Genomic DNA, 66497 nt, shown 5'->3' on the forward strand with positions numbered 1-66497 from the left:
CCTCCAGTTTCACTATGAGATAGTCCAGGGGTGTAGAGATCGTAAGTGATCGGAACCCCTGGAATATCGAGGATTGGGGCAGGAGGGGCGCGGCCCAATAGGGGAAATAGAGGTAAATTCTTTAAATCGCTACTTGTCCTAGAGTTCTGCATGGATTGTAACCAAATTTGGCCACAAACATCCTTGGGGGAAGGGGAACAGAACTTGTATAAATTTTGGCTCTGACCCCCTGGGGGCAGGAGGGGCGGGGCCCAATAGGGGAAATAGAGGTAAATCCTATAAATCGCTACTTGTCCTAGAGTTCTGCATGGATTGTAACCAAATTTGGCCACAAACATCCTTGGGGGAAGGGGAACAGAACTTGTATAAATTTTGGCTCTGACCCCCTGGGGCAGGAGGGGCGGGGCCCAATAGGGGAAATAGAGGTAAATCCTATAAAACGCTACTTGTCCTAGAGTTCTGCATGGATTGTAACCAAATTTGGCCACAAACATCCTTGGGGGAAGGGGAACAGAACTTGTATAAATTTTGGCTCTGACCCCCCGGGGGCAGGAGGGGCGGGGCCCAATAGGGGAAATAGAGGTAAATCCTATAAATCGCTATTTGTCCTAGAATTCTGCATGGATTGTAACCAAATTTGGCCACAAACAGCCTTGGGGGAAGGGGAACAGAACTTGTATAAATTTTGGCTCTGACCCCCTGGGGGCAGGAGGGGCGGGGCCCAATAGGGGAAATAGAGGTAAATCCTATAAATCGCTACTTGTCCTAGAGTTCTGCATGGATTGTAACCAAATTTGGCCACAAACATCCTTGGGGGAAGGGGAACAGAACTTGTATAAATTTTGGCTCTGACCCCCCGGGGGCAGGAGGGGCGGGGCCCAATAGGGGAAATAGAGGTAAATCCTATAAATCGCTACTTGTCCCAGAGTTCTGCATGGATTGTAACCAAATTTGGCCACAAACATCCTTGGGGGAAGGGGGAAAGAACTTGTATAAATTTTGGCTCTGACCCCCTGGGGGCAGGAGGGGCGGGGCCCAATAGGGGAAATAGAGGTAAATCCTATAAATCGCTACTTGTCCTAGAGTTCTGCATGGATTGTAACCAAATTTGGCCACAAACATCCTTGGGGGAAGGGGAACAGAACTTGTATAAATTTTGGCTCTGACCCCCTGGGGGCAGGAGGGGCGGGGCCCAATAGGGGAAATAGAGGTAAATCCTATAAATCGCTACTTGTCCTAGAGTTCTGCATGGATTGTAACCAAATTTGGCCACAAACATCCTTGGGGAAAGGGGGACAGAACTTGTATAAATTTTTGCTCTGGCCCTCTGGGGGCAGGAGGGGTGGGGCCCAATAGGGGAAATAGAGGTAAATCCTATAAATCGCTACTTGTCCTAGAGTTCTGCATGGATTGTAACCAAATTTGGCCACAAACATCCTTGGGGGAAGGGGAACAGAACTTGTATAAATTTTGGCTCTGACCCCCCGGGGGCAGGAGGGGCGGGGCCCAATAGGGGAAATAGAGGTAAATCCTATAAATCGCTACTTGTCCTAGAGTTTTGCATGGATTGTAACCAAATTTGGCCACAAACATCCTTGGGGGAAGGGGAACAGAACTTGTATAAATTTTGGCTCTGGCCCCCCGGGGGCAGGACGGGGGGGGCCCAATAGGGGAAATAGAGGTAAATCCTATAAATCGCTACTTGTCCTAGAGTTTTGCATGGATTGTGACCAAATTTGGCCACAAACATCCTTGGGGAAAGGGGAACAGAACTTGTATAAATTTTGGCTCTGACCCCCCCGGGGGCAGGAGGGGCGGGGCCCAATAAGGGAAATAGAGGTAAATCCTTTAAATTGCTACTAGGCATAGAGTTCTACAAGGATTGTAACCAAATTTGGCCACAAACATCCTTGGGAGAAGGGGAACAGAACTTGTATAAATTTTGGCTTCTGACACCCCGGGGGCAGGAGGGTTGGGGCCCAAATAGGGGATTTAGAGGTTAATATTTAAAATTCCTTCAGAATTGGGAAAGAAACAATGAACCTGTATTCAGATCATTACTTGGCATAACAAACCATGTGAGCGATACAGGCCCTCTGGGCCTCTTGTTTGTGTAATTGCGGGTAGACACACCGTTCGTTTGTTTACATTAACGTCCTATTTTACAGCTAATGAAGTGTAAGGAAGCCTCCCATGTTTGTGAAAGTGTGGGTGTTTGATTTGGGGGGGAGACTGCTATATTCTTGTTAGCTTCTCACTTGGCCCAAAGGGCCGGTGAGGTATGTCATGGCGCGGGCATCCGTCGTTTCCGTCCGTCAACATTTCCTTTAAATAGCTACTAGTCATAGAGTTCTGCATGGATTGTAACCAAATTTGGCCACAAACATCCTTGGGGGAAGGGGAACAGAACTTGTATAAATTTTGGCTCTGACCCCCCGTGGGCAGGAGCATCCTCGATACTCCAGGGCTTCCGATCACTTACGATCTCTACACCCCTGGACTATCTCAAAGTGAAATTGAAGGCAGCTCAGCGGAAAAACATTTGACCAATCACAGGCTAGCAAAGATTTCTTTGAAGACTACAGAGAGAGCGACGCCTAACATCAAAGGCACAGCGTCAAACACATTGTACGTATACGCTCTTTTGATGTACATCAAATGACTAAGTTACCTGTTCTATTTTGTTGCCTCAGTTTCACTATGAGATAGTCCAGGGGTGTAGAGATCGTAAGTGATCGGAACCCCTGGAATATCGAGGATGGGGCAGGAGGGGCGCGGCCCAGGGAAAATAAAGGTAAATTCTATAAAACGCTACTTGTCCTAGAGTTCTGCATGGATTGTAACCAAATTTGGCCAGAAACATCCTTGAGGGAAGGGGAACAGAACTTGTACAAATTTTGGCTCTGTCCCCCTGGGGGCAGGAGGGGCGGGGTCAAATAGGGGAAATAGAGGTAAATCCTATAAATCGCTACTTGTCCTAGAGTTCTGCATGGATTGTAACCAAATTTGGCCACAAACATCCTCGGAGGAAGGGGAACAGAACTTGTATAGATTTTGGCTCTGACCCCCTGGGCAGGAGGGGCGGGCCCAATAGGGGAAATAGAGGTAAATCCTATAAAACGCTACTTGTCCTAGAGTTCTGCATGGATTGTAACCAAATTTGGCCACAAACATCCTTGGGGGAAGGGGAACAGAACTTGTATAAATTTTGGCTCTGACCCCCTGGGGGCAGGAGGGGCGGGGCCCAATAGGGGAAATAGAGGTAAATCCTATAAATCGCTACTTGTCCTAGAGTTCTGCATGGATTGTAACCAAATTTGGCCACAAACATCCTTGGGGGAAGGGGAACAGAACTTGTATAAATTTTGGCTCTGACCCCCCGGGGGCAGGAGGGGCGGGGCCCAATAGGGGAAATAGAGGTAAATCCTATAAATCGCTACTTGTCCTAGAGTTCTGCATGGATTGTAACCAAATTTGGCCACAAACATCCTTGGGGAAGGGGAACAGAACTTGTATAAATTTTGGCTCTGACCCCCCGGGGGCAGGAGGGGCGGGGCCCAATAGGGGAAATAGAGGTAAATCCTATAAATCGCTACTTGTCCTAGAGTTCTGCATGGATTGTAACCAAATTTGGCCACAAACATCCTTGGGGGAAGGGGAACAGAACTTGTATAAATTTTGGCTCTGACCCCCTGGGGGCAGGAGGGGCGGGGCCCAATAGGGGAAATAGAGGTAAATCCTATAAATCGCTACTTGTCCTAGAGTTCTGCATGGATTGTAACCAAATTTGGCCAGAAACATCCTTGGGGGAAGGGGAACAGAACTTGTATAAATTTTGGCTCTGACCCCCGGGGGCAGGAGGGGCGGGCCCAATAGGGGAAATAGAGGTAAATCCTATAAATCGCTACTTGTCCTAGAGTTCTGCATGGATTGTAACCAAATTTGGCCACAAACATCCTTGGGGGAAGGGGAACAGAACTTGTATAAATTTTGGCTCTGACCCCCCGGGGGCAGGAGGGGCGGGGCCCAATAGGGGAAATAGAGGTAAATCCTATAAATCGCTACTTGTCCTAGAGTTCTGCATGGATTGTAACCAAATTTGGCCACAAACATCCTTGGGGGAAGGGGAACAGAACTTGTATAAATTTTGGCTCTGACCCCCGGGGGCAGGAGGGGCGGGGCCCAATAGGGGAAATAGAGGTAAATCCTATAAATCGCTACTTGTCCTAGAGTTCTGCATGGATTGTAACCAAATTTGGCCACAAACATCCTTGGATGAAGGGGAACAGAACTTGTATAAATTTTGGCTCTGACCCCCCCGGGGGCAGGAGGGGCGGGGGCCCAATAGGGGAAATAGAGGTAAATCCTATAAATCGCTACTTGTCCTAGAGTTCTGCATGGATTGTAACCAAATTTGGCCACAAACATCCTTGGGGGAAGGGGAACAGAACTTGTATAAATTTTGGCTCTGACCCCCTGGGGCAGGAGGGGCGGGGCCCAATAGGGGAAATAGAGGTAAATCCTATAAATCGCTACTTGTCATAGAGTTCTGCATGGATTGTAACCAAATTTGGCCACAAACATCCTTGGGAGAAGGGGAACAGAACTTGTATAAATTTTGGCTCTGACCCCCGGGGGCAGGAGGGTTGGGGCCCAATAGGGGATTTAGAGGTTAATATTAAAATTCCTTCAGAAAGTTCTGAAAACAATGAACCTGTATTCAGATCATTACTTGGCATAACAAACCAGGTGAGCGATACAGGCCTCTGGGCCTCTTGTTTGTAATTGCGGGTAGACACCACCGTTCGTTTGTTTAATTAACGTCCTATTTACAGCTAATGAAGTGTAAGGAAGGCCTCCCATGTTTGTGAAGTGTGGGTGTTTGATTTGGAGACTGCTATATTCTTGTTAGCTCACTTGGCCCAAAGGGCCGGTGAGGTATGTCATGGCGCGGCATCCGTCGGGCAATAGGGGCCGTCCGTCACAACATTTCCTTTAAAATAGCTACTAGTCATAGAGTTCTGCATGGATTGTAACCAAATTTGGCCACAAACATCCTTGGGGGAAGGGGAACAGAACTTGTATAAATTTTGGCTCTGACCCCCCGTGGGGCAGGAGCCATCCAATCGATACTCCAGGGCTTCCGATCACTTACGATCTCTACACCCCTGGACTATCTCAAAGTGAAATTGAAGGCAGCTCAGCGGGAAAACATTTTGACACAATCACAGGCTAGCAAAGATTTCCTTTGAAGACTACAGACGGAGAGCGACGCCTAACATCAAAGGCACAGCGTCAACCACATTGTACGTTATACGGCTCTTTTGATGTACATCAAATGACTAAGTTACCTGTTCTATTTTGTTGCCTCCAGTTTCACTATGAGATAGTCCAGGGGTGTAGAGATCGTAAGTGATCGGAACCCCTGGAATATCGAGGATGGGGCAGGAGGGGGGCGCGGCCCAATAGGGAAAATAAAGGTAAATTCTATAAAACGCTACTTGTCCTAGAGTTGCTGCATGGATATGTAACTCCAAAGTGGCGCAAAAACATCCATTGAGGGACAGGGAACAGAAACTTGTCTCAACAAATTTTGGTGCACTGTCCCTCTGGCGCCTGGACAGAAAGAGCAGGGCCACCAATAGGTGGTAATGAAAGTAAATCCTAATAAAATCAAGCTATTTTTTTTGGGGGTGCTTGTCCTAGGTTCTGCAATGATTGTAACCTCAAATTTGAGCCAGAAACATCCTATCGGGGAAGGGGAAGCATAACTGTATGAATTTTGGCTCAGGAGGGGTTATACCCCACAGGGGGCAGGAGGGTCGGGGGTCAAACTAGTTGGTAATCGCAGAGTAAATCCTTATAAATCGTCTACTTGTCACTAGAGTTCTGGCATGGATTCGTAACCAAAATTGGCCAGAAACATCCATTGAGGAAGATGGGGAACAGAATACTTGTATAGATTTTGGCTCTGACCCCGCAGGGGGCAGGAGGGGGGCGGGGCCCCGCATAGGGGTAATAGAGGTAAATCCTATTAAATCCGCTACTTGTCACTAGAATTCTGCATGGATTGTAACGCAAATTTGGCGCGTACAAACAGCCTTTGGGGGAAGGGGAAGAAAAACCAAACGGGGGAAAGAACTTGGTATAAATTTTGGCTCTGGACTCCCGATGTGGGGCAGGAGAGGGCGGGGCCCAATAGTGGGAAATAGAGGTAAATCCTATAAATCGCTATCTTGTCCTAGAATTCTGGCATGGATTGTAACCAAATTTGGCCACAAACAGCCTTGGGGAAGGGGAACAGAACTTGTTATAAATTTGGCTCTGACCCCCAGCGGGCAGGGCAGGGCGCACGGAGGGGCGGGGGCCCAATAGGGGTAATAGAAGGTAAATCCTATATAATACGCATACTTGTCCTAGAGTTTCTGCATGATTGTAACCAAATTTTTGCACCTATCAAACATCCTGGGGAGAGGGTTAATAAAAAAAAAAAAAAGAAAAAAAAAAAAAAAGATAAAAAAAAAAAAAATAAAAAAAAAAAAAAAAAAAAAAAAAAAAAATAAAAAAAACAAATAACGAACAGAACTTGTCATATAAATTTTGGCTCTGACCCCCCAGGGGGGCAAGGAGGGGCACGGGCCCAATAGGGTAATAAGTATAAGTAAATCCTATACGAAGTCGTGCTACTTAGGTGCCTAGGGTATTCTGTCATGGATTGTAACAGCAATTTGGCCAGAAATCATCCCATTGAGGGAAGGGAGAAAGCAGAACGTTTGTATAAATTTTTGGCTTCTGACCCCCTGGGGGTCAGGATGGGACGGGGCCCAATAGGGGTACATCCAGAGGTAAACTTCATATAACTACGCTCCTTGTGTCCTACAGCTTCTTGCATGGATTGTAAGCCCAATATTTGGCCACAAACATCCTTGGGGGAAGGGGAAACAGGAGACTATGTATGAAATTTTGGCTCTGACCCCCAAGTGGGGGCTAGGCGAGGGGCAGGGGCCCAATAGGGGGTAATAGAGGTTAAATCCTTATAAAATCGTCTACTTGATCCTAGAGTTCTGCATGGAATTGTAACCAAATTTGGCCACAAAACAATCCTTGGGGGACAGGGGAACAGAACTTTGTATAAATTTTGTTGACTCTAGACCCCTTTGGGGTCAGGAGGGGCGGGGTTCCCAGGGGGGGGGGGGGGGGGGGGGGGGGGGGGTGGGGGGGGGCTCCCCGAGGTAGGGGGCTAAAATAGGGGTAATAAGGTAGAATCCTATAAATCGCTACTTGTCCTAGCGTTCTGCATGGATTGTAAACCACAATTGGCCAGAAAATATCACATGAGAGGGGGAGAGGTAACAAGAACTTGTGCTTAGAATATTGCTCTGGACCCCCGGCGGGAGCAGGCGGGTGGGAGCCCACTAGGGGTGAGGGGGGGGGGGGGGAGAGGTAAATCGTATAAATTGCTTACTTGTCACGTAGAGTTCTGCATGGATTGTAACCAAATTTGGCCAGAAACATCCTTGGAGGTGAAGGGAATCAGAACTTAGTATAAATTTTCGGGCTCTGGTTCCCCGGGTGGGCCAGGAGAGGGTGCGGCTCCACACTAAGGGTAATAGAGGGTAAATCCTATAAATCGCTCCTTTGTCCTAGATGTTCTGGGCATGTGTTTGTAACCTAAATTTGGCCTAGAAACATCCTTGGGGGAAGGGGAAACAGAACATGTATCAAATTATTTGGCTCTTGACACCCTCGGGGCAGGGAGGCGGCGTGGACCGATAAGGGTACATATAGAGGTTAATATTACACACTCCTATCAGAATCGATACAAATGAACCTGTCTCGTCAGACTGCAGTGAGATTGGCATAACCAACCAGGTGTGCGATACAGAAACTCTGGGCCTCTTGTTTGTAATTTGCGAGTAGACACATCCGTTCGTATTTGTTATTTCACGTACCTATTTCACAGGTCCAAGAGAGCTTACGTCTAAGGAAGGCCTCCAATGTTGTGAACCTGGGGTGCTATGCTGAGGGAGGCTCGCATGCTATGATTCATTGTGTTAGCGTCTACTTGGCCAAATGGGCCGGTTGAGGCTATTATGTCATGTCAGGGGCCCTCAATAGATGGGTTAATAGAGGTCACATTTCCTATATGATTGACATACTCTAGTCATTTAGCAGCTGCTGCATGGATAGTAAACCAAAATTTGGTCCAGAAACATCCTAGGGGGAAGCGGGAACATTGACCTATGTATAAATATTTTGGCTGCTTGACCGCCAAGGGGCAGGAGCATAGTCGGGCCTCGATACTCCAGGGCTTCCGACACTTACGATGTCGTCTTAAAACCTATACTTCGCCTACTGGTGAAATGAAGGCTAGTTGCTGGCAATGGATACTATGCCAATCACAGGCTAGCATATAGAGTTCCTGTGATAGGCTGACAGATGAGAGCGACGCCCTAAATGGTGGGACAGCGTCAACCAGCCATTGTACGTTATAACGGCTCTTTTGATGTACATCAAATGACTAAGTGCGCTCCTGTTCTATTTTGTTGCCTCGTTCACTATGAGATAGTCCAGGGGTCTGAGAGATCGTAAGTGAGCGAAACCTGCTGGAATGTAACAAGGATGAAACAATGGGGGGGGTGGGGGCATCCTTTAAATCACTACTACTAGTCATAGAGTCTGCATGGATTGTAACCAAATTTGGCCACAAACATCCTTCGGGGAAGGGGAACAGAACTTGTATAAATTTTGGCTCTGACCCCCAGGGGGACAGGAGGGGCGGGGCCCAATAGGGGAAATAGAGGTAAATTCTTTAAATCGCTACTAGTCATAGAGTTTTGAATGGAATGTAACCAAATTTGGCCACAAAACAATCCTTGGGGGAAGGTGAACAGAACTTGTATAAATTTTGGCTCTGGTCCCCAGGGGGCAGGAGGGGCGGGGCCCAATAGGGGAAATAGAGGTAAATCCTATAAATCCCTACTAGTCATAGAGTTCTACTTGAATTGTAACCAAATTTGGCCACAAACATCCTTGGGGTAAGGGAAACAGAACTTGCATAAATTTTGGCTCTGACCCCCTGGGGGCAGGAGGGGCGGGGCCCAATAGGGGAAATAGAGGTAAATTCTTTAAATCGCTACTAGTCATAGAGTTTTGAATGGAATGTAACCAAATTTGGCCACAAACATCCTTGGGGGAAGGGGAACAGAACTTAAATAAATTTTGGCTCTGGTCCCCAGGGGGCAGGAGGGGCGGGGCCCAATAGGGGAAATAGAGGTAAATCCTATAAATCCCTACTAGTCATAGAGTTCCACTTGAATTGTAACCAAATTTGGCCACAAACATCCTTGGGGTAAGGGAAATAGAACTTGCATAAATTTTGGCTCTGACCCCCTGGGGGGAAGGAGGGGCGGGGCCCAATAGGGGAAATAGAGGTAAATCCTTTAAATCGCTACTAGTCCTAGAGTTCTGCATGGATTGTTACCAAAATTGGCCACAAACATCCTTGGGGGAGGGTGAACAGAACTTGTATAAATTTTGGCTCTGGTCCCCCGGGGGCAGGACGGGTGGGGCCCAATAGGGGAAATAGAGGTAAATCCTATAAATCGCTACTTGTCCTAGAGTTTTGCTTGGATTGTGACCAAATTTGGCCACAAACAGCCTTGGGGGAAGGGGAACAGAACTTGTATAAATTTTGGCTCTGGTCCCCCGGGGGCAGGACGGGTGGGGCCCAATAGGGGAAATAGAGGTAAATCCTATAAATCGCTACTTGTCCTAGAGTTTTGCTTGGATTGTGACCAAATTTGGCCACAAACAGCCTTGGGGGAAGGGGAACAGAACTTGTATAAATTTTGGCTCTGACCCCCCGGGGGCAGGAGGGGCGGGGCCCAATAGGGGAAATAGAGGTAAATCCTATAAATCGCTACTTGTCCTAGAGTTTTGCATGGATTGTAACCAAATTTGGCCACAAACATCCTTGGGGGAAGGGGAACAGAACTTGTATAAATTTTGGCTCTGACCCCCCGGGGGCAGGAGGGGCGGGGCCCAATAGAGGTTAATATTAAAATTTCTTCAGAAAAGAAACAATGAACCTGTATTCAGAACATGACTTGACATTACAAACCAGGTGAGCGATACAGGCCCTCTGGGCCTCTTGTGTAATGGAAGTCTTGGCCTTTTTAAAGTGCAATATCAACGAAGCACGCAACACAAGCAACATACTCAACCAGGTCTTATTATACTGACAACGAACGAACCAGTTGTCGCACCCCCTGTACAATACTGCGTTAGTCGTTCATAGACTGTGGTGTGTCTTGGCCAGAGGGCAGGACCAGTAGGCTCCCTCACAGGGGCAAGGTCTCAACCAAAGGCCAAAAACGAGGTGGTGTCAAGGGAAACGTTACGAAGAATATAGTCAGTTAGGAAAAAGAGAGAAGGTGATATCCTAAATTGAGTCGCCTTTTACGATTATGCAATAGGAGCAGCAGGTAAAATGTTAACGCCCTAACTGCAGGGCATCGTCGGGAACCCACGGCTCGCCGCTCTTTGTGAACGGTAAATCGTGGGTTTCCGACGAATGGGTGGGGGTAGACTTCTACGTAACGTCATATTTTTCAGCGAAAAAAGTCACAAAATCATGACGTCACAATGGAGATAAGGCAAAAAAAAAATGTTTAAGGTTACCCGATCAACCCTAATTTTTTGCCCCGACCCCTGTTTTTTTTCCAGTTTTCTATGAAAATAAATTAAAAGTCGGGATTTCGATCTCCAGTTCCCGCCATCATTTAGAGTGAAAGACACAAAAAAATCCCTCTCGACCTACCGACCCTATTTTTTTGCCGATGTAACATTTTTTTGTTTGTTTTTTGTTTGGCCTAACTGCAAAAAGCAAATGGTCACCTAAGTTATTAATGCAGTATGTTCCCCAATTCCGTAAGGCCATAGACCATTTTCAGACATTTTCGGAAACGCTAATATAATATCATTTGAACTTTTCAATGGATCAGAAACATACAGTAGATTTTATATAATCTATAAATAAATTTACTTGTCTACTATTATATAAACTAACCAAGACAAAGTGAATTATATGACGGTAAAACTGAAACACAAAACGTGACCATTCCGACGTCAAGTAATGTTGACGTTGTATCAACTGATCAAAATGGCTGTTCCATCTTGTGTATTAAATTGTGGTTAATAAACGATTTTCTTTGTCTTGCTTAAACAATGTTAATGCAGAGACCCTAAAATGAGTTAACTATATAATGAGGAATGCCAGAAACACTATATACACCATTGCTATCTACAATCATACACGTGGTAAATTGTCGCAGAAACGATAACTAAATAAATCAAAGTTTCCCGCCAGTATGCTATATGATCTGTATATAACCAGACTTTATAAAACTACATGTACAGTCTCCTGATCCCCTTCAAGGCTTGCTGTACAGTACACGAAGAGAGGTCTATATCGTTTGCCTGTATACATGTAATGCCAACAGTATGACCTATCTAACTCTTAGCACAAAGGATTATTTTTCCTGCTTATAAATAGGCCGAGCAGTTAGGCCTATGTAGTAACGTTAGCCTGTCTGTAGAATGTACAGTAAAATTAATACGTGGTGATTAAATTGAGCGATTTTACTCTTGTTGTATAAGACGTAACTGCTAAATATGATTTGTTCCGACTGCTACAATACACAGACACAGTGTCGGTTTATGTGGTGTATGGTAGCTAATTATAAAAGACCATCTGGCATCGAGTTCTCTCTTATCACTCGATCCCCCTTCCTGGGGCCCCAGGTAATTGGGAACAGGAAGTTTACACCGGAGCGCCATCTAGCTACTAGTTGCTGAAAACAAAACAACGAGGAAAGCAGATGATGCAGAATGAAGTTTAACTTAGAAGACAAACACAAATCAAATGGATAATGAGAATACCACGTTGAAAACAGGATATCTATTGAAATTCGTAAATATTGTTTGATCACTTAATTAGCTCATTATGTTTTGTTTTATTGGCAGTAAGTTTAACCAACCCCCTCGGCCCGGTTTGGCTTCAGCCTAGGCCTTTACTAAGTTTTTTCATGGGACGGAAGCAGGGAAATGCTCAGTGATCAACTTCGTTCTAAAGATAATGCTTTTATTTCCAGATGTAGATGAAAGGCCTTTCATAAGAAGAAATATTTCAACTTTTATTGTCAATTAATATAAATGATTATTCACTTAGATTTGCTGTTCGTTCATGAAACTAAGGCCTATATTGTACTTGTTGAAAATAATCAAGGTTTTCTTTGTTTATCTTATTAGCTAATGATAAGATACACCATATTATTATGGTATATCTAAAACGATCAAAAAAGAGTTTAATTGAAAAAAAATGATTGAACAGATAATTCGATACTACAGGGTTACTAGGCCTATTGTAAAAGGAGAGGCTTGGTGTGGCTTGTAAATACTAGAGTGTTAAATACGGTCTCTGTCACTCAGCTGACGGAGCATGCTCCTTTGGCTCAGTCAGTAGAGCCGTAGATTTCCAAGCCAGAGACATGGGTTGATTCCTGGTACGGCACTCAACAGGACTGTGTCTTTTTTCCCTGTTCTTCTACACTATAACTGACGTTATAACTGAATTACTCATAGTAAAACTGGAAGCAACAGAACAGAACAGGTAATTTAGTCCTATAATGAGCCATATAACGTTACTCTGTTGTTTACTGTATGGCTTTAAAGGTGGACGTTACTCTCTCTGTAATCTTCAAAGGAAATCTTTGTAGGCATGTGATTGGTTCAGATTTTAAGTGCGAGTACGCTCGCACTTTTATTTTTTTGTGGAGTCTGTGTACATCTTCTATGCACAGATTCCAGCTACGCATGAGATACCTGAAGTCAGTGACTTGAATAGATCAGTAGATTTTGATGTGATTTAGTGACACCACCCTTTCGAAAACATATTTATACTAATATATACTTGTCAGGGATATAATCTTCTATAAATTAACAAAAGTGACATTATACAGTGCTTAACACATTCGTTTTGTGTAAACTTCAAGCGGAGTATCATACAAACTCATGCATCGGTCACGCTATTCTAAGCATCTGATCAACTTTGGAAACTTTACAATACAAAGCAAATCAGGTTTATAAAGTCAATAAAAGAAAGTGACGAAACTGAAAACTTTTAGTATCTCAGTATTGCCAACTCACCCGATTTCCCCGGGTTGACCCGTTATTTAGACATTTTAGAATGCCTAACCCGATTGACCCGGCGGGTCATCAAATAACCCGATTTTCAGCACTGGGACCAAAGTGTCAAAAAGCTCACAAAAATTACGTCAGATATAGCCATTAGCAAAATTTTAATTACATCTCAGGGCTTAAGACTCATATCAGGCCCTTGTTTAATGCAGGTAGCTATGTTTGTGTTTTCACAAACTTTAATAAAGGTGTGAAATTGTAGCAATTAATCTATTCAGTCATGCATCACGATGTCTATGATCGTTTTTTAGCCTGAGCCAGCTAGGAAAATTAGACTGGGCCAATTAATACTGTTCAAAATCAGAAATAATCTCTTCAAAATTCTTCAAAAGCACAAACACTTGTGATTTCAGACAAAGATTTACTCACATGAATAAAATGTAGTCAACATGAACAGTATCCTGTTACAGTAGGCAGGCAAGCCAATCATAATGGCCGCCATTTTGTTTGAGTCAAAGATAATAATGAAACCGGACATGTGTAGAACAAAAAATCCGGATTTTATCAAATATTATTTATGTTATTAAAGAAAAATTATCATAAATATTATTGAATAACAATATGAAAATAATAAATATATGCATATTTAAGGCTTTTAAAAAGTGTTAAAAATTACACTAAAATGTTTTTTCGCATATGACCCTTGTTTTGACCCTTTCACCCGTTTTTTCAAAGGTGATCACCCGATTTGACCTCATCAGAGGTTGGCAATACTGGTATCTGCCATATTTACAGCGTTATCTAGGAGATTATATTTAATTTATTTCACATCATCCTTGGTCCTAGGTCTTCTGTTATAATAAATAATTATAAAATTACACAGCCTAAGAGAAACAAAATATAAAACATCATAAAATAACAGTCTGAGTGTCTGAGTTGTAGAACTAATGTACCCCAAAAAGGCGTTCAAGCAATACAGTCTGTGACGTTAATTTTTTTCTCTGCTGATCATTTGGACTAGTAAACCCCAAAGTTTTACTAGTCCGACTATTTCATTACTAGTCCAAATTAAATAAACAGCCGTTTTGCTTCAGCACTTCAGTCATGATCATGCAGTTTACAATTTTGACCCAAATTACAGTCTGGATGCATTCCTGAATGCAAATTTTCATAAATTGATGAATCCAGACTGAAATAATGTCATACATAATGCACTCAAAATGTGTCACTAGTCAAACCGGACTAGTTCATTACAATAAGCACTAGTCCAGCAGTAAAATTACTAGTCGTGGGCATGGACTAGTGCTTAAAGTCGCAGACTGTTGGCAATAAGGCACAGGTACGCCACCACGTGCACAGAGACTGGACAGTGTTCTAACGGACGATTATTTTGAACATCGAAACAAGTCTATCGTATCAATATCATTATGATGATAAACGCACTTCTATGTAACAAAGAACACACTTAACAAAGTTCAAAGTAATTTCACATTTAATGTTCTGATGAAGTAAAGGAAAGTATTTAATACAATTCACCAAGGGTGTAAACCATCTCCTTGCAATAGTCCCAAGGGTAATGAGCGAAAGTGCTATGTTCACCTGATACCAAGGATGATTTCATACTGGAAATGAAGGTTAGGAAGTCGTTAGCGAGCACTTAACTAACAGGCATATTTCTAGTTTCACCTGAGCTGCCTTAAGTCTTACTATGAGATAGTCCAGGGGTGGATATTACGTCAGTTATAGAAAACCCTGGAGTATTGAGGATGCCATATTTGCTTACCTAAAAAATAAGTCAGACCTTATACATGTAATAGTAGGCTAAAACTGAGTGAAATAATTACTATAATTTTCTGCATACGACAACCATGACTTATTGTTAACCGTAATCTTGTTCCATACTTGTCACACTACAATGAATGCCCCTACAGCTGCCTACACGTGAATGAGGCCTTACTCACCTGATTACATGGGTTGGATATTCTGACACAACATAATGTTGTGTGAACCTCTAAAATTTGTTGGAGTATATTGTACTGTGGCAGAAAAATCAGTAATCTACCCATTTAGATCTAGACTTCCTGTTCAAATATCATATTTCAGCACCTATAATTAAAGTGAACAGTCGGGCAAGGATGGCTAAAGTCGGTAAAAATGGTGTGAATGTATCCAGTATAATTTCTTATGAAATAGAAAATAAAATGTCTCGTCAAAATCTGTCTGCGTACGAAGAAATTAATTTAAAGTATGGAAATTCTAAAACGTCCTCCCGGCTCACAATGTCCGTGGTTACATTTCCACGCAGCCTCGCTTTCAATGCTTTCAGCTTTTCTTTACTTTAATGGTCAGAACTGGGAAACTAAGCAGAACTTGACCGTCATATTAATATGTGAGAACTTTTGGAAGGCCAATGAACGCATTTAGACTGGTTTTCTTTGCCCGACTATTCACTTTAACCTTTGCTATGTATATAAAAGGCACAGAAATATTCAAATATTAAAATGTTCACAACATGCATTATAGTATTTGTGTTCTTTCAATAAATGTATAATTCATTGTTAACAGGAGCCGAACAAAAGATGGAAAATCAGGTGGTTAGCGCTTCATGAAGATCAACTGACTTGCCATCACAGACGAGACAAAGCAGTGATAGTCACATTAATATCATTACAAGGAGCATCAGTTATCTGCCCATGTATAGATGACCCTGTAGCTGATGCACAGGTAAATTTAGATTCAACAATAATTGTCAGTGGTATGTTCTTTTAAAATCATTGTGATTTGTTTCACCAATCACTAGATATTAGGTAATTATGATGTTGTAATAATTTTTGTTTTTAATTCCATAAAATATGTTTAAAGTTTAAGAATTGAGCTTTATTCTGCTATATTTATATCTAAGATTCCTTATTTTAATTATAGAAACTTGTAAATAATTAGTAAATGATTTACATACTATAGTAGTAATATGTAAATCTGTGCAGCTTTGATTTTAGAATTTCATTGTTTTATGATAAAGGGAGTATTCAAGATCGTTTTGCCTGAGGGAGAGGAGATATATCTACAAGCAGCTGGAAGGAAAGATCGGGAAGGATGGGCTCATGCTATTGGAGCTGTGATACGGTCCATCTCAGGCTCAAAACAGGTCTGGAACGATTTTTATTGTACATGTATACAGTATTATTCTGGGCATCCAGTTGACTTTGACTTTTAAGAAGTTTCAGAAGTCAAGACAAATATTATAACCATTTCTCAAAAACCTGAAGAGTCAAAACAAATGGCAAATAGACATGTGCTTCAAGCTCACAGTGGTCTACTGAATGCCCTCATTATATAAGGCTGCACAGGCCAATAAACCTGTTCATGATTAACACATGTGTTGCACAAATACCTGGATAAGATTCTGTAGGTTTTTACACTACATTTGGAATGGGTTCATGATTTCGAATATAGGAAAATGTGCCACAAAATCAAGATTTGAAAAAAGCAATAAAATGTTAATTAACACTGAAAGGATAAATGACTTCAGTTCAGTTTCTGGATAAATATCAAGAGCCCTGTCTGACTTTAGTTTAGTTTCTGGATAAATATCAAGTTTAATACTTGAGGGAATTTCAAGGATTGAATTGAGAGAAATTACTTAGATGCTTTGGCAGCTTTGCCATTAGGATGGAAACCAAATTTGGCCTAAAATTTTAAAATGAAAAAAAAACAAACCCAACCTACATAGCCTTATTGTGACAATACAATTATTTCAAGATGTTTCATTTATTGTATTGCCTCATAAATTTTTGTCCTCAAAGGCAGAATTTAGGGAGTAGGAGATGTATTATTACTAATATATTCGGTAAATAATTTCCAATGGAGCAATATGATATGAATGAGAAACTAAATTGCTACAGCCAAAGTGCGAAAAGCACTACAGTTTAATGCAGTTTAAAACTCTGTATGAAGAATATATTTTCTGGTAAATATGGCGCAAATGTTTCTTTTTAGGTGTCCAATGGCAGTGTGTCCCTTTTCCCAGCTTTTAGAGACACCAAACAACACTCCCCACCTAAAGTCAATGTCAGCTGGAGCGGTAAGTAAGTTATTCATATAAGATAAATTTAGGATCCTAACTTTTCGATGATCACTCAATACAATTAAAAATTAGTCTTGTAATTCTTCTGCATCTAGCCACTACATTTTGATTTTATCATGACGTCACAATAGAGACATCGACTTTGCAGCGTATTGATTTAGAAAAAAATAATCCATTGGAAAATCAATGGAATCGTACGTTTAAACACATTTTATATTTAAGCATTGATGTCACTATTTTTTAACTTCATCGGGTTATGAAATAAATTTTGTTTGCAAATATTTGTGAGAATCGGCTACACGGATTCACACAGTTTGCAAACAAAATTTCCTGTTGAAGTTAAAAAATAGTGACATCATTGCTTAATGGTCTAAAATCAGAACATCCCAGGATGTGTTAGTAATTGTTTATACTTCAGAGAGAATCAACCACATTGGCGATTTCATAGGCGACTTACCGATTGGTTAACTATAGGGATCATGCTGAGGTGACTTAAATGGATAGTTATTAGCTCACCTGGTCCAAAGGACCAAGGTGAGCTATGCAATAACGTGGCGTTCGGCATCTTTCGTCCGTCCGTCTATCAACAATAGACTTCTACTCCATAATTGGTTGGAATTTAACAAAATTTTAGTAATAGCATTCTTATGGGGTACTGACTGAAAATTGAACAATTGGTCGGGCTAACCCCTGGAGGCCTGAAGAGCGAGGTCAAAAGGGGTCAATTTGGCTATTTCCATATGAACGACTTCTTCACTTGGCTTGGGATAGCACCCATAATGCAATGATAGCATCCTTATAAAGTGGGGATTCAATGCTGTATAAATAATAGGGCTGACCCCACAGTGGTCAGAGAGATGGGGTCAAAAGGGGTCGATTTGGCTATTTCCATGTCAATCTGATTAAAATACAGATCCTCATAACCACTCCGTTCAATATAGGATCTGACAATATCCCATATGGGGTCACGTCCAGATGACCTTTTACCACGTGTACTCCAGATCAAATACATTTTCTACACACCTCTACCTCAATTTATAAAGCTACCAGTAAGCATATACATTTAGCATGCTAATGGACTTTGGGCGAGATGACTATGTGCACGAAAATAATTGGACAGCTTTTTCAAACTAGTTCGTCCCCAGTCAAGATTCTGGCAGTGCCAATTTGATTGGCCATTTCCAAAGGTCATCCTGACGTGACCCCTAATGGGATGTTGTCAGATCCTCATATCAAACGAAGTGATAATAAGGATCTGTATTTTAATCAGATTGTTTCCATGTGAACGACTTCTCTGAAATTAAGCATGGGATAGCACTCATAATGCAATGGTAGTATTCTTTTAGGATGGGGATTCAAAATTGTACAAATAATGGGGCTGACCCCCCCCCCGGTGCCGAAGGCGCTGGGCCAAAAGGGTAAATTAGGCTACTATTTTCATATAAATTACTCTGTCTGAAACTTTATATTGGATAGCATTCAAAGTCTTATGGTATCTATAGCATTGTTATATGGTTGGGATTCAAAAATCATGGGGTCAAATTTGCTAATTTTTCTAATTGTAAGTCTTTGTGATAATTACCAAAAAAAAAATTCAGTTGAGCAATACAGGCCCTCTTGGCCCCTTGTTAGACCTTGTATTTGAGGGTATCATAGTGGAGTGGAATAATAAATATAATATTAATTAGCTCTCCTGGCGTGAGTTTATGCCATGGTGTGGTGTCCGTCCTTTGTCTGTTGTCATCTTTTTCACTATAAATTGCTACTACTTGAAACATCCTTTATAAATTTTGGCTCAGAAAGCAGAAAGAGTTAGGCCCAATAGGAAAATAGAGGTGAATTTTACGATTCCTTGAAAATCGAAACAATGATCCTGTATTCAGAACATTACTTGGCATTACAAACCAGCTGAGTGAATGTGATACAGACCCTTTTGGCCTCGTGTTAGATAGATCAATATGAGGATGGTCTAGATTGGCCAGAAACATCCTTGAGAGAAGGGGAACATAGTTCGTATAAATTTTGGCTCTGACCCCCTGGGGGCAGGAGGGGCGGGGCCCAATAGGAGAAATAAGGGTTAATTCTTTAAATCATTACTAGTCATAGAGTTCTGCATAGATTATAACCAAATTTGACCAGAAACATCTTGTGGAGAAAAGTATCAAAATTTTGGCTCTAACCCCCCAGGAACAAAAAGAATGGAGCCCAATATGGATATTAGAGGGAAAATTCCTTGAGAAAAGAAACAACTATTTACTTAACCTGTATATAGAACATTTCTTAGCATTACAAACCAGGTGAGCGATACAGGCCCTCTGGGCCTCTTGTTCTGTTTTTCATATTGCAGACTTATTTGCTATTGCGAGAAATTATGGATTATCATGGTTTTATGAAAGGAAATATACTTTTGTCCTTTTAGTATTGAAGAAATATTCAGTTCATTCTTATATTTCCGTGACCAGAATACAAAATGAGGTAGAATTATCATGAGATATGTGATAATGTTTTTACTTTGTAATGAAAATAGTGAGATTCTGGGAGCTATACAGGACCCTGATGCAGGAGTAATGCTGGCCAACCACGTTAGGAATGGTGCGGTACATAAAAACTGCTTCAAAGGTAAGTTTTCAAGGGTATCCTATCAAACAAGCACCATGCTTGAAATGTCTGTTAATATGAATTAAAGCTGATGTATTGAAGTTGTAACATAATTCTGACTCCTAATTAAATCAAAATTATGTGTTGCTCATAGCCTATTCATTACATGTAGATGTTACATCCTCAATACTCCAGGAGTTACTATAGCTGTCATAATATCCATTCTGGACTATGCCATAGTAAAATTTAAGGCATTTCATGAGGAAAAAACTGATCTGTTACAGGCTAGCAGAGACCTCTGTTGAAGATTAATAAAAGCGACGCCCAGGGGCCACGGTGGTTGAGTGGTTAAGGTGTCTCAACATATTACCACAAGCCCTCCACCCCTGGGTCGCAAGTTCAAATCCCATGTGGGGCAGTTGCGGGTACTCCGGCTTTTCTCCACCATCAAACCTGGCACGTCCTTAGGTGACCCTGACTGTTAATAGGACTTTAAACTAATGAAACCCAAATGCCCAGCTTACAAGCCACGTAGTGTACTGTTATTTGATTATTTTGATGTACATCAAAGGACCCAACTTACTACTTATTTTGTTGTTTAAAACTGAGCCTTCAGATCTATTATGAGATATTCCAGGGCTGTATGTAATGACAGTAACCCCTGAAATATTGAGGATGACATGATTATAATTGATATTATTGTACAACATCATAGTCATGTCAAATTTTGTCAATTTCAGACAAAAATGCAATAAGAGATAGATATAAATGAAGCTTTAAACTTTTTGGTAAATAGGTATTTGTTGAATAGCCATGCCTTGTTCTTAATATACATGTCTAATACCTAATTGTAGCATAATTAATGAAATTATCAGTATCAATCATGATTTAGTCTTCAGTCTCTGGAAAAAATTAAAAGAAATAACTCCATCCCTTACTTCAGTTTGTTCCATTGTTATTATCCCCCGCCCAACGAAGTTAGCGGGGGATATACAAATGGGTTCCGTCCGTCTGTCTGTCCGTCCTTACGAATGGTTTCCGGAGCATAACTCTAAAACCAGTGGAGATATTTCCACAAAACTTCATACACAGATTGGTCTTATGATCTAGTAGTGCCTTTTGCTATTTTTAGGTTTTCATTTTTTGCATTTTTTCCGTAACCATGGAAAAATTGCTGAAAATGGCAGATTTTTGTGTAAGAATCGTTTCCGGAGCACAACTCTAAAACCAGCAGAGATATTTCCATGAAACTTCATAGACACATTGTTCTTGTAGTCTAGTAGTGCCTTTTGCTGTTTTTAGGTTTTCATTTTTAGCTCACCTGGCCCGAAGGGCCGGTGAGCTTATGTCATGGCGCGGCGTCCGTCGTCCGTCGTCCGTCCGTCCGTCGTCCGTCCGTCCGTGTCTGTCCGTCAACATTTCCTTTAAATCGCTACTAGTCATAGAGTTCTGCATGGATTGTAACCAAATTTGGCCACAAACATCCTTGGGGGAGGGGGAACAGAACTTGTATAAATTTTGGCTCTGACACCCCGGGGGCAGGAGGGGCGGGGCCCAATAGGGGAAATATAGGTAAATCCTTTAAATCGCTACTTGTCATATAGTTCTACATGGATTGTAACCAAATTTGGCCACAAATATCCTTGGGGGAAGGAGAACAGAACTTGTATAAATTTTGGCTCTGACACCCCGGGGGCAGGAGGGGCGGGGCCCAATAGGGGAAATATAGGTAAATCCTTTAAATCGCTACTTGTCATAGAGTTCTGAATGGAATGTAACAAAATTTGGCCACAAACATCCTTGGGGGAAGGGGAACAGAACTTGTATAAATTTTGGCTCTGACCCCCTGGGGGCAGGAGGGGCGGGGCCCAATAGGGGAAATAGAGGTAAATCCTTTAATTCGCTACTTGTCATAGAGTTCTACATGGAATGTAACAAAATTTGGCCACAAACATCCTTGGGGGAAGGGGAACAGAACTTGTATAAATTTTGGCTCTGACACCCCGGGGGCAGGAGGGGCGGGGCCCAATAGGGGAAATAGAGGTAAATCCTGTAAATCGCTACTTGTCATTGAGTTCTGAATGGAATGTAACAAAATTTGGCCACAAACATCCTTGGGGGAAGGAGAACAGAACTTGTATAAATTTTGGCTCTGACACCCCGGGGGCAGGAGGGGCGGGGCCCTAATAGGGGAAATAGAGGTAAATCCTTTAAATCGCTACTTGTCATAGAGTTCTACATGGATTGTAACCAAATTTGGCCACAAACATCCTTGGGGGGAAGGGAAACAGAACTTGTATAAATTTTGGCTCTGACCCCCGGGGGCAGGAGGGGCGGGGCCCAATAGGGGAAATATAGGTAAATCCTTTAAATCGCTACTTGTCATAGAGTTCTGAATGCAATGTAACAAAATTTGGCCACAAACATCCTTGGGGGAAGGGGAACAGAACTTGTATAAATTTTGGCTCTGACCCCCTGGGGGCAGGAGGGGCGGGGGCCCAATAGGGGAAATAGAGGTAAATCCTTTAAATTCGCTACTAGTCATAGAGTTCTACATGGATTGTAACCAAATTTGGCCACAAACATCCTTGGGGGAAGGGGAACAGAACTTGTATAAATTTTGGCTCTGCCCCCCCGGGGCTGGAGGGGTGGGGCCCAATAGGGGAAATAGAGGTAAATCCTTTAATTGCTACTAGTCATAGAGTTCTGCATGGAATGTAACCAAATTTGGCCAGAAATATCCTTGGGAATAAGAACTGAGTTGTATAAATTTTGGCTCTGGCCCCGGGGCAGGAGGGGCGGGGCCCAATAGGGGAAATAGAGGTAAATCCTATAAATTCGCTACTTGTCCATAGAGTTCTCATGGATTGTAACTAAATTTGGCCACAAACATCCTTGGGGGAAGGGGAACAGAACTTGTATAAATTTTGGCTCTGACCCCTCAGGGGGCAGGAGGGGCGGGGCCCAATAGGGGAAATAGAGGTAAATTCTATAAATTGCTACTTGTCATAGAGTTCTGCATGGAATGTAACAAAATTTGGCCACAAACATCCTTGGGGGAAGGGGAACAGAACTTGTATAAATTTTGGCTCTGACCCCCGGGGGCAGGAGGGGCGGGGCCCAATAGGGGAAATAGAGGTAAATCCTTTAAATCGCTACTTGTCATAGAGTTCTGCATGGAATGTAACCAAATTTGGCCACAAACATCCTTGGGGAAGGGGAACAGAACTTGTATAAAATTTTGGCTCTGACCCCCGGGGGCAGGAGGGGCGGGGCCCAATAGGGGAAATATAGGTAAATCCTTTAAATCGCTACTTGTCATAGAGTTCTGAATGGATTGTAACTAAATTTGGCCACAAACATCCTTGGGGGAAGGGGAACAGAACTTGTATAAATTTTGGCTCTGACCCCCGGGGCAGGAGGGGCGGGGGCCCAATAGGGGAAATAGAGGTAAATCCTTTAAATCGCTACTTGTCATAGAGTTCTGAATGGAATGTAACAAAATTTGGCCACAAACATCCTTGGGGGAAGGGGAACAGAACTTGTATAAATTTTGGCTCTGACACCCCGGGGGCAGGAGGGGCGGGGCCCAATAGGGGAGTTAGAGGTTAATATTAAAATTCCCTTCCCCCCGCCCAACGAAGTTAGCGGGGATATACCAATGGGTTCCGTCCGTCTGTCCGTCCGTCCGAATGGTTTCCGGAACATAACTCTAAAACCAGTAGAGATATTTCCACGAAACTTCATACACACATTGGTCTTATGGTCTAGTAGTGCCTTTTGCTATTTTTAGGTTTTCATTTTTTGCATTTTTTCCGTAACCATGGAAACATTGCTGAAAATGGTAGATTTTTGTGTAAGAATCGTTTCCGGAGCACAACTCTAAAACCAGCAGAGATATTTCCATGAAACTTCTTAGACACATTGTTCTTGTGGTCTAGTAGTGCCTTTTGCTATTTTTAGGTTTTCATTTTTTGCATTTTTTCCGTAACCATGGAAACATTGCTGAAAATATCATATTTTTGTACCAGGTTCGTTTCCGCAGCTTAACTGGAAAACCGGTTGAGATATATGCACGGAACTCCATAGGCACATTAGTCTTATGGTCTAGTAGTGCCTTTTGCTATTTTAAGGTTTTCACTTTTTGTACTTTTTTTCTGTAACCATGGAAACATTGCTGAAAATGGCAGATTTTTGTGTAAGAATCGTTTCCGGAGCACAACTCTAAAACCAGCAGAGATATTTCCATGAAACTTCATAGACACATTGTTCTTATGGTCTAGTAGTGCCTTTTGCTATTTTTAGGTTTTCACTTTTTGTGTGTTTTTTTTCTGTAACCATAGAAACATTGCTGAAATTATCATATTTTTGTAGCAGGTTCATTTCCGGAGCATAACTCTTAAACCAGCAGAGATATTTCCACGAAACTTCATAGACACATTCTTTGTATAGTCTAGTAGTACCTTTTGCTATTTTTAGGTTTTCCTTTTTTGCACTTTTTCCGTTACCATGGAAACATTGCTGAAAATATCATGGTAAATGGTAAATGTTACTTTGCAAAACTCCAACCATCTTTGTGTATATAGTCTAATATAAATGTCAAGGCTGTATACCTGATTCAACAATTGCAGCCCCGCTCTACTTGAATTATACTCCATTTTTCTTTAGCTCAACTTCCTTTTTCCTGGTTTTTAGCTCACCTGGCCCGAAGGGCCGGTGAGCTTATGTCATGGCGCGGCGTCCGTCCGTCTGTCCGTCCGTCCGTCCGTCCGTCGTCCGTCCGTCCGTCCGTCTGTCCGTCAACATTTCCTTTAAATCGCTACTAGTCATAGAGTTCTGTATGGATTGTAACCTAATTTGGCCACAAACATCCTTGGGGGAGGGGGAACAGAACTTGTATAAATTTTGGCTCTGACCCCCCGGGGGCAGGAGGGGCGGGGCCCAATAGGGGAAATAGAGGTAAATCCTATAAATCGCTACTAGTCATAGAGTTCTATATGGATTGTAACCAAATTTGGCCACAAACATCCTTGGGGGAAGGGGAACAGAACTTGTATAAATTTTGGCTCTGGCCCCCCGGGGGCAGGAGGGGTGGGGCCCAATATGGGAAATAGAGGTAAATCCTTTAAATCGCTACTTGTCATAGAGTTCTGCATGGAATGTAACCAAATTTGGCCACAAACATCCTTGGGGGACGGGGAACAGAACTTGTATAAATTTTGGCTCTGACCCCCCGGGGGCAGGAGGGGCGGGGCCCAATAGGGGAAATAGAGGTAAATCCTTTAAATCGCTACTAGTCCTAGAGTTCTGCATGGATTGTAACCAAATTTAACCACAAACATCCTTGGGGGAAGGTGAACAGAACTTGTATAAATTTTGGCTCTGGCCCCCTGGGGGCAGGACGGATGGGGCCCAATAGGGGAAATAGAGGTAAATCCTATAAGTTGCTATTTGTCATAGAGTTTTGCTTGGATTGTGACCAAATTTGGCCATAAACATCCTTGGGGGAGGGGGAACAGAACTTGTATAAATTTTGGCTCTGACCCCCTGGGGGCAGGAGTGGTGGGGCTCAATAGGGGATTTAGAGGTTAATATTAAAATTACTTCAGAAAAGAAACAATGAACCTGTATTCAGAACATTACTTGGCATTACAAACCAGGTGAGCGATACAGGCCCTCTGGGCCTCTTGTTTTCATACACATAAGTCTCCACAATCAAACTTACTTCAGCTTTGATATCTCCATTGGCGGGGGATCTGAATGACTATGTCCTTGTTTTTTGTAGGTAGTGATGTGGTTGATTGGCTAATTCGTTGGTCAATCGTGCGGAAACGTGATGCAGGATCGGCGATGGTTCAAACTGTGCTCAAATTAGGACATGTCCAGGAAGTTGATATCAATGATGGTGCAGCAGGAGCATCGGCAAAGTTCAGTGATGATGATAAACTCTACAGATTTGTAAGTTTCTTGTGTGTTCGGTCAGCCGTAAGTTGTAATGAGTTTAACATTGACTGATCTATCTTTTTGAAGCTCTTTGTTCTGTCCCCTGGCTAAGACATACACATACCGTAGTCTATAAAAGTGGTAGATTCTGCTCCTGCTTGGTGCTCAACATACTGGGAGTGAGACGACTGGTTTGCTCGTTGTCAGTATAATGTGAATGGGTGTAGTGTGCTTGATCCTGTCTTTGGCTTCAGAGAGCAGGGCTTGACACTAACCATTGCTTGACTGCCCGGGGCAGATCAGACCTCCTTTCGGGCAATTCAGTAAGGTCTGTGACTTGCCCAACTGGGCAGGTGGAGATTTAAGTGACATGATGTTAAGGTTGATGTAGAGTTGATATAAAATTTGTAGTATGAAGCCCTCTACACAGATTTCCTGAGGAATCCAATGTATTTAGATCAGGAGGGTTAGCGGATCATTACCACTAGGCTGCCTGGACAGCAGGAACAATTTTTAACAATTTTATCTTAGAAGAACAAAAATTGCTATGCTATTTACAACTGACTGAGACTGTGTATCTTTAAATATTATTATTAGATATAAGTGGACAATTTGAGGTAGACAAGGATTTGAAAATGTACTGTATAGTGTCTACAGTATACACATAATTATAATTATTTGACAAAGGAGTAGATATGATAGGACCAGTATTTGGCCTTAATTTTTTAGGTCGAAAAATATTAGCTCTGATCCACATCAATTTCACATCAATAAATACTCTCATACTTGCCATTCATCAAAACATAACTTTTTATAACCATGTACACGATGTGCTCCACCTATGACGTCATCAAATTGATGATTTTCCTCTTCTCGCCAAATTTTGTTAGAAATTCATCATCTTTAGGTTAGAAAAGGCTTGAAATGGATTTGGCCGCCACCTTGGAGCAACTTTATATTTTGCATGGATATGCGTAAATACACGATACACAACATGTGAAAATCCCTTTCTGCTCCATGAAGGCGACCACATTAAATTTTAGAGAACACCACTCAAAAAGAATGATTTTTCATGGATTTTTGTGAAAAATGGCGTGAAACTGCATGTTGATGACGTCATAGTGAACATAATGGGCACATCCGGGATATTTTTTGGATGTAATGTGTTAGCAAATGTATTCAACTGTTATATGGCAAAATATGTTGTTCTTTACTGGAGAATTAATTTTGGGGCCATATTAGAGTCTTAAAGTACCTTCACCTTTAATTGGGCAAGTCAAATTTCCTGTTGGGCGGTAAGTTTTTGTGATCACCTACCCGACATGGCAAGTCCCTAGAAAAGTTAATGTTGAGCCCTAGAGAGATATTGTGTGAGCAAACTTCCCACCATTACAAGGAGACACAACATGGATATAATGTAGCCTTTCCATAACAAACAGACATTCACACACCACAATACATTGTACACATGGGAGGAAATCCTTACATGACCCTGGCTGTTTAAAGGATGTTAAACTAATAAGCCAAAGCTTTTGAAGCTTGGGTTGGTAGGTAAGAAAATAATTCTATAAATTATATAATGAGATGTTATAAAAATAACAACTTTGAGATATTTACAGTCAGATGTCTATGAATCAAACTCTAATAAATCAAATTTCCAGCTATATCAAACTTTTTGCTAGGTCTCAAATTTCTTCACTATATAACATTACTAACCTACCCGTATATGAATCAACTTCTTATGAATTGAAGTGTTCAATGCAGTAAAAAATCACCTGCACAGATCAGTAATAGGTGTTCGCAGCATGCTGTCACACCTGTCTCACTACGGCCCTTTACTGTACAATAGTGATTATGACAGTTTGTGTTGCTTTGCTTTAGGTTGCTAAGTTAGTTAATGACCAGATGGTACCGGGTACATTGTTTTTACAAGCCTTTTTTACACTTAAGATACTATTAGTCAACATTGATGTTCTACATCACCATTGCTAGTGGTGGGTAGAACTTGTGGAATGGTAAACTAGTGAGCCACAGAATCAGTGATGGCTTTACTCATACTCAAACTATCACATTTCTAATGTTGACATAAATACCAGAGTAAATCATTCATTCTAAGCGAGATTATTAAACTATATTTGCATATGTTGTTGGCTAAATAAATGAGACATATGATGTTTTCTACAGACTTCCTTGAACTTGGGTGGCAAGAGAAACAGCTTTTACGACAGTACAGACAGCGACTCAGAGTCTTCAGACGAAGAGGATGAGAATATCAACATTGATGTCAAGCTCAGGAAGGGCAAAATTATCAGGGAACGATTCTTATTGAAAAGGGTATAAACACTAGTATTTGATATTAGTTACGAGTGAATGTTTGCTTCACTTGAAATTCTGGGATGTCTGTTATATAAATGATATCACAATAACCAATAGTGTACAAATGAATACAGAGCATTTATGAGTTAAAGATGCTCCACCGCCGACAGAGCATAAATGATATTCATCATTTGAACAATTATTGGTGTTTAATCGTGTGTGTAGATGTCTAATTAACACAAAAAATGATATAAAATAATTTATTTTGCCTTTTGTGCATGGGCAATCAGTACTTCATTCCATATAGGATATAGCGCCATGGAATTTTTTCGGGATGCATTAAATTATTTTTCATATTTTTAACTTGAAGTCAAATTACTGTCGACGCGGGATTACTTCAAAAGGCACGGCTGCATTACTTCCTCGATATGTGGATGAACTAGTTACCTGTGCATCTATACACACGAGTGTGGTTAATTTATTAGCTCACCTGGTCCAAAGGACCGAGGTGAGCTTATGGGATACCGCAGCGTCCATCGTCCGTCGTCCGGTGTCCGCCAACAATCGACTTCTTCTCCATAACCGCTGGTTGGATTTCAACAAAATTTGGCTGGTAGCATCCTTATGGGCTACTAACTGAAAATTGTACAAATGATGGGGCTCTGAAACTAAGCATGAGATAGCACTCATAATGCATTGGTTGTACCGTTATAGGGTGGGGATTCAAAATTGTACAAATGATGGGGCTGACACCCGGGGGGCCTAAAGGGCGGGGTCAAAAGGGGTCAATTTGGCTATTTCCATATAAATGACTTCTTCTCTGAAACTAAGCATGGTATAGCACCCATAATGCAATGGTAGCATCCTTATAGGGTGGGGATTCAAAATTGTGCAAATGATAGGGCTGACCCCCCGGGGGCTTGAGGGGCGGGGTCAAAAGGGGTCAATTTGGCTTTTTCCATATAAATGACTTCTTCTCTGCAACTAAGCGTGGTATAGCACCCATAATGCAATGGTAGCATCCTTATAGGGTGGGGATTCCAAATTGTGCAAATGATGGGGCTGACCCCCCGGGGGCCTGAGGGGCGGGGTCGGGGTCAATTTGGCTATTTCCATATAAACGACTTCTTCTCTGAAACTAAGCATGGTATAGCACCCATAATACAATGGTTGCATCCTTATAGTGTTGGGATTCAAAATTGTGCAAATGATAGGGCTGACCCCCCGGGGGCCTGAGGGGCGGGGTCAAAAGGGGTCAATTTGGCTATTTCCATATAAATGACTTCTTCTCTGCAACTAAGCATGGTATAGCACCCATAATGCAATGGTAGCATCCTTATAGGATGGGGATTCCAAATTGTGCAAATGATAGGGCTGACCCCCGGGGGCCTGAGGGGCGGGGTCAAAAGTGGTCAATTTCCATATAAATGACTTTTTCTCTGCAACTTAACATGGGATTACGCTCATAATGTAATGGTTACATCCTTATAGGGTTTGGATTCAAAATTTTGCAAATGATGGGGCTGACCCCCTGGGGGCCGTGGGGCCAAAAGGGGTTAATTTAGCTACTTCCATATAAACGACTTCTTCTCTGCAACTAAGAATGGAAGAGCACTTATAATGCAATGGTAGCATCCTTATAGGGTTGGGATTTGAAATTGTACAAATGATTGGGCTGACCCCAGGGGCCTTAGACGGCAATAGATGCGAGGTCAAAAAGGTCAATTAGGCTACTACTTTCATATAAATTACTTTGTCTCTGAACCTATGTATTGGATAGCATTTTTGTATGGTATCAATAGCATCATTGTATGGTTGTGATTCAAAATTAAACTTTGGGAGTCAATTTTGCTTATTTTTCTGATTGTCAGAGTCTTGTGATAATTACTAACAAAAAACCAGGTGAGCAATACAGGCCCTCTGGGCCTCTTGTTCTGGGAATGCAGCGCTTGGTTTCATTGGTTGACGCATTTCTATAAACACGCCCATTTCGTCAAAAAATAATTATAAGCTTCAGAAAAAACGTGCGTTCGAACTATCCGAATTGAAATCGTTATTAAAAATCAGTTTCAGTACCGATACATATCTGACATACGCGATGTAAAGCAGAAAATTTGTAGGAAAAGCACACATTTTGCTGATTTACCTGAAAGATGAATTCTCTATAATCGTGAGCATTTATTTGTAACAGAAGCCATGCGTGTAGTCAAAGCCCCAAAACAGCACCGTTGATCGAGGCCTAGAATCTACAACGACGTCCGTAATTATTTACCGGCAGTAAACCACAGAAAATCTAGTTAAGTATTAGTCCTTTGTTATATTTCGTAACTAAGCATGTGTTTTTAATTATAAATAGAGTCGGTTGCTTTTACAAAACTGCTGCTGAAAATGTTTACATTCTGTTCGTAAAATTAGGTCACAATCGAACTGTCAGATTGTCTACCCCCCGATCGCAGATTGTCTACGTCTACAGATACAGATTATGTTAATATATTTAAACTGATGAAAATTATGTATCGTTTACGTTTACATTGTTAAAATATTACCAACAAGTGGATTGTTTTGGCTGGAGCTGAATATCCAGCTTTCTCGCTGACATGACACCGCGTAACTGGCTTGCCCAAACCAGCGTACGGCACATGTTTACATGTAATAACAACTTGATCGGCTGACAAAAGAAAGACCAAATGTTGAATTTTAATGTCGATTTTAAGTGATATCTTTATCTAGATTGGGCCTAAGGAACATTGGCGATTTCTTCCACGTACATCAAGAACAAATATGTACGTTGTTGGGGTGCTGTTTTAATTTGTGCACAATATTTCAGCGCAAATAATTTTATTTATTACTTAAAATGTTCATTTTAATTCATTTTCTGTTGTAAAAGTCATTATACTGATCATTTATTCAGTCTTTAATTCAAAAATCTTTGTAGCAATAATCAAAATACCGTCATTTATGGGGATCCCATTGTGCCGATTTGCCGACAAAAATCTTACTTTTACTTTGATCATTTGACGTGTTCAAACTGTCATTTTTTTCCTAAAAAAATGTGTGTTTGAATTCTTCGTCGGTTCAAATCAACCGGGACATTACAATACAGTATATATGTAAAGTTAATTAAGATATCGAGTTGTTTGTTCTACACCGAAACTGAGAGGCCATGTACTACGCCGTCACATCTCGGTGATCTCTGAATTGAAGAGTTTTACGTGCTGTCAGTGTTGTTTATGGGGCGGGACGTATGAAGTCAGACTTGACCAATCGCCAAGCGCATGTTATACCATTCAATTTGTGCCTGTAGTGATCAAAGGAACTTCCTCCGTCTGTCTGGTTAGTACTTCACCTGTGCCTTTCGAAGTAATCCCGCATCGACAGTAAAAGCTCAAACTTTTCAGTAGTGGTAACGGTGTAAAGTAAGTAACTTTAAATTGTAACTCAAGAAATATTCTTAATCGTTTGCTGCTGTTTGTGATAGTGAAAAAAATACCATTTGTCAGCGATGGAGCGTCTTTAAAGGAAGGGTTCTCTTTTAGACACTTAAAACTTGGTTGATACGAACATGAAGTACTTTGCTGGTCCAGGTCGAATTTCCTCTTTATCTTTGTTTAAAAAATCTAGGACAATTTAAATTCAGAAAACTTGAAAAACTTTGATAATACAAAGTAGATGTTTTGGGACTTACGACAAAAAACATACTGAAGATGTTCGTATAACTGGAAGCGAAATTTATGTTGACCATTAGCTCACCTAAAATGGGATTTCTTTTTGATAATGCTGCCGTAGAATGGCACTTATAAAGCTGCTTCCAACTACATAAATATGTAGAGAAGTGTTAAATGTTTAGCTCGGATAACTCAAAGTTTTCTAGCGGTCCCTTTGAGTTTGTATTAACTGAAGTCCACTGTACATCCATTTCATTTTCAAGATCCATTCATTTGTATAATTTGAAATATCATTTAAAATTAAGCAATGAACATGAACATTCATTTTTGCACAGAATGATTGCACTCAAAAAGGCTCCCAGCTTGAAAATATCTATTTTTTTCACCAACCTCTTTCTGTGAATTAGCCTTGTTACAATATGTTTTTACCTCTACCTGACATAATCTTTAACTAGATGAAAGCAATCATTTTACTGCGGATGCAGACATATGGATGCCAGACAATTTGTGATTCTAATTTATTTCCTACAGAGAAATATAGCCAAGGACTGGCGAGTGGTACGTGTTGTGTTGAGGGAGAAACCTAGTACCATCGAGTATGGACGAGCCATCCCACAGTCTGTGAGTTATCCCCCGTAGTAAACTTTGATGAAAGTACTTTGAATAAGTCTGTTTATATGAAAATATTCCATAAATCAAAGTATTGCCTGTCAAGAAATTTTTTGAGTCATGAAAAATTCTCTTCAAATTTTTAGCCCACCATCATCAGATGGTGGGCTATTCAAATCGCCTATCGTCCGTGGCCTGTGGCCCGTCCGTCAAGCCCCCCGTCCGTCCATCTGTCCGTTAATAAATTCTTATTATCGCTATTTCTCAAAAAGTGCTGAAGGGATCTTTCTCAAATTTCATATGTAGGTTCCCCTAGGGACCTTTTTGTGCATTTTGCATTTTGGGACCAATCTGTCAACAAGATGGCCGCCAGGCAGCCATCTTGGATTTTGATAGTTAAAGCTTGTTAACACTATTTCTCAGAAAGAGCTGAAGAGATATTTTTCAAATTTCATATGTAGGTTCCTCTAGGGCCCTAGTTATGCATATTGCATTTTGGGACCAATCGGTCAACAAGATGGCCGCCAGGCAGCCATCTTGGATTTTGATAGTTAGGGTTTGTTATCCCTATTTCTCAGAAAAATTTGATGGGATCATTCTCATATGTAGGTTTCCCAAGGGCCCTAGTTGTGCATTTTGCATTTTGAGACCAAAAGGGCAACAAGATGGCCACCAGGCAGCCATCTTGGATTCTGATTGTTAAAGTTTGTTATGGCTATTTCTCAGAAAGATCGGAAGGGAACATTCTCAAATTTCATATGTAGGTTCCCTTAGGGCCCTTGTTGTTGCTACGCTGCTTGAGGTGTAGCATTTAGAATCGGATGCAAATCACGCCATCTTGCAGGATAGCCATGTAGCAAGAACGCTTGAATCAGATGGATGTTCAGTGTGTGTCAAGCACTGCATGTTGAAATAATATTAAAACGAATTACGGAAACAGACTTTAATCTGTCCGGATTCGGACGCCATCTTCCTGATAAAGCATGGTCACATGTGCGCTTGCATTCGTTAATTAGATTTCTGTGTAGAACAAGCATTTGTGGTAAAAGAATTCTGAATAAGGATTTTTATCCCCTGCCCAACGAAGTTGGCGGGGGATATACAAATGGGTTCCGTCCGTCCATCCGTCCGTACGAATGGTTTCCGGAGCATAACTCTAAAACCAGTAGAGATATTTCCACGAAACTTCATACACAGATTGGTCTTATGGTAGTAGTGTCTTTTGCTATTTTTAGGTTTTCATTTTTTTGCATTTTTTCTGTAACCATGGAAACATTGCTGAAAATATCATATTTTTGTACCAGGTTCGTTTCCGGAGAATAACCCTAAAACCAGAAGAGATATTTCCACGAAACTTCATAGACACATTGCTCTTATGGTCTAGTAGTGCCTTTTGCTTTTTTAAGGTTTTCACTTTTTGTACTTTTTTCTGTAACCATGGAAACATTGCTGAAAATGGCAGATTTTTGTGTAAGAATCGTTTCCGGAGCACAACTCTAAAACCAGCAGAGATTTTTCCATGAAACTTCATAGACACATTGTTCTTATGGTCTAGTAGTGCCTTTTGCTATTTTTAGGTTTTCATTTTTTGCACTTTTTCCGTAACCATGGAAACATTGCTGAAAATATCATACTTTTGTACCAGGTTCGTTTCCGTAGCATAACTCTAAAACCAGCAGAGATATTTCCAAGAAACTTCATAGACACATTGTTCTTATGGTCTAGTAGTGCCTTTTGCTATTTTTTAGGTAATCACTTTTTGTGCTTTTTCCTGTAACCATGGAAACATTGCTGAAAATATCATATTTTTGTAGCAGGTTCATTTCCGGAGCATAACTCTAAAACCAGCAGAGATATTTCCACGAAACTTCATAGACACATTCTTTTTATGGTCTAGTAGTACCTTTTGCTATTTTTAGGTTTTCAGTTTTTGCACTTTTTCCGTTACCATGGAAACATTGCTGAAAATATCATGGTAAATGGTAAATGTTACTTTGCAAAACTCCACCCATCTTTGTGTATATAGTCTTAATATAAAGGCTGTATACCTGAGTGTATATAGTCTTAATATAAAGGCTGTATACCTGATTCAACAATTGCAGCCCCGCTCTACTTGAATTATACTCCATTTTTCTTTAGCTCAACTTCCTTTTTCCTGTTCTTTTTTCATACACATAAGTCTCCACAATCAAACTTACTTCAGCTTTGATATCTCCATTGGCGGGGGATCTGAATGACTATGTCCTTGTTCTAGAAATTAATCGGGCATTTTAATTAAATCTGGTTCAATTTACAGATGGAACAAATATATCTGTAGTAGTATACCATGTTCGAGACATTACTTTTATATTTCTTACTTAATTTAGATCACCATCGTGTAACATTAATAATCAGACATATTATTAACGGGACATGGAACATACAAAAATGCAGGATGACAGTACATACTAAAATCAGAAATGAAAACAGACCATAGAAAAACATAGATCTAGAAACATATTAGATTAAGTTCAATATTTCCTTTGCCTTTTCTCTGAGCTTAGTAATCTCTGCATAAAACCCTTTTTAATTTGTTGGGAGCAAAAGTATTATTAAAACTGTTCGTCTGTACTAGACCTGGCTACCTTGCACTAACACAAGCTCACAAATTATAAAATGGCTTTCAACAGAACAATTAAAATTGCTAAACAGTATCATCATATCATTGTTTAATTTCCAAATGGTTAAGCTTCCGCATTGCCCACCTAGCTTTTTGGGAAGCTAATACAGTCAGTTTGTTACTGCTATTTCTTAGAAAGAACTGAATGGGATCCCTCTCAAAATTCACATGTAGGTTCCCCTAGGGCCCTTATTTTGTGCATATTGTATTTTTGGACTGATCGGTCAACAAGATGGCTGCCTGTCATTATTGAAGTTTATTAGTGTTATATATCTCAGAAAGCACTGAAAGGATCTTTCTCAAATTTCATATGTAGTAATATGTAGCCGGTAGTAAAAATTTGGTGGGCGCCAAGATCCCTCTGGGATCTCTTGTCTTTAGTGTCGTGTCGGTCTAACCCTTGACAGAGATGTACTCGCTGCGCAACTTGCGCAATACCTATTGCATACTGGGTTACAATATAATGATAGACGCGAGTTGATTGGTTGGTGGGCGTGGCTTATATCGTGTGATATGTGTGACCCACATGTGATAGATCTATCCTGAACTCATCGGGTATTACTGTATTCATAGAACTGCAGGGTGTGTCCATACTTTCTACTATCTGCAGTTTTTACAACAGACGTTACTTCAAAGAAGTGCAATTGTTGTGGAATGAAGTTCATAGCTATGGCAATAAATGCAATAATACGGTTTTCATGAGCTGCTGTCCATGTTTCAGCCGGCCCAGCATAGACTGGATAACTTTTGCGTCATGGCTAGCATTATTCACGGTAGAAAATGCAGGTCACAAACGTTACTTAGAGAACAATGTAACGGCTGCCGTGAGGCACACCGTACGGTATGTTTACCTCTGATTTCTTACAGAATGTGCCCTTTTTATTCAAACATTTAAGATAAACATCGTACGCTCGTAGATCTTACATTGTTATCGTTAGGCCTAGGACTTCTACGTAGAAATGCAGCAAATCGCCCGTAGAAATGCAGCAAATTGCCTCTAAATTCTAAAATGGCCGATGGAACCGTTTGCGCGGTATGAACATTCCTCTTCAATAATGCGTCATTTTTCATGACTATTTATCCTATAAACAGTAAGATTTTGTCGGTAATTTTCCTTTGGTTCCGATGAACAGGTGACGGGGTCAAATGTCCCCGTGCAGTCACATTCTTTATAATCTTGTGACAACCTCCTCTCGTAACATCAGTTTTATTAGCTCACTTACCCGAAGCGCAAGTGAGCTTATGCTATGGTGCAGCGTCCGTCGTCCGGCCGTCCGGCGTCAACTTTTCCATTTAAACAACTTCTTCTCCAAAACTTGGAGACCTAGAGTCCTGAAATTTGAGTTATAGCATGCTGGGATGAAGGGCTACCAAGTTTGTTCAAATGAATGACCTTGACCTTCATTCAAGGTCACAGGGGTCAAATAGGTGAAAATCTTTAACAGACTTCTTCTAAATAACCAAGAGGCCTAGAGACCTGAAATTGGGCCTGTGACATGCTGGGATGAAGGGCTACCAAGTTTGTTCAAATGAATGACCTTGACCTTCATTCAAGGTCACAGGGGTCAAATAGGCTGAAATATCTTGTTAAGACTTCTGCTTCAGGCTGAAATATCTTGTTAAGACTTCTGCTTCATAACCAAGAGGCCTAGAGACCCGATATTTGGCATGTAACATGCTGGGATGAAGGGCTACCAAGTTTGTTCCAATGAATGACCTTGACCTTCATTCAAGGTCACTGGGGTCAAATACACTAAAATCTTCAAACGACTTCCTTTTTAATAACCAAGAGGCATAGGAACCTGATATTGGGCCTGTGGCATGCTGGGATAGAGGGCTACCAAGTTTGTTCAAATAAATGACCTTGACCTTCATTCAAGGTCACAGGGGTCAAAAAGGCTAAAATCTTTTAACGACTTCTTCTTAATAACCAAACAGCCTAGGGACCTGATATTGGGCCTGTGGCATGCTGGGATCAAGGGCTACCAAGTTTGTTCAAATGAATGACCTTGACCTTCATTCAAGGTCACAGGGGTCAAAAAGGCTTAAATCTTTAAACAACTTCTTCTTAATAACCAAGAGGCATAGGGACCTGATATTGGGCCTGAGGCATGCTTGGATCAAGGGCTACCAAGTTTGTTCAAATGAATGACCTTGACCTTCATTCAAGTCACAGGGGTCAAATAGGCTAAAATCTTTAAAAGACTTCTTTTTAATAACCAAGAGGCCTAGGAACCTGATATTGGGCCTGTGGCATGCTGGGATCAAGGGCTACCAAGTTTGTTCAAATGAATGACCTTGACCTTCATTCAAGGTCACAGGAGTCAAATAGGCTAAAATCTTTAAACAACTTCTTTCTAATAACCAAGAGGCCTCTAATGTGCTTAGGGATGATATAAATTCTTATTTACTCTATTTGTTAAGTATGAACCATGTATAATTACCAGATTGCAGGTGAGCGATTCGGGCCCATTGGGCCCTTGTTTTTATTAATCTCATGAAAAGATAATCCTTTATATTGAAGATCAAGTATTTCATGACGAAGTTTAATTCACCGTCCGTCAGTACCCCGTAACCATAAGATCTTCCACACAAGTTTTTCTTATCGGATGCAGCCAAACTCCGTCCACTCGTTCTATCTCCTGACGTCGGGTAGGCTATGTAAACCCCGCCTCTCCAGATGATTGATAGACCACTCAAACTGTTGATACTATCTGTCGCTCAACATACCGAGGTATTGCATCATTTATTCTGTCAACGATTAGACTGACACGAGAGTAACCTGGATAAATATTTCTCCCATAGTTCACATGAATATTCCTTGGTTGCTAGGTTCACCGGGGGGTGTAAGACAGCTCACACGTGCTAGACAATAACGTAACGTCATCAATACAAGCGGTGTAGCCGTGGTGTGCATTGTCAATGACTCCATCAATTTTGACGCATAACGACGTTCTTGTGATCATGACCAGATGAAAAAGCTGGAAAGCAACGGGAATTTCATATTTTTCAAATAAGTATGTGTGATAGAAATAACAAAGACGTGGTTGATTACTACTTCTGTTGGTTCTTTATTACTCTCACAGGAGCGTGTCGTCTACATATGGTTATTTGAAGCGGGAACGAAACCCCTTTGACTAGTTGGTAACAATTAGTCGGAAGTGTCGTGGAGTAAGGAGTCCCTGTGTCTCGGAGTAACCTCGAAAGGCTAGTTCAGCTCCGCAAATGAAATGTCTAACGTCGCGCTCCCCCTTGCACACTACTTATATACCCACTCACAGACACACCCCTACATGTATACTCCTGCATGCAGGCACAAACATACCCGTACACAAACCGTACAAACAGGCTAAACAAGCTAAGACTGACAGGACACCTGGACACACATGGACTTACTATAAATAGGCACACAGGTAAACAGGACACACTCCCTGTAAAGGGTAACGCAACAAATACACGACACAGACAAATGAACGTAGTACATTTGACCCTATGACATATGGGAGAAAAGGAATCAAATCGACAAGGATATCTCAATGGCCATCATTCGGCAAGAATCGCGTTCACGAGCCAAAATCTTACACTCGGTTTAACATATCCATGTCAACTTAATAGGTTTTGGTAAATAGACCCATGTAAGATTCTATTTATCTTACTTCACCTAAGTGCAGATTAATAGAATCTTCCATGGGTTTGTCAAGTGGACAGGGATATTTCAACCCGAGTGAAAGATTTTAGCTGGTCAACCGGAGGCTGCCATATTTTAAAAAAAAAACAGATTAGGAATTATTTTTATAGTGTTGGCAATTTATGGTGTCCTTGACAATATCTGCGATTGTATTGATGACATCATTTTCTCCCATACTTGACAGGGTTATCCTGCGGTTGCTAGGGAAAAGATAACTGTCTTTTACCAGGGTAGGGAAAAGACAGCTCACATGCCATAAACAGTGACGTCATCAATACATACGACGACCGTTTTCGTTAAAATATGGGAGAAAAAGAATCTTACATGGGCCTGTCAGGTGGACAGGGATATCTCAACCCTCATGAAAGATTTTGACTATCAACCCTCGGCAAGCCTCAGGTTGACCAGCCAAAATCTTTCACTCGGGTTGAGATATCCCTGTCCACATGACAGGTCCATGTAAGATTCTATTAGTCAAGCATGTGTGAGCTGTCTTTTTCCTAACGGAGTTATATTTTCCCTAGCAACGGCAGAGTAACCCTGTTAGGTATGGGAGAATAACATTCACTCGGGTTGAGAAATCCCTGTCCACTTACCAAACCCCATCATTGGAGACCCACGGGTGATCCACTACACTACGCTACACTTATCACCCTTGGGCAAACTCCTCGTAAAATCCTCGTAAGATATGCTAAGTCACATACTAGAATTGACCAACTAGAATACTTGATATATAGTCTGGAACTCTTCAGAATGAAGGCTGGTTTATTAGCTTGAAGATAAACAAAAAATGGCGGCACCCATAAAACCATGTGAGTTTTGTATAAAAACGATCAAGGACAAATCATACAGATCTCTATCTTCCAAAACTAGTCAAGAACAACATGGGGAAATATTTCGGTGTTTATCTATTGAGTCTGTGAACGGATATGTCTGTAACCAGTGTGTAAACCAACTGATCAAAATAAATAAGCTGAATGGAGACATCCAAACCAAAGTGCAAGTTCACACAGACCAGGCGTTATTACAATAACATTTACAAAGATATGGTCACAGAGACCCAGTAATATTACTTTGCCCTAATTAATACCTTATACCTAATAACATTAAGCCTATTAGTATAAAACACTCGTATAACAATACCTATTTCTGCCCTAATAAAGCATAATATTATTACTGAAAATACCTAATAAAGTCCTATACTGCTATGAACAAAGCTAACAACGCTTTTGTTCATAGTTTATTTACCTTGCCCATACACACACGTGTAAACACTGCTCGTGCACTCACAGTATCCCAATCATTTGCCAGGTGCAAGTGTTGCTGTATACTGTACTTAACGCTTACTCTGATTGGATGAAATCCCATCGCAAAACTGTACTGGAACCAATCAAATTCTTCATGCTTATAAATTACCTAAGAGGATTTTACAAGGAGTTTCCCCAAGTGTAGCGTAATGTAGTGCGATCACCCGTGGGTCTCAGATGATGAACAAACCCATGTGAGATTATATTTCTCCCATATTTACAAAAATCAGATTAGGGATTATTTTTATAATGTTGACAATTATTGGTGTCCTTGACAATAATCTCCAATTGCACTGATGACGTCATTGTCAAACGCGTGTGTTTTTCCTACCCCGGTAAAAGACAGAGTTATATTTTCCCTACAAACTCTGGGATAACCCTGTCAGTTATGGGAGAATAACATAATCATACATGGGTCTGTCAAGTGGACAGGGATATCAACCAGATTCTATAGCTGGATATCATGAGGCTTGCTACTGGTTGACTGGCCAAAATCTTACACAAGGATTGCGATATCCCTTTCCCACCTGACAGACCCATGTTTGATTATTTTTCTCCCATGCTTATTAAAATAACAATGCTATGATGGTAGTATTCAAGTATTGTCATCGCACTGTCATCATAGAAATGTCATTATGCATTGCAACTGATGATGCCGTTGACAATGTACACTGTGATTATGCTGCATCTAATGATGACATCATGTAATAGTATAGGATGTACAAGTTTTCTTACACACCCCTGTTTATAACCATAGGATTGCCCTTTGAAGTATTGAACAATTTATTTATCTACCAACAACATTGGCATATCTTATGCATCTCTAGCTATGTCTTGATTTAAAATATGGTGCTTCAAAATGGTTATATTTTGTTTGTTGAAATTTTACTATTTAAGGCATACATGTATCTTCATTATAATTATCTTTGTACATACCATGAATTATGACCTGAAACTATTTTTTTCTTCAGATAGGGCCAGTTTCAGTGTCCAAGTTTATTGACCTGGATAAATATGATGTCCAACTGTCCCGAAAAGACAGCTTTTGTAAGTATCTAAACTATTTAATATATATGCTAAAATTAAAAATCTTGAATCCTCGCTGACTTGAGATAATTAGTCTATACTGTATATCCTAATGGTACAAAACGAAAAATGTCCTTAAAACAATACAAAAATTTACATCTTGTCTAATTCATGTCTGATTTAAGAGCTGCTTCTCCTGCTCAAAAGTCAAGGTTAACCTTATTTTTGTGAAAATTGCTGTTCCTTTTTCTCAGGCTCTTACTATAATAGAAGCAAACTTTTATAACAATAATAAAATTGTGTTTTTGGTTTGAATACTCAAACATTTTTTTTATTTAGGTATAAATTTAAATCAAAATTTTGATAACAATATCCTCTTGTGAGACGTGCGTGTGTAATTCTTTGTACTTCTGAGAGGCAGTTGTATATCATTGTCCTTCTCCATGCATTGAAAAGAAACTTTTGAAAATTTTCTTGTAGCTTCTGCTGGTGCTGGAAAGGGAAAAGTGAAGAAGAAAATCTGTCTGAAGGACAAAACAGGCAAAGGTCGATGTCATATCTTCAAGGTCAAGGACGAAGATGAATGGTATGAATGGAATTCCGCCCTCCAGCAGCTCACTGGACAGAAACAAGTATCACTTTAGCTCTTTGGTCAAAATTGAATTAATTTTTCTTACACAGAATCTGATTGGTCTATTTCTGCTCTCAACTTTTAAAAAGAATTGCTGATTTGATCAGCTAGTTCCAATTGTTATTCCGTAACTGGATGGTCAGGTATTTCTATACATGTTTAGAAGATAGGCAGTGTGGTGGTTAAGTAGTTATTATTGTTCATCTGTGATGAACTTTGAACCTGGATGGTTATTAATTTTGACCACTGGTGTGGCAGCTGATTGATCAATGATGTTTAATACACACATACTGTGTGGAGCAATTTGATTTTGTGATTTATTTGGTGCAATTTGTCTGTGATGTAAACAAAATGATAACAAGTATATTTGATTAGGTATGGAATCCATACAAGCAGATGCTGTAGATATTTTCACTCCATGGCTTCTAGTAAGTGATCAGTGATTGTTGATTAATTTGGGGCCATGGATAAGAGATTTGAAGTCATGAATTGATAATCTGATTACAAATTCGAGGCTGATGATATGTAATCAAATACCTTCAATACAAAGTCACAGATTGAAAAAGACCTTGTGTACTTTCTTGGGGTTTGTAAACTGATATTCCATATATAAAGTAAATAATAGTAAATTGCAAAGCCGGTAGTTGTGATGTAGCATAGTCTAATGGTGGATTTGTATTAAAATTTCTATCAAATAGATGGGAGGGGATGGGAACTTTAAAATACATTGTGAACCAGTTTTGTAATAGATAAAGATGTGTCTCCCAGAAAATGTTATAATGGGTTCTGAAATTTAGATTACAGTTCTGGTTCAGTCCAGTCCTGCTAAACTCAGATTCTCTGCTGTGTTCTGAATTCCATGACAAACATCAGTTCAGACTTCAGTCCTAGTGTTAAAGTACATTCGTTTCAGAGTTTTTGACCACTTTATAGGTCATACTGGCAGTTAGCTATCAAATAAGTTTTCACGTATTTTTACAGTCATTGGTCATTGTTTTGTAAATCAATTAGATCAACAATGTTGAATTTGAATGAAATTATATAAGGGGAGTTAACTCTTAGATAGATGTCAACAGTATGTTCACAAGAACAATTTCATGTACATCAAATAAAATTTTTACTGTCATTTTAAAATTTGGAATTTTTATTTTTAATTTACAAAGACATTTATATTCGCAGATCTAGTTTATATTGACATAATAACTTCATATTATATCTGCAGATCACTAGCACATTCTTTAGAAATATACGGTAAATATTCCTTGTACATTAATTAAGAGCAATTTAGAAAGGCCAGTATTTAGCATATACATGCATTTATAATAGTGCATTGTGGTCATTTATAATAAATCAGTTTCCTTTGACAAAACTATTAATTTCAATGTTTTAACCTAAGAAGATTCATGAGCAAACATTAAGTATCAAGATTTAGTTTTGTTCTATGGATTATTGTATTGTGAATGTAGATACATCATATTATCCTGCATATAATGAAACTGGAATATGCTTTACATTGCCCTTCTTGAGATGGACAGGCCCTTCAAACCTATAGGTTTTTTTTTTCTAATATCAATATAAAGACCCTGAATGTTGTAAATATTAACCCTTAATGTTGTAATTTTAGCATAAATATGGCACCAATTCAAATAATCATTTTAGTAGGAACACCATATGTTGAAAAAAAAATATTAGAAGCAGCTAATTTGTTACGAAATCATCAGTTCCCAATGTCACTTTAATGTTTGTTACTGTATCATATCACAAATAACAACAAAGTCATGTTATACTGACAAAATGATTTTTCCCCTACTGGCCGATGGAAACAGCATTGGGAAAAGGGAAATAATCATTCATTGTCTAGATACCTGCCACCAATTAAGTTTTGGGAGCATTTGGATTTGTTTTTCAATAATAACAGGCTTATTTGGTCATAATTAAGGAATTACAATAACTAACAAATATAATCCCAGTAGATGTTGGGTATTAAGTTTTCTATACATGTTAGCTTGAACAATGTCATAAGCTTAGGACTCCATTATTTGTTTGCCCAATTGATCTTCTTTTCTGTGTTTATTAGGTCATGAAGATTTTGAGTATTTATAACACATATCATGTAGCATGAATCAAAATTTAATTGTTGGTACTATTAAGTTTGTATTTTATTTGAGGGGTGTGGGGGGGGGGGGGGGTGTTAGTCATACTAGTTAACTCCCCTTTGATAGTATACCATTGCTAACTGACTTGCCAATGATCTGTCTTTGAAATTTATTCTAGCTTGAAATTTTATGACAATATAATGTGTTGAGATTTTTGTTGTTATTAATTTCCTAAAAGATCTTCCATAATAAAACTTGCATAATTAAATAAATAGTTTAATGGTGCCATATTTAATTTTTGTTCTAGATAATTAAACTTTTATTTCCTGATTTTGTTTTTTGTTAAGGCTATGAAATATTGTGTTTATTAATGGGAATAATTCACGTACCACATAATACCCGATAACGTTTGTGCAGGACTATTATATTGTTTCTATTGGTGTTGGAATTATGTCAAAAGATGATATCCGGAGCTAACCTCATTTCAGCAGGAATATTACAAATAGTTACTTTCCATTATCACGGGAGATACTAGTCCCGCACAAACATTATCGGGTATCACGTGGTACGTAAATTAGTCCCATTTGATTACGATGTAATATCTACATTTGTTTAGACAAAATGAGAATATTAGATTGACAGTGTGATACAAATTACAGTAAAACCTAGAAAAGCTGTTGTTGTAAACTGTTACAATATAGAAAGTTATCTTCAGTATTGATTCTATATGAACATAAGTATCCAACAGATTAACACTAAAACGTCGCAATTTAGTAATTCTGGGTAGGGGTACTGACAATTAGCAAACAAAGTTTATCAAATTATTGTAAACATGTCTTATCAATGAATTTTAAAAGTCTCATTTCGTCAATTATAAGTATTTGGAACTAACTTACCATCTGATCCAATAAATAAATTTTTGAATATTGTAGTCACAGGCTCTGGACTCCAGAGCACCTGTCTCAGACTGATGCGTTTGTCAACAGCCAGAGTGCACATTTTACATGTTATAATAGAAGTTTTATGATATACACAATCTTTCTAGAATGCTTTCCTTTCACAACTTTCAAATTACCTTTGACCCATCCTCAATACTCCAGGGTTTCATATCACTTATGATCTCTACACTCCAGGACTATCTCATAGTAAAAATGGAGGTAGCTCAGTGGAAAACAGCTGAACCAATCACAGGCTTGCAAAGATTTCCGTTGAAGACTACATAGAGAGCAACTCCCAACATCTAAGCCACACAGCCAACCACCGTTATACAGCTCTTACCTGTTCAGTTGTGTTGCCTTGAGTTTTACTATGAGATAGTCCAGGGATTTAGAGATCGTAAGTGATCAGAACCCCTGGAGTATCGAGGATGTCTTTAACCAAACTTGACAACTCGAAGCATTCACATATATATATCTCACTCACATTGCATGGACAAAGCACAGAAGGCTGTTAGTAAAAATAGTTATAGGGATTTCCCCACAATACGATTATGATAAAGATGTTGTACATTACATAATTACAATAGAACATGAATAATTTAATATTCTGGTGACATAGTTATAAATATACTGCCACAATCACTGCCAATATTATCACTTTCTATGTCATAGATCAACTCAATCAAAATTCATCATATATTTTTTCCTGCAAATGTTATTTTTTTGTAGTATTTATCCTTTTCAATATGAAGAGACATGCTGGTTTATAATAGAACTATTGTGAGATGGGCAATATATATGATGGATTGGCACTTAGTTGAGTTATCTCCCCTATGCCAGGTAGCTTTAATAAAACTATTTTAAAAGTACTTCACCATTGTGTCAATTTTGAAAAGAAAAGAAAAAATTTGATTTTTCTTGAAATATGCAAAATAGATAACAAACAGTTCTACTTGTATGTTGTGTATTTACCAATGTGAATTATAATGATCAATTGATCTAATTGTTCATCAAATACATTTTATTTTTTTACTGAAAAACATTTATTCTATCTTTGGATCTGAACTTACTGATTCTACTCTTTCCTTTCCCGAATGTCATCCATAGCTATGTGACATACAAGAATGTTGTATATCTCTGTTTTTGAAAACAAAATATTTTAATTACAGATACAAAGATTTAAAAAATCAATGTTGCTTTCAATAGATTTCTTCAATATAAGTACAGATACTTTGAAAAAAAACCCATATTGATAAGGGATGAAGTGTTTACTATTAGGTAGACTAAAATTCCAATGTCTACTCAAATGATTGAGCCTAAAATGTGTTTGTTATGATGCTTAGTGGTAATCAAGAACCTAGAGTATGATAGGTTATTTCAGTGTATTACAAACAAATGTAGTGAAAAACAAGTGATCAGGTTTTGTCAAAATGGCCTGAAATCAGAATAATAGTTAAATCATCATAAACCATAAGGCAAGTGATTTCCCTGTGGAATGTACCCTATTATGTTGTGTTTCAGAATTGTCTGTGTACATGATGCAGGTCATATGGACCTTTTTCAAATACATTTTAGAGGGTTAACTCTTTATATCCATGTATGTATAAGGTTTTAAAGAGTGCATATGTCAGAAATGTGTCTTTCAATAATTTGATACTATTACATAATATAACCTGAAAGTCAAATTACACTCAAAATGCATTAAATGATACATTACCTTTTCTTAGTCCATACATAAATCAAAAATGTATTTATCTATATTCTTTAGAATGTAAATCTATAATCTGTTTTATTTACTGGGCTTTTGATCTTCAATGTATATGGTTTAGTTTTCTGGAATATCAATTAAATCACATATCTATACTAGACTCATTATCTCGATTCATCAGAGTTACTTCCCTTTGTCCATACTGACGGAGACAATCTAAGGGAAGTAACTCTGGTGGAAGACTGAAAGAGTGTAACTCTGGTGGAATACACTGAAAGAGTGAAACTAAGGGAAATAACTCTGGTGTATCAGAATGCAGACTTTTTATCTTGAATTAATTAATCTATTAATCACTGACCTTTAATAAACAGAAACAGATAGTGATGGTTACTCATTCATGCCATATGTACAGACAAACCACAGGGCCATGCATGTATAGTTTCTATATGAAAAAATAGCCAAAAATACATATAAAATTAAGAAATACATATAAAATAATTTTATATGTATTTCTGGCTATTTTTCATATAGAAACTATACATGGCCCTGTGGACAAACTGTGTTATTTGATCTGATGTAATTCAGCTGTTAGATTTAAATATGTCGTTCATGTACGCTTACATATTGTTACTGTTACCATGGTCCCGTCAACTTTGAATTTTCATTAACAAGGTGTTGTGACTGTATAACTTTATATATAAATCATAATAACTTTGTTTTCAACAGAGTATTATAGGTATATTATAGGATTTAGATGGGACATATTACATGTATGTACAGTCACCAGAAAGCCAAGTCAATATATGGATTCCTTTCGATCATGAGCTGACTATATATTACATAATGTCAAATAAATTATAAAGACTTGCGCAGGTTATTCCTTCCAAGTACGATATCTAGGCTTGGTAATGTATATTGGTTCCTTTTTGTCCTATATACACTTAAATCACAGGGTTTTGGCACAGTTTTTCTACCCACAGTCAATATTTACATGTATTGAATATTGATATATTGTATATAAGATGTTAGTATGAAATTTGTGCCTAGTCCCTGTGATTTATATAAACTGCATAAACTATGTGTTTCTATTTATTAATTCAAATCCATCCTATTGTACTCAAATGTATTGTTTATATATAGCACTAATTAAAAAACCCACGACGGCGGAGTCTTTTTTATTATATCCCTCATATGTACCATTAAATGGGCTATAATATGGATACTCATTGTAATACCTTTCTATATCACATTGTCCTATCAAAAGTGTTTTCTGTAATAAGAACTAACCAGTCACAGGCCCTTTGGACATTATTCACTATATATATAAAATATATGTAATGTACCGTATTTGACTCAGTAAATGTCCCCATCCTTGTAAGCACTATTCCTCCTTTTCAACGTCCCACGTTTGATTCACTTATACCTTGCATTTAGATCTTTATTCGATATAATGCTGACAGAAAATATGAATCCAAAATAGTTTCTTTTTACTTCTTTTTCAAATTGATTTGTGACTTACTTTGTGCAATGGTTTTGTCTAAATCTGGTCCCAATAAATGCCCCCTATTCCCTGAAATGAAGCGACCTTGTGCTTATTGGGTTAAATACTGGTTTACAGTTTCTACTCCAGAAACAGTTGGCTGATTATGCATTTAAACATATAAAATGGCATGTGTGTTAATTAATCAATTTAATTATAGGTACTATATGTAGTCACATGTAAATTATTTTGTATGTTTTTTTTTTCTGAATTAGTTTATTGCTTTTTGTAAAGTTATTTTTGTATTATCTTTCTTCGTATAACTGCTTTATTTCCCAGTGCAAGCTTATATTATAAAAGAGTATTGATATGAGTCATTCATGTTTTTAATATTTTTATTTTGCTTTGTTCAGCATTAAATAGAAGAAAATCCTATAATTTTAAATCAAAATATGAAGAATGACAATTGTGTACATTCCTTTCCCCTTTTATTATGTTCAGTTTGGTTTACTTTATAATTTATGTGTTTGATATATGGAACAATCATTTGTGACTTCAGTTTTTTAGTAATCGTGTGAAGAAAGTCTACCAGTCATTTCCCAGTTATTTTTTTTACAAGTCTTCCATTTCAATGTCAGCTGCTGCTGTTTTTTAACCAATGAAATTTGATTTGACACAACGCAGAGAGAGCTAGTAGGAAATGCTGTAACAGCCAGTTTTATTGGATAATGTAAAATCAGTGTTGATATGGGGATGTAGAAGTCAGATGTGCAATATCACTAACATGTAAGGTGAAGTGTTCCCTTACATTTAATCAGTGTTAAATATATGTAAAGTGAAACCTGGCAGATTACTGGTAATTGTCACAGCTATCAACTGACATCCCACAACTATTGCATTTAATTATGATAAAGCACAATGACATGCATTATATCTGCTCATCAATTACGGTAAATAGCAATTACTATGAGATTATTTTTAGCCGGTAGCGTTGCTATAAAGAGTGAATTTTTTGTTGAATGGTTGACAGGAATAGAATTAACAGAAATTGTGTCTGTCTCATTTATCCATGTGCAGACATTCATAGCTGACAGGAGATTAAGTATTGTTTTTCTCCCAATAATTGACTATCTCACCAAAAAAAAAAATCAGATTAGAAGCCCAAAAATGACTAAACATTACTGACAGTATCTTTGAGTCACAATTTGAATTTAGAATAGTTTCAAACTCACATTGGTCAGACATTTGAAGAAAAGTTTAAGCTGTAAATCTTGGGTCTTTTTAGGTATCCTTTGTCTAAGGATATATAATGAAGTCACATTTTAATGGGTTGGACACCAATAAAAAAAACTCCAGTAGAATATTTTTGAAGCTATTTCATTTTTTTCCCCTGTGGGGAACTCCATATATTTCATAATAAACTCTCCAAATGTTAGTTGTTGGATGTGCTATTTGTGTGTTGAGGGGTGTGAGGTGTCCTGATAGGCAAGGATCAAGGTCTAGTCGCTTTTTCATTCGCTTTGTCATGTTTTTCTGCTGCTGATTTGATCTTTTGTTTTGTTTTTGCTTCAGTCATAGAACTAAAAGGCAAAGAAAATTGATTTGGTTTGGAAGTCTCACTTTCAAAGAATTTGCTGTTGCTTTTCTGATGGCATCAGTGTTAACATTTTGTGTTATAGTCTACTTTTGAAAATAATAAACACACCCAATTGAAATGAAACTTTGTCAGGTAACACGTTGTGTCAGTCTTAGCACATGCACAATCTTTGGGGTTAAAACTCAGAATCTTGGTGGGTTTTAAGAATACAATGTATACATTTTGAAAAAGAATATAGTTTTTGGCATCAAATTCATGATCTTATAGATAATTCTATTTATGAAGGAAGATATGTATGTAATTAGATGCATTGGTAATACCCTATTGTTCATAAGAGCTATCTTTCTACAACTTTGATAATTTGTTTAGGCAACTTTCTTTGCGATTTTCATTTCATCAGATTTAATTGAAATTAGACTAATTTGACTACTTGTTTGTTTCCTTGTGAATTATGATTTCAGTTTTAGAGTACCGTGTATGTCATATGCTGCCCTCTTCAGTTTTCAGTCATATATGTTATATTTTCCTAGCAATATAAAGTGTTGAATGTGTGAATTCAAAATTTGATTTCATTCATGATTATCTATATTGTATTCCTCCATATTTTTGTTCTTTTATACAATACTTACATAGAAATAGTTTATTGCCCGAAATTAAATTTAGATGATGCAGCTTCTGAAGCCCACCCAAGGAACAAAGTCAAAATGGTCCTTTAACCAAGTGAACTATATACACATGTACTATGTTGAAATAGGCAATGTTGGACCAAAAGAAAGTGGTGGTATTATGCTGGTGGTCTTGATATTACATAGATGAGTTCACTAAGACAGGGTTTGCAGTACAAACAAGCTGAGGATAACACAATAAGTTTTGCCTTAGCAACCACCTCTTTATAAAGACCACCTGCTTAATAAGACCACTTTCTCAGAGTCCCATATGACCAATTACAACACAATTGACCATGTGTGTAAAGACCACTTCAATGTCTATTGGGTGGTCTTTATAGGTAGGTTTGACTTTAATATGTACTGTTGTGCTGATGTCTATGTAAATTAAATTAGACCTGGTGATTACGATAGCCAATAGCGTCGAACTGAGCTTTGTGAATTACTTTGTTCCATCTCTGTAATATAATGGTTTGAATAATGATTCACTTTTCAATCTCCTTTATGAAGATAGATTAGCTACATATAGATATAAGTTTGTGATAAAAAGTCTTTATATATTCAATCTTTTTTGTTTAAAATTTAAGTCTTTGAGTAACGAATCACAGGTTTTGGAGTCCATGCGTTCCCCTTTTTTTGCCCCTCAAAATTTCCATTTTTTTTTTTAAATCTTATATTTTCTTACCAAAATCATTTTAGGCTGCTATGGATGGGACTTTAATTTATGAAAAAAGTACAAAGTTTACATTTTTATCAAAAAAAGAAGTATAATATTTTTCAATGTATTGCAATAACAGTTTTGTAGAGAATGGTTTAGGAAAAAGAAAAGTGATGATTTTCAAGTGAATAAGCCATGACAATGTCCATATACGTTTTCATTGAGATAAGTTTTATATTGAAGAAGAAAATCTGAAGAAAGAGAGTTGTAGAATTATAAATTAGTTATTTCTCACATGTATTGAATTTTTCACAGGTATACTGCTCAGGACTCATAATGTACATTCCCCTCAGAAGAACCTATATATTATATAATATTTTAATCATCTATATATCAAATGGAATTAAGAAATCCATACAAAGTTCTAAGAGAAATGCTAACTGTTTTGACAAAAAAAGAGGAAAGTGTTCAATTCTATCACGTGTGTTTTGTTTTCCCCCTATATCTATGCAACTTTGTTACTTTTTTACAAATACCCATTTTTTCGTGTGCCTTTTATCTCGCCACATATGATGTACACATATATTTTGTGCCCACATTGTATTTATAATCTTGCATTTTTGGTGGAATCGTGTGATCAGTGATGTGTTCAGTTTTAAAGCATACGTAATAATCATGGAAATCAGAGGAGATTAATAAGGAAATGATTTAATCATGGAAATCAGAGGAGATTAATAAGGAAATGATATAATCATGGAAATCAGAGGAGTTTAATAAGGAAATGATTTAATCATGGAAATCAGAGGAGATTAATAAGAAAATGATATAATCATGGAAATCAGAGATTAATAAGAAAATGATTTAATCATGGAAATCAGAGGAGTTTAATAAGGAAATGATGTAATCATGGAAATCAGAGAAGTTTAATAAGGAAATGATTTAATCATGGAAATCAGAGGAGTTTAATAAGGAAATGATGTAATCATGGAAATCAGAGGAGTTTAATAAGGAAATGATTTAATCATGGAAATCAGAGGAGTTTAATAAGGAAATGATGTAATCATGGAAATCAGAGATTAATAAGAAAATGATATAATCATGGAAATCAGAGGAGATTAATAAGGAAATGATGTAATCATGGAAAATAGAAAATTTATGAGGCACTGTAAGTGAACTTTGAAAGAAATTATCTTTTGTTTCATATTGAAATAAATATATAGGAGACATTTGTTACTAAGAATCAAGGATAAAAATAACTTTCATGCACATTACTTATTCAAAATTTTTGTACTCTTTCAAATTTATTAAATAAAATAAAAAGTGAATTACAGCATCAAGATATTGAGAAATTGTAGATGAGACTTTCCTGACATGGTTTTGTGAATGCAGTATTAATTAAGTACCAATTAAGATGTGTAAGATGTATTAGCTGAATAGTTTGACATTATTGATTACATAATGTAATAGCACAGGAGGAATGACAAAGTAAACGGCAGTGTTTTATTGAGCACTTGTAGTCTGTACTCTGATTCATCTCCTTATATTAATTACATGATTGTTGAATTATTTACAATGCTTAGTCAAGTCTAACAGTGTCGTAATAAAGATTTTAAAAACTGAATTACTTTTTAAGTTGTTATTTGCTCTCCATTTGTTGGATTTTGACCACTATTTGTCATACACAGCATCCAGTTGACCCTTGAAGATTAGTGGACTCAAATCACCATTTCTCAGAAATCTGAATAGTCAAAACATATATGACAATTATACATGCGCTTCAAGCCTAAAATCAAATTTATTTTTTGGAAGTAAAACACATACTCTCGGAGGTCTACCATCCACGATACTCCAGGGGTTCCAATCACTTACTATCTCTACAGTAAAATTGGAAACAGCTCAGCGGAAAACAATTTACTAATTACAGACCAGCAAAGATTTCCTTTGACGACTAGAGAGAGAGAGACGCCTAACATTAAAGCCACACAGTCGACCACAGTGTACCGTTATACGGCTCTTTTGATGTACATCAAACGACTAAATTACCTGCTCTGTCCTGTTGCCTCCAATTTTACTAGAGGATAGTCCAGGGGTGTAGAGATCGTAAGTGATCGGAACCCCTGGAGTATCAAGGATGGATGTCTCGATGTTTCGTCATAGATATAACCCATTGGCAGGTAGGGGTTGGCTATGAGTTGAAGGTTTGTTGATTTTAAAACTAAAACACCTACTGTTATAGAAAACATTCATAGGTTGGTCAACTGAAAATAGTATTAATGTAGTCACAGGCGTATGGCTCTATATACCTTTTGGTCTCTCTCTATATATATAATACTGTGATAAATATATAGAGAAAATGTATATAGAGCCAAACGCCTGTGATGTAATCATTACCGTCCCCAATGTTTTACAATATGCCGCTATATTCTAACAGCAAATATCTAAACTAGTATATATGGGGTAGGCACATATTGTCCGAGGGTGAAACAAGGTCGAGATGTTTATTTGTTCACAAATCATGACCTAGATATGAGAAGTGCAGTGTTTGTTAAATCGACCACAAAATGACATTTACAAATGTACAGAGTTACAGGACAGCATGCCACCCATGGATACATAACAAATGACAAATTGACAGCATGTCGATTTCAATCCATGAGACGCCACCTACCGGTCATCAGTGCTCTTAGATAGGTATGTGTATGTAGTTTACTTTATCATGTAGCGTAGCCTGCATTACTTTTATTCCCCAAGGTAATCATGTTAAGTTATTTAATAAACTGATGTGTCAATAGAGTCTACATTCAGAAAAAATAGGTAAATCATAAAAAAAATAAAATCGAGCGCGTTTGGCAGATAGCAGATCTGTTTCTTTGCACGTCTTAACAAATCAAGGACACATTTATTATGGTAGGTATTTTTTCGAAATTATGCACGTGAGTTAAGTTAAAATTTTAAAATTTGTAGGCAAAGGAATTCTACTCTTCATTTAGTAAAATACTTGGTTGTAGGGCAAGGCCTTGTGTAGTCTGAATTTGATAAACAGTTTGTAATGAAATTTAAAAATCGTGGGGATATGCCATAAATTGTCCTTTTGAAAATAAATAAACTTGTGATTTTAGATAAAATTTCAAAGTGCAGCGCTCACTATTTCGGTTTAATAGCTATCTGGATGTTGCCGCGGAGCAACACTCACCACGTGACATAAATCCATCCCATAATTCAAGTATGGCATTCACAGATCCATCATTCGGGGAATGAAGTCCTAAAGGACAGACGTGGGTAAAGTCAATGTGCATATTGTCTTTTCATACCTACATATGATACTATAAGGTGATTTTATTGACTTGTCAACATAAGCATTGTGACTCAGCTTTTTGGGACATGCGCAGTATATATGCTAGTTTAGTTTCTTTTCGTATGTTTACAAAATTACGCCTAGATTTGGCGTACATGTCTATCAGTAATTTGTCACTGTCGTTTAACTGTTTGGTCAATGTTCTTCATGCAGTCTTGGTATTTTCTGTTTATCCAATTTAATAACAATGAGCATATTTTCATAATTATATATCACGACTAGAATTTTGTGGATTTCATTACACATGTAAACGTTTACACTTAGTTCCTCGTCGTTATAGAAACCAAGTTTGTTGGTTGGTTGGTCGATTATGCTAAACGTCCTGTTAACAGCTAAGTATGGAAAGCCATAGCTGATAATGAACTTTTATAATATAAGGCAGCTATGGCTTTCCATAGCTAAGGCCATTTATGTTACATGTGTGCATGTCTATGTTTTGGGAGGTTGTGGTATATTCATGATTGTTTCTTTGTAATAGTGGGACTCTTATCCTTTTTATAGTGCTATCTCACTGAAGCATGCCACGAAAGATACCAAACAGCACACCCCACCCGGTCATATTATACTGACAACGGACAAACCAGTCGTCCCACCACCTTTCTACTGAGCGTTTAGCTGGAATAGAAACTACTACGTTTATAAACTATGGTGAGTCTTGAACAAGGGGTAGAACACAGAGCCTTCTTCATGGGGTGAACGCTTAACTCAAGGCCAAATGAACTTGGCTATAAAGGAAAATACCTTCATCGAAACGGATTCTATTTTTTGAAATGTAACTGAAACGCAAATTTGATGATTTTTAAAGAGTTGATAACAAAGGTTTACATAAGGAATAATACATTCATTACCTTATACAAGATATATAATCGAGATGTTTTGGCCTAAAATTGTTATTAATAAACCTTTAATCATCCAAAGTCGTCACTTTGATTTAACCTATTAATGTATCAATGTACACATTGTTTCTCTTTCTACCACGTTCCGACAGTGTACTTCAAAATGCATAGCAACACGACTGTACAGGGGCATTGTCCGCCTTCGCGCGACTCTCATTAGGCATAGAACTTTATTGCCAAAAGATTGGGGCATTTACCGAGAAGTCAGCAAGAGTATATTGTTATCAAAGATTGAATAAAATTCTTGTTAGCAAATGATGTTATTTACTGCTTTTTGGTTGATTATAGAAAAGGTCTTATTTCGGGTAGTAATCAATCTCGACCTACGTATTGTATGTACAGGAGTTAGCTCTACTTTATGTATTTACGAGTACACGTTACCTCACCATCTCAAATAAGTGACTGAAAGCCACTCACAATTGCAAAGGTGTTCTAATTGTGGTTGATTTCTTTAAAGAACCGAAATTAATTATTTTGACACAGAAAAAGTAGTGCATGTTGAATTTGGAAAACAAAACACAATGTAGGAAAATATACTGTAAATGGTTATGTTATAGCTGTAATCTGAATATCTGTTATAATTCCATTTCAGCACAAGCTAATGAGCCAAGTGACCATAGAATGAATAGGATCAAGATTTGATTAGGTAAGAACATAAATGTGTACACGTTTCATGATGTAACATTATGTAAACTGCTGTATTTTCACGAGTTTAAAAAAAGCGTAATTTCGCGAGATACCTCGAACGCAAATTTACGATGGCCGATATCAGCCGTCACATTTATTTTTAGGTCATCTGACCGAAGGTCAGGATGACCTATTGTCATCGCGTTTCGTCCGTCGTCGTGCGCCGTGCGCCGTCCGCCGTGCGCCGTGCGCCGTGCGTCGTGCGTAAGACTATTTATACAAAAGCCTACTCCTCCTTCATTCTTTGATGGATTTCATCCATATTTGGTTTGAAACATCATTGGGGAAGGACAATCATATTTTATATAAATGAGCCTGGTCCGACCCCTAGGGGCTGAGAGGTGGGGCACCAAAAGGGCAAATTTTCTTATTTTAAGCTTTAAAATCCTACTCCTCCTTCATCCTTGGATGGATTTCATCCATATTTGGTGTGAAACTTCATTAGGGAAGGACAATCATATTTTATATAAATGAGCTTGGTCCGACCCCTAGGGTCAGAGGGGCAGGGCCTCAAAAGGGCAAATTTTCTTAATTTTAGCTTTAAAATCCTACTCCTCCTTCATCCTTGGATGGATTTCATCCATATTTGGTTTGAAACATCATTGGGGAAGGACAATCATATTTTATATAAATGAGCCTGGTCCGACCCCTAGGGGCTGAGGGGTGGGGCCCCAAAAGGGCAAATTTTCTTATTTTAGCTTTAAATTCCTACTCCTCCTTCATCCTTTGATGGATTTCATCCATATTTGGTGTGAAACTTCATTAGGGAAGGACAATCATATTTTATATAAATGAGAGCTTGGTTCGACCCCTAGGGTCAGAGGGCGGGGCCTCAAAAGGGCAAATTTTCTTAATTTTAGCTTTAAAATCCTACTCCTCCTTCATCCTTGGAAGGATTTCATCCATATTTGGTGTGAAACTTCATTAGGGAAGGACAATCATATTTTATATAAATGAGCCTGGTCCGACCCCTAGAGTCAGAGGGGCGGGGCCCCAAAAGGGCAAATTTTCTTTATTTTCGCTTTAAAATCCTACTCCTCCTTCATCCTTGGATGGATTTCATCCATATTTGATTGAAACATCATTGGGGAAGGACAATCATATTTTATATAAATGAGCCTGGTCCGACCCCTAGGGTCAGAGGGGGGGCCCCAAAAGGGCAAATTTTCTTAATTTTAGCTTTAAAATCCTACTCCTCCTTCATCCTTGGATGGATTTCATCCATATTTGGTTTGAAACATCATTGGGGAAGGACAATCATATTTTATATAAATGAGCCTGGTCCGACCCCTAGGGGCTGAGGGGTGGGGCCCCAAAAGGGCAAATTTTCTTATTTTAGCTTTAAATTCCTACTCCTCCTTCATCTTTTGATGGATTTCATTCATATTTAGTGTGAAACATCATTAGGTAAGAACATTAATATTTTATATATTTGAGATAGGTCTGACCCCTAGGGTCAGAGGGCGGGGCCCCAAAAGGGCAAATTATCTTATTTTAAGCTTTAAAATTCTACTCCTCCTTCATCCTTGGATGGATTTCATTTATATTTAGTGTGAAACATAATTGGGCTAGGACAATCATATTTCAATAAATGAGCCTGGTCCGACCCCTAGGGGCTGAGGGATGGGGCCCCAAAAGGGCAAGCTTTCTTATTTTAAGCTTTAAAATCCTACTCCTCCTTCATCCTTGGATGGATTTCATTTATATTTGGTGTTAAACATCATTGGGGAAGGACAATCATATTTTATATAAATGAGCCTGGTCCGACCCCTAGGGGCTGAGGGGTGGGGCCCCAAAAGGGCAAATTTTCTTAATTTTAGCTGGCCCACTTCCTGTTTTCAGGTTTCACTCTCTGATCTCAATGAAAATTGGTCTATAGGGGTTTTAATTGATGCCGAACAACGTGCAAACATTTTCGTAAAGATTATTGTATTCCAAGATGGCCGCTGGCCCACTTCCTGTTTTAAGGTTTCAGTCTCTGATCTTAATGAAAATTGGTCTATAGGGGTTTTAATTGATGCCGAACAACATGCAAACTTTTTCGTAAAAATTTTGGTATTTCAAGATGGCTGCTGGCCCACTTCCTGTGGTTGGGTTCATTTCAGATCTCAATGAAAATTGGTCTAAAGGGGTTTTAATTGATTCAGAAGGGGGAACTTTAGGTGAGGACAATCATATTTTATAAAGGACCAGGCTAAGACCCATGGGGATAGTACGGCGGAGGTCCAAACTGGGAGCTTAGCTGAAATTTGGCTTTAAAATCTGACTCCTTATATTAATCCTTGAATGGGTTACAACCATATATGGATGAAGGGCAACCAAGTTTGTTCAACAAATGACATTGACCTATTTCAGAAACTTACATATTCAACTAAGGAGTTCCTTGTATTATTTATATTAATTGTTAACCACTACTTTATACTGTGACTTTGTTGTTTTGTGCCATGAGTCAGATGACCGTAAAGGCCCATGGGCCTCTTGTTTAATAATGGTACGACTTGTACAAGCAATTTGGCTTGACGGTATTTGCGAAAAATAAAACCAAACATGCACGGAAATCTTAGCCTGGCTATATTTTGGTCTCTGAAGAGCATGCATGTTACACTCCAATTTGGTTATGTTAGGAAAGTTCAAACCTTTTCTCGGTAGCTTATATTACATGATTTACGTATGTATCGTATTTTCCATCATTGCGCAAATTATCATTTTGATTTTAAGTATAGTTTGTTTAGTACTGAGACCCACGAACATTTGCAGATTAAAAAATAATCCGACAGGATGTAATATATTATCTTTATTAAAACAAAATGCAGGTGCCTGAGCTAGGACCCTATGATAAAAATAACGAGACTTACAATATTCCGTTGTATATTACAGAGTTAGCTCCCTTGCGTGTAGGTATCAGATTGTTACGTCATTATTTTGTGAGCGCAATTCACGTCGTTTTCTCCAAAAAGTATGACGTTACGCTTGCAAACACAATCAATACCTACCCGCTAGGACAGATAGCTCTGTAATATGTAAATACAGAATACTTTATTACAAATGGATCAATGGTGTACGTGAACCTGTAGACCAGTTCATCAATAAAATCTTCTTGTTATGTCTTGTTTGGAGCGTTTATATTGGCATGAAGAAGCCATGTACACATTATCAAAAAGGGTCCTTCTAACGGCAAAACACGTCAATCTATAGCGGCATGGAAACCTATATATAAATCACCAAAAAGTTCCTTACAACAGCACAATGCACCAATACTTACCTGTGATTGATGATGTTTGACACCTGTTCAATCCCTTACATTACCTACTCGTGTGAGACCTCTGCACCATACTGTCGGTGCGGTGTAAACACGGGTACACATCTGTATTAATATTACGTCTACACCACCAACTCTCACCACGCGTCCTGGGTGTCACCTAATCGAAAGGTTTTTTTGATGAGGTGTATCGTCTTGGATTTTTTTTTATTAAACCTCTCTTTCATTTAGAATGACCGGATTGGATTTAAATTGATCACATGACATTGAATAAGCTAGATATTTCACTGGAAACGGAAGGTGGGGGAATAACCATAGGGCGAATAACTTAATGGAAATAACCCCGTGGAAGCTCCGCACGTGACCAGAGTGGACGTCGTCTGCAACTTCTACCAAAATGGCAACGATGTTTCTTAAAATTCTTTACGGTAAAGATGCTACAAACAAAAAAAATCTGAATAAAAATGTCCTAGTCAATATTGGCTTAGATAATGGAGACAACGCTGATGTTGATATCTCATTGACTGTTCTCCAATGAATTTAGTAACATTGTTGACAACTCTATTTACATGAGTTAGTTACTTTTGCTTTTGTTTATGTAAACTATAACAAATTTATGTTATTTAAACTTTGTTTGGTATAATAAAATGATATATAGCAGTAATTCGTAGTAGTGCTCTAAGGGTTTTTTAAATATAGTACTCTTAGGGGTTTTGAAATACACTGCAAAAATATGATATTCCAAAAGCAAAATATAACGTCACCATACTGGATGGTGGCGTATATGATAAATGAGAGCTATGATAGATACCTCATCTCATTCTGTAATAAAAGTCGCTTATTTCTCATTTTTTTATTTCTCATAGCTCTCATTTGTCATATAAGCCACCATCCAGGATGATATTACCTCCAGTTCTGGACTCCTGCACATCTTATATGCATACAATTTAAGGTGTGGACAGGAAGTCCTATCTATTAGCCAAACAATTATAATGATTGTTCAAATGTATGCATTTTGTGTGTGTTTCAGAACAAACAAAATGTAATAAACAACTGCATTAGCTGCCATGAGAAGAATACGGTATCCGGGTTAGATAGGAGAGGGACCAACACATCCTTCCGCACCACAGAGATTGCTGACCATGTAATTATGGTGGTGAAGTAACCTCATTTTCTTCCGAGTTTTTTTTTTCTGACCAAACTCCGCACCCGGCCTAATGATGTCATGAAAAACGATATTTATATTGGTGCCATCCAGAATAATTTTGTTCGAAAGTCTTTATAAGATTGGTTTATTGCCATGTAAGTTTCACTTGATTGTTTGGGGTGTGTTGCGTGTATGTTGTGCGAGGTGTGTGTTTTGGGAGACTGTGGTATATTCATGTTGTGTCATCTTGTATAGTGGAACTTTTGCCCTTTTCATAGTGCTATAACACTGAAACATAACGCCGAAGACACCAAGCAACACACCCCACCCGGTCACATTATACTTGATATGCACCAAGAACGTTCTATTTGGTTTACTGCTTATGGTACTATGTATTCGTGTGTTCTATGTTCTCGCATGCTCAAACTTTACATCGGATATCTTTCTGTCAGAATATTGAATGTTTATTTCTTGGTTCGGTGAGAGTTTTCCTGGGCAAACTTTTATGTTGGTTTAATTAGTGATTCTGATATCAGAGCTTAGGTGCCATTGGAGATCAACCAATCAACACGTCGGTGTTTTCTTTTCGGTGTGATTTCATAACGATGCCAATGGTCTAAGATGGGATATCAACGATTGCTACCACTTACATATACCAAAGACATCTATCGTACAAAATCCATTTTTGTGTTGATTTTGACAAAATTTATCTAATGTTTAACAAATTAATGAAAATGATTAAAACATCTATTTTGAAACATTCTCTAAATTCAATACCGTGGCTTGCCGAACTTACTCTATCTAGAGCCGGCATTGAACACGGTGTCTAAATATCTCTGTAAAATCTATAATGTAAATCTATAATGACCTCTATAATGACCTCTGTATTTATGAATCGTCCATTAAAGCTTAAAAATGACATCATCAATAACCAATAAAAAATTAATATTAATGATATTTTTTAGAATACGGCGATACTTTCATGATTGCATGCATCCTAAAGTCATCATTTATATCATGACCTTGTACACATGTACTATCGAAGACTACGTCCATCATAGCAGTGCCTATGAAATGGTATTTTTGAAAATAAACGTAAATGACAAAAGAAAAAAAAAATACCTCCAGTATATTTGACATAGAGTTCTAATATATAATTGAAAATAAAATTGAAAATAAAATAAGAATCATCTAATAAACAATTAGTTGTTGGTCGACATCCTTTAAACAAACATTTCCTGTTATTGCGATGCTTGGCAGCAATGTAATTGAAACCAAGAACTAATTTTAACATTTCTCGAATTAGATCCTTGATAATTGTCGTATCATTATCGATAGGCATTACCGTGACCCTGGCTGTTACTCCGGGTGTAGAACTGATTATATTCTTGTAGTGAAATAGGTATAGAGTTCTCTAACACAACCACAATTTACACTACCTGTCAACTAGCCATGTTTATGAATTATTCCTGCTGTATACCTGTCTTAATCAATTTGTAATTCACAAAAATTTCATAACACTTTGTTAAGATTGTAAAATGAAACTTAAATAAATTAAGTATCGGTTACCTCAGCGTATAAGCACATAAACACTGATGATATTCATTTCTTCTATCGGTTGGTCGCATTGTCCTCCCAGATGAAATTTCAAGAAGCTAAATGATAAATGTTTTATTGATGCTGCGAAATCAGTGGTTTTAATATAATGTCTGCGCATTATCAATGCATCGCGTGATATGTAATACGAATGCACGACATCTCGTGAAGGTCTCGAGATACTAAACAGGAATGCACGACAGCGCGTGAAGGTCTCGCAGGTTTTACTTTCCGTGGTGTTGTATACATACCTAAAACCCTATAAATGTCACATGTAGAGGAAGCTGCAATAGAAATACAACCATGAAGTTTTAAAATCTCGCATAGACACCGTATTTTCAACACCCATAATTCCGTGGTCTGACATAGCTTTTAACCTTACGTCAGTATCTATTTTCAATTTAGATGAAATTTGACCATTGTTATTATTTTGTGTGAGATGTTGTCAGTGGCCGCTATACACGTCTGAGCAGTGCTGGTATCGTTGACGTATGGTGTATAGCAACAGTAATTATCAGTTGCCACATCACACAGATTATAGCCTCAGGCTATCCTTAATTGGATGTGACAACGATGATTTCATACGCATCCCAAAATTACCTGCCCTTGTTTTTGCATTATTAAGAAAGATGGCGCTCCAGTGTTTTATCGCCATTGCCTGTGATGTTGACAGTGTGTTGAAGGATTCAATCCTCTGTCTGTGTTTTTGCTTGAGATTAATAAGAATCAAATTTTCGATGATATTATTGTAGCTGGTGTTACATTTCTGGCAGTCACTTGTTTAAATTCTTTCCCACATTTTATTTCTAGACCAGCACATCAACTTTACATGTTGCTTTCAGAGTATACATTTCCCAAAAAGTCCCATCTTTGACAGTTTCCAATTAGATAAATAAATACAATTCTGTGATAATTATAACAGAATCTTTTTGGGAAAATATCTTATGACGTCTTTTTTTGTCTGTTCAAGCTCCCTCTATGTAACACCATCGAATACCAATGGAACACGTTCGAGAAACAAAGTCAGGCCTTATCACAATGAACTGTTTTAAGGCCATATCTGAACATTTTTGGTTGGTTGGTGGGACAGGCTTCTCACATATATACACCGTAATCTTGTCAAACAAGTTTGGAGTATCCAGACAGATTAAAAAAAAAAACTATGACAAAATATCAATAGTATCATGGAATCAGTTTTGCGGAAAAGAAATTTGTTAATTGTTTTATAAATACCGATCGTATTGCAAATTTCTGTCAAATCTGGGTCATAATTCGAGTAACAATGGGTAACAACAATTTAAATAGAAATTTTTTAAAAGGTTCACAAATTATGAAATAATCTTGAGTCTTAACTAGTTTTTAGTTTAGATTAAGCCAATCAGAGATGACGTTACAAAACTGACATCAGTTTTGATGGGCTAAAACAATATATATATAATTGGTTTAAGGTAACAGAGCCTGGTGATACATGTATAATGGTTTCTTCATCAATATCCATCTCACTCCTGACCTCACTGCCAAGGTGTTTATTGTAACTTTTTTCAACACGTTTTGCAGGATGCAGAATGGCGAATCTATATGTTCTTCAGTACGAATTTGAAGTACACAACTTATGCACAGTCTGTCAAACATCAGAAAGGATAAGGTAAGTATGATGGATCAGAGAACATTATTTTGAAGAATTTGCAGCCGTTGGTTATTTTATATCGCGGAATGCCTTTTAAACAGCTATGATCATTTAAAACCTTCGAAGACGGAACAACAAGGTTTTCATCGGAACGGCAAACGCACAACTGATCGATGGTATTGTAGGCATTCATCATCATTTTGTGAGTGATATTCTCATCGTTTTCTATGAAAAGTATGACGTTTCGCTCGCAAGCACATGACGTCACAGTCATTACACAACCGCAAGGGCAGATAACTATGTAACATGAAAATATAGAATAACGGAATGATTTTTATTGTGTTTTCTAAAAATAAATTATAATCACCGTGGAGAAGGTTAACGGAATCGGGGTGCGCAGGAGGTGCGTACCTCTGACTTCGAAGCTCGAAGCGAGAAAATGGCCGACGGTAGATGTTAACATTTTTTTCAATGCGATCATAGACGAAGATATTGAGAGAAAAATTAAAAACCAACAATTCTTGCATGTAGAATGATTTCCATTCTACCGATGAGATGTGTTGATTGAAGCCAAGGATGCACGATTGGTTCAAGCTAAGCCATATAAGTCATGCGAATAGGGGCGTGGGGTGATTTGTTTACATTTTCCGCTGTCAAAATACGGAGCATGCGGTGGTTTTACGTACTAAACACTATGTGTAAAGATAAATAATTGATGTTAGGTGTTTGTAGATTAATTTGTTATGAAATTTTAGGTGTAATTCAGTGGTGATTTGATGAAATAGTAAATATATTGGGGACGGAGGTATGGGTGAAGAGGTGATAATGGGTATGCGTATGAAATCATTTTATAAATTTTATACATTTTATAAATGTGAAATGCGGATATTTAAACTAAATAGCTGTATATCATGGGAGAAACGTTATTCTCTTACACATATACCTTCCTTCCTTGACATTTACATATCAGCTTACATATATTCGACCATAGAAAAAATCTGTTCCCCTTAATAGTCAAAGTTATTGACAACTTTTGATATATGTTCACGGCGTTTAAAATCCTCTGTCCATGTGTTGCATAAGAAGTCAGAAAGTGCAAAGCAACTGTTAAACATTTAACGAAACATGCTGCGTACGTAACGCATACAAGCCGTACAAACGATATTGGACTTTTTTGTCTTTGCCAGTTCAAAGTAATATGACGTGATGAATGACCACGCCTTCCAAATACACGTATACACTATCGAGAATGTAAATAGAAGACGCATACTGATGTAATGAATCAAGCTGTAGGAAGCCACTAGGGGTAGTCGATCACGTTCAGATAGTGAACACTCTAGCTACGACATAGATAAGATTTTTTTTTCTAAATTTAAACATTTTTATTTTTATTTTAAATTAAAGTTTCTATATTTGAATATACATCATTAGCATCTTTTTCAAAAAGAGCGTGTGAATCTGATTTTGTTAAAAATATTTCGAAAATTCAAAGTCAATTTACGAAACTAATAAAGCTTGAAATGTCCAAGTAGTTAGGAACAATATCATTCATATGTATGGGCGGTATCGTAACATCTCGGATCATGGTGAGCTGAGCTATACACCGAAAACGTAAGATATTACAAAATACTTCTGAAATCAGATAAGTCGATCCTATACAAGTGGCTACAAATTAAAAACGGTATCACCGCCATCTTAATACCAAGTCGTCCTGATCGACTCAAGTGTCTGCCGGATGTTCGATGACTTTAGTTTGGACGAAGGGGTTTTCCTTCGTCATTAACTGTCGAGTTGATTTTGCCTGTAATCCCTGATATTTCGTTTATACCGGAATGGTATTAGTATGTCAGATATTAAGTTGGTGTTTTTTGGTAGTAAAATGTCATTATGAATTAAGTAGTATTTGGGTGGTTTTAATCTCAGTGGTTCGTGAAGTCTTTTGCAGATCTTTCCATTCAATGATTAGTTTGCTGTTTTATTTGTTTTTTTTGTATGCAGTTTGACTAGATGCAAAACAATGAGTTCCTTTGTTATTCTGGACATCTGTTGTACAATATGATATTTAAATGCAAAACTCTTGAATGCCTTTGTTGTGCAGTATCTTAGATATCATACCGTTTCGCCGACACCCTTTTTGTGGAGATAAAACTTTCACGATTTCACAGGACATAGGTATGGTCAAGAAAATTAAATCCCCGAACTAAAAAAAATATTAGAGAAATAACAATATCTCTTTTAGATGGGTCGCGAAAACCATCTCGTTTAAGGCCAATCGGGAAACTTTTGTACCATGAAAATGACTGGCTCTGCGGTATTTAGACAGTGTTAAAACTAAAAGTTTGATCTTATCACTTATAGATTCATGAAAAAAGACATTCTATCCCCTAAATAAATTTTTGGCGATTAGATAAAACAACGACGTAAAACTGCAAATATGATTTTGATATGAAAATAGGTAAATATTTTAAGTGTAATTTGATAATCAAGAATGGTTTGAGGAATTGAAATTCTAGTTTAAAAACAGAGCTATCTTCGAAATCAAATATAACAGATTTTTATGTGTCTCACTTTGCAATTTGATATTGTTTTATAGATTAAAATATCTGTAAAATTAGCCATCGGAGATAGTGTCGGGACATCCCCCACAGCGAACAGCGCACTACTCTTACACGAACATGCATGCAAACGCTTTCTGGAGGTTGACCTTGTCGGTTGGGGAAGAGAGGAATTCGTATGATGAGTAGGCCTCTGTAGAAAGATGGGGTATGGGTTATTGGAGTTTATAAAAGATTTATCTATATATAGGATCTTGAATGAGTGTTAATCAAAATAACCTTAAACGTTTTTATTTTTGCGAGCCTTGGCAAGAAAACATTAAAACTTGAAGACGAGTTTCATAAAATATCATTTGAAATGAACACAAATCAAAGACATTTTTCATCACTTCACTACAGCTCTGATTCGAAGAATTTTTACACCAAAATGTGCTGCAAAACTCCAGGGCAGTCAGCCGTTTTCGACCCACCGTCTTCAAATCCCGCCATTTTGCTTGCCGCGACTCT

At 38.3% G+C, this 66497-nt stretch overlaps 1 protein-coding gene across 1 annotated transcript; it reads left to right on the top strand.

The window, feature by feature from the left end:
- The first annotated feature begins 11835 nt into the window (after window positions 1-11835).
- On the top strand, window positions 11836-42079 carry LOC138305035 (pleckstrin-like). Its single transcript, XM_069245445.1, has 10 exons — window positions 11836-11974; window positions 15766-15924; window positions 16220-16345; window positions 17197-17285; window positions 19812-19903; window positions 25668-25840; window positions 28010-28159; window positions 32338-32427; window positions 41041-41116; window positions 41576-42079. Exons 1-10 carry the CDS (start codon window positions 11927-11929, stop codon window positions 41737-41739), a joined length of 1167 nt encoding a protein of 388 aa, XP_069101546.1. The 5' UTR covers window positions 11836-11926; the 3' UTR covers window positions 41740-42079.
- Window positions 42080-66497: the final 24418 nt, after the last annotated feature.

Source organism: Argopecten irradians, chromosome 12, assembly GCF_041381155.1.
Source record: "Argopecten irradians isolate NY chromosome 12, Ai_NY, whole genome shotgun sequence".
In the NCBI taxonomy this organism is placed as follows: Eukaryota; Metazoa; Mollusca; class Bivalvia; order Pectinida; family Pectinidae; genus Argopecten; species Argopecten irradians.

Coding starts and splice junctions, on each gene's coding strand:
- LOC138305035 (XM_069245445.1), top strand. CDS start 11,927: ATGGATAATGAGAATACCACGTTGAAAACAGGATATCTATTGAAATTC. Junction 11,975..15,765: donor CAGGATATCTATTGAAATTC/GTAAATATTGTT, acceptor CATTGTTAACAG/GAGCCGAACAAAAGATGGAA. Junction 16,346..17,196: donor CCATCTCAGGCTCAAAACAG/GTCTGGAACGAT, acceptor GTTTCTTTTTAG/GTGTCCAATGGCAGTGTGTC.